This window comes from Chanos chanos, chromosome 1 (genome assembly GCF_902362185.1).
Source record: "Chanos chanos chromosome 1, fChaCha1.1, whole genome shotgun sequence".
NCBI classification, from domain to species: Eukaryota; Metazoa; Chordata; class Actinopteri; order Gonorynchiformes; family Chanidae; genus Chanos; species Chanos chanos.
The window spans coordinates 55,473,349-55,545,437 of record NC_044495.1 but is presented as its reverse complement, the minus strand read 5'-3'; the positions used below and the strand labels follow the sequence as shown (position 1 = coordinate 55,545,437).

The following is a 72,089-nucleotide window of genomic DNA, read 5'->3' as shown; positions in this document are numbered from 1 at the left end:
GGGTAAAACCCAGTGGCCAGACATGTCACCTGAATCCCTGCAGAGCCTGTGAGAGTCTTCTTCAGGAGCCTGAGTCTTGGTTTGACTGTGGAGGAAGAATAAACGCATTTCATATACCATTCCTGAGAATCATATTCCTACTATTCATCTTAGTTTATGACAGAATTGTTATTTGTCATGTGCTGAACATCTGTATTGACAAACTCATGGATAAAGAAAATGCAGCCAGGGATCTGAATGCATAGAACACAAATTTCAGAGATGGTGCCTGAGATCAGTTAGAGAGATATGGTGCTTTGTTTAGATAAATAGCAGAGGCAATGTGTTGAAATCTTGAATTTTGTGAATTTAAATTTTATATATTCTTCTTTCAAAATCGATAGTTTGCCCATACTCTGCAAAATAACATATTATCTTATTACATCAGGACTTCCTTTCTCTTAAAGGCACACAACCCATTGTCCTCCTCAACTTCTTTGGGCACTGGCTGCCACATGATATAGATGTCCTCTCACATTCCAATTTCATTTATTTATATGCTGTGACAGGACCTTTGTCTTACAGCTACTTGAGATCTAAGTCAGGGAGTATCACATATACATAAACTGTTTAAAGTACATATATATTATAATAAAATGATTTTTAGATAGGGACAAGGATATGTATTTGACCTTACCTTTTCTCCTAACTCTATTTTTTTGTTCTTGAAGATACCTCTTTAAATACTGAATGCAGATAGGATGATGTACGTATGTATACCGCAATTTGACAGCAATTGGATTTATGCCTTCCAAGCCAAAGTGCTCCACTTTCATGTGTATATTGTTTTGTTGCGTGCTAAAGCGCAGTTCTCCAATGTATACACCGTTGAATGCATCCCATGTCATCATGTCACCCGAAATGCCATTTTCCAACAACTCACACCCTGCAAGTCTCTGGTGAACATGAAATTCTAAGAAGGAGATACAGGAAAATAAATATAAAATAATGAGAATTAATAATGACATTACATCTCACAAGGCATTGGGGCAAAAATCTGTGTCCCATTGTTTCTTACAGATTCATGGATGTTTGTAATGAATTCATTTTTCCTTTTAAACATTTGTTTAATGAACATACTGTCCATTTGTGTTGCACTCACCATTAGTAGAATTCATCTGTTCCTTTAGATATGATGTTCGAGTTCGCACATTGTTGAACATATCTTGAAATACAGTGCAGGCTCTCTGCATTTGTTCAGTGTAGTCTTCTGTATGGTGCAACATATGGTGAATATATCTTTTCTCAGTTGATGAATAATATCCAACTTGCACATCATCTAACATAATCACCACACTAAACTCAGGGAACTGTGTCTCTCCTTGTATGTATGTTGCAAGTATATACAATGAATGAGAGCCTGTAGATAAAGAAGAAAGTGAAAATTAAGTGAAGGGCCTAAAAAAGACAAAGAAAAAAAACAGAGCCTCAGAGGCACTGATTTTTTCAGGAAAACAGAAACAACAAGTTGTATGCAGAGCTGTATGCTTACAAGAACCACGAATCTTGAATATTTTATAACTTTTCAGTCTTCAAAAGTACACAGTCAGTGGAGAGAGACCTGATCTCCTGTTGATGCATTTTTTTGGAACGGTAGTACACTGCCTGGCCAAAAAAAAAAAAGTCGCCGTTTGCATTTTGAGCTTCTGGAAGCAGTGTTATCATCTGGTGTAGCCTCAGCAATGTTACATGGCAACAAAAAGTCAGCTTAGTACCTGAATGTACTTAATAATGACCAGGTTATCCCATCAATGGATTTTTTCTTCCCTGATGGCTTGGGTTCAAATTGTGAAAAAGTGGTTCAGAGAGCATGAGGAATCATTTTCAAGTATGAATTGGCCATCACAAAGCCCTGATCCATTGAAGCCCATTGAAAGTCTTTGGGATGTACTGGAGAAGACTTTACAGAGCGGTTAGACCCTCTCGTCATTGACAAGATCTCGGCCAAAAATTCATGCAACTCTGAGCTGAAATAAATGTGGTGATGTTGCACAAGGTTATCGAAACAATGCCATGGCGAATGTGTGCTGGAATCAAAGCTAAAGGCGGTAATAACAATAATAATAATAATAATAATAATAATAATAATAATAATAATAATAATAATATACAAAGATATTAAATATTAAATAAGTTAAATTCTGTATATAATTTGACTGAATTTTTCAAGCTCTCTTCTGAACTTTTTTGGCTTTAATGAAATGAGATTAGAATAATGAATAAAAATCATGAATAAAAATATACTGTCTGTAAAGAAACTAACTGATGATCCATTTGCAAAGAAGTAGTTTTATTCCAGTAACAGCAAATCCAAGACACAATCCAAAATCAAGGTCATTTAACAGGCCAGATACTGCAAAACCACAGGTGACATAAACACCAAACTAAAATCAATAAATGAGACACAGATATCAAAAATGAATAAATCCAGAACTAGGTCAAAAACAGGGGCCTAAATGCAATAGAACAGGAAACATGACTGAGCAAGTGTAAAGACCCAGTACCTCACAAAGAGGTGTTAGACAGAGAGTCTTTTATTCCAAACAGATCCAATGTGATATTTGTGCCCTTACCAGTTAGGGGAAGCTGAGCATCGCTGGGACTGAATCAAGTGCTCTTTAAGAGATGGTGTTACATTTCTGTTTACTGAGAAAGTGTTCGACTCAGCCTCTGAGAAAATGAAAATAAAAGGGCCCCATTCATGACATCTTCTTTTATTTTAAAGTGACAACTTCAAAGCAAAAGAAGTCCTCCCAAACATTTAAGTATAATCACAAATCCAGAATAAAGACCAGATCTGTTCTGCTTATTTGCGCTTGTTAATGCATGCTAATCTAGGTTTATAGAAATACCTGAACACACAGATGTCTCAGAATATATAAATATATAATAAGGAGCAATACATTCTGAGGACTGTCAATGACGCACTACTGGCTTTCCAACAGAACAGTAGAAGCAGCAGTGGAACAAGTCCTTGACAAAGACACTACACAAGAACAAGTTCAATAGGGGAAAAGAAAATGCTTTTTATATCAAATTTGACAGTAGTTGTGCATCAACACACACTGGCAAGCACTGCAGGAACAGGAGCTCATATATAACAGATGAATTTGTCACCGGTATCAATAGTGAAACATTTGTCTGGCATGATTTCAGAGAGCAGCGATGTCTTACTCTCCTTGTGACTGGAGGCATCACTTGAAAACAAGGTGCATGGGTGCAAGGTTCAATCGGACATCACGGAATAAAAAAAATCAAGGACTTTTCCTGCATCAGCTTTCCATTTTCAAAGACTTCACACCATACAAGTATTTCACTTGAGGTATTGTTTATGTGGTGACACTAGTGAGAACGCAAATTCTTGGTCTCATTGTGTAATGCAAGCTTCTGGCCAATGCTCCACTCAGCGCCTCCCAACTTGGTCAGGTTTTTGTTCTCACCTGGTTGTTAGACACACCTGTTGGTCATTTCTGTTCAGTATAAATGGGACTCTTAGTCAAATACTTCTCTGTGACGTCTTGTGTTTCCTGCACATACTGAACCTTAGTTTACTAACCTGCATTATCAATATTCTTAAGTATGAACTTGCTTGGTTCCGGAATTCCTAGAACTGATTCTCTGATTCTCTTTTCTGGTTTGATTGTCTTGCCCTGATATCCAGATTCCTGAACTCTGGCATGATTCATGACCTGGATTTGATTTGTGTTTTGGAAAGTCTGTTTCAGAAATAAAACAACTAATGGATCCACAAACAGTGCATGGATCCTCTGTTTCATATTGAATGAATAGATTATGACACATAACATATTGCATCACTCTTTTGTTGCCTTTTACCCCTGTTTGATGGACTGTCGGCTTGCATGAACCATGTGGATGGTAAAGGTGTTTAACCTTTCATTACTGAAAGAAAGGGCTGTTGTGTTCTCAGTATGAATAGTATCTTCCACAAGGTGAGGCCCTCATTCTAAATCAAGCCACTCCCAAATATGCCACTGAATGAAGCCGTACTAGAGAAATGAGACAAAATCTATCAAACATTAAACTCTACTTTGAAAGAAACAAACAACTGCAAAGAAATATACAGTGCTTTGTAATATCACTTTCAGTGTCATCTCGTGTGACTCAAGTGGAGCCTTTTGAGCATAAACTGACTCTGTGTAAAGAGTGCAGAGAGTAGCTCATATTATTTGCTTCCTTCTTCCCTCTGCAACTTAAAAAAATGTTGCCATGCTTCAAGTGTCTAAAGGTCAGGCAAACAAATTAAATGAGTCAGTTCCTGGGTTCATTGCTGCAGACAGAGCATTCACAGGACCTGGACTATAGATTAGCAGGTATACTTAGTTCTTAGCTTTAGGTCACACAGGTACTATACTGAAAATTAACATAAAGACAGCTATCAGAAGATACTTTATCTGTTCACACGTGAAAGAAAAAGACCACTGTAGATGGTATACACTACATCTCTTTGGGATTCCTAAAATGAGGGCAGAGAATTATTGTGGCTGAAATGTTTTTTTTTTTTTTTTGCTATCTACAGTTAGGTGGACTGATGGTACACACAAGTTCTTGGTAAAATGTAACATTTTCTTTAGACTGAACAACCAGGGAAGTGGCGCTATACTTAACAACTGGCCATGTTTCTATATCTGTCAGTGATTAATACCTAACCGTTGTGTTTTGTGAGTGAAAACTGGACTCACTCCAAACAGTGACTGGTACAACAGACTTTACAACTTTAAAGGTGAAACAACACACTGTATTTACTCACTTTAAATGTTCAATTCTAAAGCACTGATCCTGTTGACCTGAAAATCAATTTGTGCCAAACTGGTGTGGCCCAATCTTCATTAAAAAGAAAAAGAAGAAAAGAAAAAACTCCTCTATGAGAAAAGCTAATTCTACATATCTTCATTACAGAATTATCTGTCCATGTTCCTTGTAGCAATTATATCTGCTTGTTCCATATGCTTCTGTAATGGATCTCTGTTAAAACTAACATGAATCAGAATCCAATACAAATACTGTCACAAAAGGAACCTGTGGATAGCATAAAACTATAGTCTAATAATTATGTTTGGAACCAGCTATTAGAAATCAGAAGAATATATTAAAACTCAGTGATATCAAGTTGACTGGAGTTGTGAGAATATCACCATCTCAGGGAGTTTAAACTAAACAAACTTTAAACTAAAGTGAAAAAGAGAAGATGATTGGAGAGATTGAGCTAACAGTCTAAAAATAAACCTCTAACTATGTGTAACATCTGGAAATTTGCACAACCCTTTTAATCTTTGATTATTTTCTGAGTTTTGAACTTTTCATAGCCTTATTCGTGTGTACATTTTCTTTTTTAACCTAAAACCAAACTTGTGTCACAAAATGCTTCGGTGATACTCATTGACAGGGGTGGACAGCAACGAAGTACATTTATTTGAGTACTGTACTTTACTTGAGTGTTATTTTTTTTTGGAAACTTATGACTTTTACTCCACTACATTTGAAATCCAATATTGTACTTTTCACTCCACTACATTTCTATGAAGGTTCTTGTTACTTTAACGCATAGCTTTGAAGTCAGCGGACGAATTTTCTTTTCCAAAATGCGATAGGCCATATTGTGTTCATCACAGGGGAAAAAACAATCACAGTAAACTACTCCAATGCTGTCAGTCAAGTGAGTGCTGCATTTTTTTTTTAATAACTGAACTTGGCAGTTTTACTGATGGCTACTACAATGGAAGATAAAGATGATAAAGATAAAGGTTCCTCACCAGAGCAGCCATGGCCATATCTTAAGTCCATGTCTGAGAGTTTGGAAATCAACTGGTTTCCAAGCTAATTGCTTCCCGTATGCGTTTGCGTGCTGTGTTCGCCTAACACTTACAATCATTTGCCACAGTAGATATGAGATGTGACTTGAAAATTGCGATTTATATGTTTGTGAATGTGTAACGAATCTGGTGACAGAGGCAGACCACAACTTCTACTGTTAACACAGTGTGTGAACACGTACGGAAACCAGTTGGCTTGAAAACCACATGGGGCATAACACCGGGTCCTGTGTGAATCCACTGCTGATGCATACTAATAGTTAGCTAACGAAAATGCTGAGTTAACATTACTGACAAAAATCCTTTCAGAAATATATGTTTTAATCTTGTCAAGTAAACACCGTAATATTTGTAAGGTCAGCGGTAGGACCCGGTCCCAATGAGACGAGGGGGGCAGGAATCAAGCGGTGACGATGGTCATCCAGCTGTTTCACATTTCGGACAATGCTATGTAGTAGAAGTAAAATTAACCTAGTCTACAACATTATGACGTGTTTATCCTTTTAAGGCCAATCTGAGTTAACCTAGTGCCTGTTTAACTGAAGCTATACACTGTGTTTTACAGAGGAAGCATTTGGTTCAATCGTTTATATAGGCTTTGTAGCATATTCCACAAGCTTTTTATTCTACAGGTTCTACAAGCAAGTCAGTGCATTCAGTAGGTTGTTTCAGAGTCATTAGACTCTGTAAATGCATTGTTGCAACAATACAACAATGCGATGACATTAAAAAGAAAATGTACTTAAGTATTTTTAAAAGCAAGTACTCCAATACTTTATCTCAAGTAAAAATTGAACTGAACAACTTTAACTTGTATTGGAGTTATATTTGACCAGGAGTACCTATACTTTGATTCAAGTAATGGAGCTGTTTACTTTGTCCACCTCTGCTCATTGATTCTTTCTAAGTGCTGCATGCAGTATGTATGTGTATCGTAGTGTTGTAGCCTGTACTGTGGCAACATTCATATGATGGTGTAACATTTCATATAGTAGTTTTTTTGTCTAGTAAAAAAGAAAGAAAGAAAAAAGAAAAGGAAGGAAATCTTACCTGCATTTACAGTGATGGAAAACATGAGGATGAATGTGAGAGTGTATATTTGGTCCATGTTTCTGAAGGTGAAAAACAAAACAGAAAAAAGAAAAGGAAAAAGAAACTTTTCACTTCAGTCCTTTGGGGCATTGTACACATCGCACTACATAGTGAACACACTGTGAACAAACATCTTTGTCTGTTAATCTCTTACTTTTAATAGAATGCTTAAAGTCCACCCTCTATGATTCTTTGGGAGGAGCTAACACAGACTTTACGGGGAAGGAAAGAAAGAAAGAAAGAAAGAGAGAGAGAAAGAAAGAAAGGAAGAAAGAAAGAAAGACAAAATTCTGTGTTATAAATTTTCACAGTGTAGATTCTTAGAATTATGGGTTTTAATAGCTCCAACATTCTCTGCAAGCTGTGTAACAAACACTTTTGAGTCCTCTCTGAGGTACCGTATAATATTCTGTAATAATCTTTCCAAAAATACATATATCTCATGCATAAATATTAGGGGTGGCTCGATACCGCTTTTTCATGTCCGATACCAATACTGATACCACAACCTTATTTGCTGATACTGATACCAGTCCGAGACCAAACTGATCTTTTTCCCTGTCTTACACAACTAAGATGATAATAATACATTTGTCTGGATGCACTTTGCTTAACCTAGCCATCTGAAAAACTCATTGCTCAAACTGTGAAACAAATATTCTACTCCCCTAAAGGAAGAAATACATAGCCCACAACATGACTCAGTTACGCAATACTGTTGCTTCTTTTTATTTAAACTTTTTCTCACACAATTCAGCGGCTTCCATTCTAAAACACTTAACATGAAAAAGCTTGATGTGGCTTAATGTTCCAAAACTGAGATCAATGGTCACCAAATTTCTCTTGAACATATCTTGTCAGAAACACTTCCTCCTGTCACAAAACAAAACAAAAATCCTAGAAGTATGGTTGTTATCTCACGTTAAGCATTTTCCTCTTCATTGACGCCCGTTATAAGGAAAAGGCTTAACGTGGCTTAACCCACATAGTATGTGTTGCAAAGTGTTCCTTTCAAGCCACATTTACTTATTCAGCTTGAGCACATAAGACATTTTTGTTAGGCAACAATGACTAAACAATCAGCTGACTTTGTGCACTCACGGTGAAACCACCGCCTACAAATAACACACAAAATGTACTCATCTTGTACTCTGGATCACCCTTACATTCTGATGAATAGCACAGGGTCCACTTCTTAGTGTTTGTGTGATTCACTTGTAGCCTTTGCCAGGTGGAGTTGTACTCTCTCTCTTAGGTGTGCTAAGCTTTTTCCTTATAATGGGCGTCAATGGAGTGAAAACACTTAACGTACATTAATTTGGTTAATTTAATTACTCCTCGTATTTCTGTTTTGATTTTTTTGAGAGGACATCAACAAGAGATGTGTGAGAGAAATTTGGTGTGAAATTTAGTACTTTTAGTGTAGGTTTTTCATTTGCATAATGGGTGGCAATGGAGAGGACAATGCTTAACACAACTTAGGCCTAACTACCATATTCCTTTGATTTTAGTTGTGCTTTTTTGTTAGGAGATGGTGTTTATGACATGTGAGATGTCAGACAAATTTGGTGATCATTGGTCGCTATTTTGGAACATTAAGCCACATTAAGCCTTTTCCTTATGGGCGTCAAAGGAGAAGAAAACGCTTAATGTAAGATAACGTTCATACTCGTAGGATTTCAGTTTTGGTTTTTTGACAGGTGAAGGCGTTTATGACAAGGCATGTCCGAGAGAAATTTGGTGATCATTGGAAGATTCTAAGACAGGTTAAGCCTTTTTACGTTAAGCGTTTTAGAATATCAGTGTCTCTTTATGGCATGTTGTGCAAAGTTTAGTTAAGCATTTACATGATAGTTCAGGCTAATGGATCGTATCGGATTACAGCCTACTTTTTTCCAATATCCAATCCAGTGATTTTGGCCAGTATCGGACCGATACTGATAATGAGTATTGGATTGACACACCCCTAATAAATATACGCATATCTTTACAAATAAATTTTTTAATATTTGCTTTAACAGTAGTGAAAATGTATCTCACATCTCTTTAAACACATTTCTTATTTTTACATATATCTGAACCATTCAGAAGATAATCCTTCCAAATTATTGAGGGTCATACCTAAACAAAAAAAGAAAAACAAGAGAACACTATTGAATGAAAATGGAGCATGCACTGTACCACTGCAATAACAGGCCAAATATATTCGGCATAGTTAGCAACAACAAGCAAACAAGTAACAACAACGCAGCTACACCGTTGCTCACAGGACACATATATGTGCATTATGTGCATTTGGAACAAATACTCAGGTGTGCATATACTGTGTGTACACACACACACACACACACACACACATATATATATATATATATATATATATACACACACACACACACACACACACACACACACACACACACACACACATACACTGTATATGCGTTTGTTTGTATATACACACACACACACACACACACACACACACGGCAAGCAAAAGCCCTTGGTAAACAGTCAGAGTTATATGCTACCAAATAATCTACCAGCCCCTCTTAATGCATTCAGTCGGTAATAGTTTCAATCACATATGCATTATGTTACTGAAATCATAATTCATTTTTGATTGACATTTACAACATTGTATTAGAAAAAACAAAAGCAATTTTTAGTACTCTATTTATACATTTGAATGATTTGGTTTTTTTTAAAACATCATTACCTGATGTTTGGTAATAGATTACAAAAAAACTCATTCAAAAAGTCTTTCAACTTGACATATGATATCACTGACACCTCTCTTTTTCTCATGAGGCACAGAAGAAGTAAAACTACAAATACCATATCTCAGTCCTGGAACTTTACAAATGAACACAGAAAACAATTATAACTGAAATATTTTTTGCTAAAAGATCTAAGCCTTCACAAAAGCTCTTAGTAAAATGTACCATTTTCACTAAACTGCAAAACCAGGCAGGTTCATGTCATCTAAGAAGCTAATAATCAAAATATGTCTCAAATGAGATAGAAAAGACATAAATCTTTAAAACACACTCCTCAGCTTCTGACTTAGTAATAACATCCTGCCATTTGTTCTGTCTCTTAATGAGGCATTTTTCTTCTGTAGCATTTTGAGCTTCACTAATTAGCCATGTGTTTGTTCTGTTTTGTTTTTTTTTTTAATTAACTTCAGATGGTGGACTCATAAGATGGTAGATGTGATGGGCCCTTAGAGAAAACTTCTCCATCACTTAACCTTAGTAATTGAGTCATTAGTTCCACTTGTGGAAAGTTAGTCTAGTCCTGTTCTGTTATGTATAAGTACTCCTAGTTTTCCCTTTTTTGGTGTGTGGAATTGTGTTGTCAGTGTGTTGTGTAAACCAGAAGTTTGAATCCTGAAACCTGTAGGTTCCCAGAAGTCCTTGTTAAGCCTGTTTTGTTCTAACAAACTGAGGAACCTGCACATGCATCCAGGTTCTCCTTCAGTCTGTGACAGTGCAACTGCTATGTGTAAATCATTATAAATCATATATCCTGACTTTCAATGTTCAGTAATTGTGCAGCTCATGTCTCAACATCTGTATCATTTAAACGATCCCTCAGATATGACTCTTGATATTTCATATCTGTAAATGTGTCTCCAGATACAAAACTAACTTCTTTCTTTTCTGCAGCATGGGTGTGTGAAGTGTTGTGAATGTGGTGAATCACTGTTTTCTCAGCTACATCATAATATCCCATTTGCATATCATCCAACTGCACGAACATCAGATGTACTCTGAGGCCAAATGTCTCTCCTGCTAAGTAGGTTGCAAATGCAAACAAAGAGTGAGAGCGTGTGAGTAGAAAAGATCATATCCAAAATCCAAATTCACCTGAATCAAGGACTGTTTGGAAACAAAGTCTTAGTCAAAAGCTTCAATCACTAAACACTGAGTCTTCTTAGCCCTATAGACTATGCTTTGCTTATTTAACTGTAGTGTGTTTTTTAGTGAACTTTGTGTACCAATATGTGTAATTATTGGTGACATATAATTAGATTTACATTGTAGATAGCAAGTAGTTTAGGGTTCATATTGACTTTGCAACCATTTTCCTTTTTTGTCGCTGTTACGTGCGGCGCGTTTGTGTGTGTGTTTGCGTCTTGCTGCGTCCTGTGTTTTGTTTTTCTCTCTCGCTCCTCTCGCCTGTCACCTGACGCAGGGATCCAGCGGTGGCGCGAACAGCTGCCACTCCCCACCTGGCCTGGTGTTGCGTCCCACCTCCGTGTTCCCAGCCAGCCAACCAAAGACGGAGCACCCCTCGTCGGATGGCCAACCGGAGATGGGGCGCGGAAATTTAAAGATGCCAGTTGTTAGCTGTGGTAGATTTCGGTCTCGTTTTGCGTTCGCTTGTGCTCTATTGTGTTCTAATTACTCGCTGTATATCGTGTTTGACTTTTGTTATTATTGACTACGGATTTGGATTACGGATTGGTTTTGGTTGCTTTCGATTGGCGCGGGGAGAAGAATAGGTAAGAAGGGGATCCCCGCGCTAGGAGTTAACTGTGTATAGGGGTTAGGTTAGAGGCGGGTGCCACTATTGTATGTTTTGTTTTGTAGGCAGTGAGCGTAGTTAGGTTTATTTTGGCTCTGCCACCTTTTTAGTTTCTCGTAGTTACGTGTGTGTTTCCGTAGGCAGTTAGGGTGGTTTCTGTTATATTTCGTTCATTCCTTTGGCACCGTCTGTAGTTCTCTCCCTTCTCCGCGTTCAGGTGTAAATATTTCTGTATATATATATATATTCTTGTAAATATTCTTTTGGCACTTTGTAAATATCTTTAATACACTGCACCTTTTTTGTTGTACATTGCTCCCGTGTCCGTGTGTTTTTTCCCCCTCGCACCGTCCCAATCCGACACTGGTGGTGGGTTTCCTTTATGCTACGTCCCTGCTCATACCCCTAGACCCAACTCACCATCTGGGACGTAACATAAATTGGGGGCTCGTCCGGGAACATTTTTCCCATTTTTTTTCTTCCTTTTTTTTCTCCCCACCCCGTGTTTGGTTGTTTGTGCGCGCGTGTTTTTTTGGTTTTGCGCATTTTTTTTGCGCATTGGCGCATTTCCTGGACGGTGTGTTAGTGTCGGGAGCAATGGCTCAGTTTAGCGTGGAGGAATTTTTGGCCCATCCTACCGTGGAACGGCTGGATTTGTGCCGTAAGGACGATCTCCTAATGTTGGCCGAACATTTTGGCATTGTGGTTGGAAGACAGGCATTAAAGAAAGTCATCAAGCTGGCAGTGTTTGAGGGTTTGATGGAGCGGGGTGTGTTTGCGCTTGGTGCACCTGCGCATGCTGCGGAGGAGGTTCCGGCAGCTGAGAGGTCTGAAGTTCGGGGAGTAGCGCAGGCTGAGGCTGATGCGGAGGCGGAGGCCAAAGTCACGCTGCCACCCTACGTGTCCACCGTGACTGAGAGCGGTGGCTCCCTGTCCGGTGGCCTTGACCCTCGCTTGAGAGTACGTTTGGCGCGCCTCCAGCATGAGTCTGACGAGAAGAAACATGCGCTCCAAGCGGAGCTTAACTGGCGGTTGGAAGTTCGCCGGATGGAGTTGGAGGTCGAGAAAGAAATTAAGTTGCGGCAGCTGGAACTGGAGGCAATGAAAATTGCTGCGGCTCCCGTTGCCCAGTCTACTCCTGTTTCTCCCTCCCCCGTCGCGGACACTGCCCCAGTGGCTCCACCGGCAATGCCGGGGTTTGATGTCAGCAAACATATTAGTCTTGTGCCGCCTTTCCGAGAATCTGAGGTAGATTCTTATTTTAGTGCGTTTGAGCGCATTGCTGCGTCACTGCAATGGCCTAAAGAGGTCTGGCCCTTATTGCTGCAGTGTAAGTTTGTAGGTAAGGCACAGGAGGTGTGTTCTGCACTGTCGTTGGCCGAGAGCTTACAGTACGAAGCTGTCAAGGCAGCTGTACTGCGAGCGTACGAGTTGGTGCCTGAGGCTTACCGACAACGTTTTAGAAACCACAAGAAATTATCTAGTCAAACGTTTGTCGAGTTTGCGAGAGAAAAGGGGATTCTGTTTGATAAGTGGTGTGCGTCTAGCAAGGTGTCTGACTTTGCGACTCTTCGTGAGCTCGTTCTCTTGGAGGAGTTTAAAAATTGTCTGCCTGAGCGCATGGCGCTGTATCTAAATGAACAAAAGGTTCAGTCGCTGTCTCAAGCCGCTGTGTTGGCGGATGAGTTTAGTTTGACCCACAAGTCGGTGTTTGTGACTGATCGTACTCTGACTCAGGGTGATGAGAAAACATCGCCAGTTACCAAGCCTCAGAGCTGGAAACAGCTCAGTCCCGCTTCGTCCCGTTCAAAGGCTGATTGGAAATGTTTTTATTGCCACAAACCCGGTCATTTAATTGCCGACTGTCCGACTTTAAAAAGCAAGCATCAGAGGCAACAGTCGGAAACTTCCAAAAGCGTGGGTCTAGTTCAAACTGTCTCTGAGCCATCTAACCGCCCTGTTACTGTTACACCCATTCCGGACCCTAGCTATGCTCCGTTTCTGTTGAACGGATTTGTGTCAAAGACTGGTAAATCGGAGGAGCAAATACCCGTAGTGATACTGCGTGATACTGGTGCAGCGCAATCTTTCATTTGCTCTGACATATTAGATTTTTCAGATGACACTTTCGTTGGGTCTTATATACTGGTACAGGGGATTGAGATGGGCTGTCTTAGGGTTCCATTACACACGATTCATTTACAGTCTGACCTGGTTAATGGTTTTGTTAAAGTAGGGGTACGACCGTCATTGCCAGTAAAAGGGGTTGCGTTAATTCTGGGGAATGATCTGGCGGGTGGTAGGGTGCTGCCTCTGCCAGAAGTGACTGCTATGCCCACAGAGCAACCCCAGTCTGATGGTCTTGCTCGTGAGTTTCCTGGTGTCTTTTCTGCCCGTATAATGACTCCTGCTCAGTCCATTAAATATCAAGACGCTGTTGATCTTTCCGAGTCATTTCTCGCTCCCTCCGACCAAAACCCACTGTCTGAGGCATCGCCAGTCACGGACTCCATAATTCATTGTCCTGTCGGCAGCACTGAGTCTGTTCGTAGGGAAGAAGCGTTTAAGTTGCCGATCACCCGAGAGCAGCTTCTATCTTGTGTCGTGTGTGTTTGTTTTTGTGTACAAACTTGGTGTATTGTATGTGATGTTGCGGGGCAAGTTTGTTCTTATGGGTGGGGGTGTTACGTGCGGCGCGTTTGTGTGTGTGTTTGCGTCTTGCTGCGTCCTGTGTTTTGTTTTTCTCTCTCGCTCCTCTCGCCTGTCACCTGACGCAGGGATCCAGCGGTGGCGCGAACAGCTGCCACTCCCCACCTGGCCTGGTGTTGCGTCCCACCTCCGTGTTCCCAGCCAGCCAACCAAAGACGGAGCACCCCTCGTCGGATGGCCAACCGGAGATGGGGCGCGGAAATTTAAAGATGCCAGTTGTTAGCTGTGGTAGATTTCGGTCTCGTTTTGCGTTCGCTTGTGCTCTATTGTGTTCTAATTACTCGCTGTATATCGTGTTTGACTTTTGTTATTATTGACTACGGATTTGGATTACGGATTGGTTTTGGTTGCTTTCGATTGGCGCGGGGAGAAGAATAGGTAAGAAGGGGATCCCCGCGCTAGGAGTTAACTGTGTATAGGGGTTAGGTTAGAGGCGGGTGCCACTATTGTATGTTTTGTTTTGTAGGCAGTGAGCGTAGTTAGGTTTATTTTGGCTCTGCCACCTTTTTAGTTTCTCGTAGTTACGTGTGTGTTTCCGTAGGCAGTTAGGGTGGTTTCTGTTATATTTCGTTCATTCCTTTGGCACCGTCTGTAGTTCTCTCCCCTCTCCGCGTTCAGGTGTAAATATTTCTGTATATATATATATATTCTTGTAAATATTCTTTTGGCACTTTGTAAATATCTTTAATACACTGCACCTTTTTTGTTGTACATTGCTCCCGTGTCCGTGTGTTTTTTCCCCTCGCACCGTCCCAATCCGACACTGGTGGTGGGTTTCCTTTATGCTACGTCCCTGCTCATACCCCTAGACCCAACTCACCATCTGGGACGTAACAGTCGCTTTCTTTAAAGATACTGTGCCAGTGGGAATTTTTTATAGGTTGACTTGTATAAAAGGATTAAGGTGTAGTGGGGAATAGTTTGATTTAACTTAGCGCTTTGTTGATGGAAAATTGAAGTTCCTTTGGGTTATTGCAGCTGTTTTTGTTCAGTGAAGTGTGGTTATAATACAAAAAAAGGTGCACACAACTTCAAAAAGGAATTTTATTTATTTAAGTTACATACATGAAATAAAAACTGAGGCAAGATCCAACCCAAGTGCAGCACCACTGAAAATTGTTTGCATGCTTGTGTTCTCCACCGTGTTCCTTTTCTCCATACAGCACCATCTGTACAATATAGTCAATTAAGAATAAATATCACCATGGACTTATGGTGTATCACAACCACACTGAGTTTTATCTTCTTATCAGGGTAACAAGAAATAATTGGAGATCACTTATCTTAAAGCTAGTGCAGCTAAAATGTCCTCAGAATAGTCTCATAAATCACAAATCGGTAGGAAATATCACAGGAGTCATTTTAGCATTTGGTTAAAAAAGGTCTCAGTGTTGCTTTGTGGGGCTATCCAGCCATTTCATGGACTTACATTTCAATACTAATTGGGAGGAGGGGTATTATACAGTAAACTGTAAATCAGTCACCTCTGTCAATTCATTTCCTTATGTAAAGGAGTTATAATGGGTAACTACCACTTGATGTGACAAGAGTAATGTGACTTAAACATTATGCATAACATGGATTTTTTTATTTCTGTAAATGAGTTAAGATGTCAAAGAATGCCAAAGTGGCTGTGGATGACAGTATTCATAATAAAGATGTAGCACAAGACTATCCCAGTATATGGTGCATAGCAGTGGGGTTATAGCATTCTGGGCAAAAGCACACCTAAATTTAATAGGTATAATAATATTAAGTCACTAATTAACACTGATTAAATAACAGTGATTGATTATATCTGGTCTTATTATTTGAAACTACTGTTTTTTATTTATTTTATTTTGCTTTATTTCTTATTACTTTTCACCACTCTCACTACTCAACTATTTTAAAGAACTACTGTCTCACACTTAATATGTGAACTTTAGCATGTTTTGCATGTATTTGAATGAATAATATATGTACTTGCATGCATGTGTATTGTGTCATTGTTGACAAGTGTGTTGTGGGTTGCAGTGGCTTGGAGCCCAAGACAAGTGTCCCTGTGGGACAATAAAGTATACCTTAACCTTAATTAAGGACACAAAGACTACTTAGATCTATTCTCAGACTGGACTTAATTGTCACTGATGTACATCACATCTGAGGTACCATTTGCAAGCCAAACATGATGATAGTGAAGTTAAACTTGGATGTATTGAAGTTACTGTTATCAATATAATGAGTTGATGACTTGCTAATGACTGATCACTCTTGACTTATACTGAAAAAACAACATATTTAGATATGTTATATTACATAAAAACAACAGCCAGACTGGAAAATCCAAGAAAACAATGGAAGTTGATGAGCTCTTATGATAGCAACATATAACAAATACTATTCATTTTGGCAGAGGTATTATGAAGATAAGGAATCTGTGGTAGAGTCGTTATCTTCTGTACCTGGAAACAGAGAGAAAGTTGTTTTTACATGGTGCTATACATGAGTTTCAATTTCAACATTTCGATCTTTACTGTTATTGGGTAGTATAATAAATTATTCTATTATTTTCTATTCAAGGATTTTTTGATACTGTGTACTGAGTATAAAATCTGAACACACTGCAAGTAAAGTTTAGATTCACCAAAGCTTCGTACTTTGACCCACAGTATATCCACCCTTTGGCACCAGTTTGAAACCTGGAATACAAAATATGTCAAAAGAGGACAATGAGATGTAATATACTCAGCATTTATATAAAAAAATAAGATTGAATGACCAGAATGTTAAGACAAGGTTAGATAAGAAGCTATATTTTATTTTACTGAATTAATTTCTGCATTTGATCACATCTGGGCACAGTAATAAAGTCTCCAGGTCTGCTTTTTTCTAACATGCTGAATCCCTGTCTCACTAGTCCTGTTGTACCTGCACGTTTTCTCCTCCATATGATATAGCCAGCCATAGATACCATCATTAACACACACACCACTACCACAGAGGACACCATAGGTACAATGGGTATACCTGGGTCATAATCTGTCATCACAAAAAAATATTGTTATCAGTTTCTCAAATGTAAATATGTCAGATTTATACAGTACCATAATATCTATGAATAATTACATCTGGCATGTATTCTGATGTTAATCCCTCATGTATGTACATTACCAGAACTCGTCGGTGAACTAGAGTGCAGATATTATAAGAGTGCACATACTGCTAGGGAAAATATCATCTAAAAGCAAAAACATCACAGAGATGTCTGTTAAGACTCAAATTTAAGGTACCAAAACTGATGTTCAGCTTGTTGTCCAGGCTTAAATGAGTCACCATGCAGGTGTAGTTATATTTCACTCTCAGTTCCTCTTCACTGATTTCTAGATTCTTCCTCATCTGGTACGTTCCGTCTCCGTTAGGTAACAGTATCCCTCCAGTGATTTGGTCTTCAGACACAGACTGACCATCTCTGAAGAGAGTCAGGTTGATGTGACGAGGATAAAAACCAGTGGCCAGACATGTCACCAGAATCCCTCCAGAGTCTGTTAGAATCTTTTTAAGGAGTCGGACTCTGGGTTTCACTAAGGAGAACAAGGTAAGCATACTGCATTCATTATGATCATGGTAATTCTCACTACTTGTGATATTAGCCATGTTTTAAAAATCTAAATGTAATCTCTGCATTAAAGAACCATGCTATCACATTACTACTTCAGTAAATGATGACTTTAGCTTGACTTGTTTGGATGGTTAGGTAGCTAACAAGATTCACAGGAAAATAGCACATAGGAAGTGATGGAACCAAACTACTGCTGTTTTCCTGTTTAAACCACCTGTGAAATTGAAGTGCTTTGTTGTACCCCTGGAAATAGTCTCTTGCCATAGACAATTTCCCCTGTTATAAAGTAAAGAAGTAAGGCCCTTTCCAGCTGTCTTATCACCTCTGTTGGCATCCCCCTCTGACCCGTGGGATGATGTCACAAGGACTCATCTAGTTCTCAGGAAGGGGACAGCCATAAAGAAAACAACATGACACTGTCTGTTCTGTGCTTAAGAGTTCCCGATGTCATCAATGTAACTATCTGTGTAGACGTTGTTCATCTCTGTCTACATCATCACTGATTGGTTTATGCTGACTGTACTATCTGCCTGGTATATATATACAATGCCTTTTGACTGTCAAGCAGTCACTTCTTGACCCTATGCTTGAGGTGGCTCCCTGTGCAAGTTGCACGCTGAAACAAAACTTCAAGCCCTTCACTTCATCTCCCTGGTCCCTTTACAAGTGTTGCCGTTTGCATCAGAATCCATCAGAATGAATAAATCCAAGACTTTAACTACTGACCAGACAAAAGTAACAGTACATGACAATCCTTAGTAGTTTCACAGCCTTGTTTCTTACTAGTGGCACTTACTGGAGAGCGTTTGTACTCACCTTTCCTTCTTACACTGTTTTTCTCCTCTCGAAGATACCTCCTTAATGTTTTTATGCAGATAGGATGATAAATGTTTGCAAAAAGCCATTGCACCTGAACATGGGTAAGGTAGTCCCATCCTAACCATTCCACTGGAGACTGGAATCTGTTCTGTTGTGTACGGAATCTGAGCTCCTCCTTATTTAAGCCATTGAACGCATCCCAGGAGTTCATTAGTCCTGGTTTGTCATTATCCAACAACTCACACCCCACAAGTCTCTGATAAACATGGACTCCTGAAAAAGAAATAAAAAAAATATTTAAGGACCTGATATTGACTCACATAACCATTGCAATCTAAAACACAGAAGACTGATTGGTTGGTTGATTAGTGCAACCAGCCAACCAATCAATCTTTTGTTAATCAGTTCATGCAGCAATAATTTAATTAATTCATTAATGTAATCGATTCATTAATGGACTCTGTTTAAGTGATACGAAAGCCAGCAGAACTCTAAATCTCCTGGACTAGATTAAAATTAAAATTAAATCATCAGTTCTCAATAATTAAATGTCATAAGCTTTACTTCAAAGTACTCTTTTAATGGGATTTTACTCCTTGCCAAAAGTAGGGAAAAGATATTTTTCCATCCTGCATGTTTTTACCCTAAATTATACTTTTAGCATGATTCCTTGGAGAAACTCCTGTTCTTAAGATTGTTGTTTAGCATCTGATTGGAGCTTGTGTTTAAAAATCTTGGATGTTGTGAAGTTTTGCTGTTTCATAGCCTTGCTTTTGGGAGGGTTTTAATGAAGCTGCTCTACAACTCAGGGTTAAGAGTGTAATTTCTGATCATCAGACTATTGCCCAGTGCAATAATATGAGTTTGTGCACATGAATAGGTAAAATCTAATCTTTCCATCACTGTTTCTATTTGTGAACTAAACTGTTGGGCTTTAAGATGCTTAGATGGAGCCCTATGAATGTGAAGACTAAACAAATGTTACATATCCTGTACAACTATGCATTATCACTGTATAAATATTTGTTAACAGTTGAAGGGGAACACATCAACACCTATGGGAAACACATCCCTTTTGCCTTCAAATGAATACAAATTAACACGAAAATGTCCCTATCACGCCTTCTTTGAAGGCGCAAATTTCAAGGGGTAGAGGGTTTTATTTTCAAATTAGATCAGATTAAACAGATTAATACTAGTAGTTTTACTGCTGATCAGATGTATTTACACCACTGCAGGTTTTAATATATTCTAAATGAAGTCTAATAATTGTGTATTTGCTACTTCATAGGTAGTCATTCAAGGAAAAAAACTGTGATGAGAATTCAGAAATTTCCATTTAAAAAAGTTTTTTAATCAAATGTTTGCGTCATACTCACCACTAGTATAGTTAAGCTGATTCCTCAGGTAAGAAGCACGATCATTCATGCTGTTATACATGTCCCCAAATACAATGTTTGCATCATACATCTCTTCATTATAGTCATCTGAATGGTTGAGCAGACGGCGAAAATATCTTCTCTCAACAGAATCATAATATGACACTTGCACATCATCCAACATCACCACAACACTGAATTCAGGGAACTGTGTCTCTCCTATGATGTAGGTTGCAAATGAAAACAAAGAGTGAGAGTCTGTAGAGAGAAAAGAATATGTGCAAATTCATGAATACAAAAATCTGAACCAAGAAATGTTTGTCAGACAAACTGAATAAAGAACAAATGCATTAACAATTTGAAAAACGATTTGTGAGTATACAAAAAACGATTTTTGGCATGCAAAAAAAAAAAAAAAAAGGATCGTGACTAAGCTAACTGACATCAGCCACTGCATTAGGCTTCTCTAATTTTGTGGCTAGGTACCATAAGACAGAATGCTATGAAATGCTATGATATGAATGCATCAGTATGCATAATCCCAACCACCAAGATTAGTTACGCTAACAAACTGCTTTATGCCACAGCAGCATTGGTGCTAGAGGTGCAAGGCTACAAAACCCAAATTGCAAACCATCCTGGATATCCTCCCTGGAAACTGAGACTCGAAACCCAGGCAGCACTGGCAGTCAAACTGCAGAGATACACAAAAGAGACCGACACCAAGTCCCCTAGCATGGCAATAAGACACCTCGATTCCAGAACTGGAGCTGACTCCCTTTTCTTTTTCCAGTCAGAGACAGAAAGATCTGTCCTTTGTCAGCCAGAGCATAAGCTAGACTGCCTCCCGCCCAAAATCCTGGCATGCACAGTGGCCAGCTTTTGTGACAATTGCACTGTCTAACTGGCTTAAGTAAACATTGAACTCTCATTAGAGTTCAGTAATTTCAGATATCAACCCACTTTTAGGAAACTCGTGCTTAAATTGTGTATTCTCATCACTGGATCGATTTTTGCTGTAGTCAACTTGCTGATTTGTCATAGTAAGAATCCAATTCATACCTCAGTATGCTGTCCATTGAACACTTTCTCACCTTATTATTGTGACTGCTAGATTCTCCTTTTACTCTCTGTTTGGTTTGTTACATACTGTCGCTTTATAACTTGTTTTCCATTTTACTTGATGTTCTGTATTTCATCTCATGTAATTTTCATTTTATGTAATGTTTCATCTCATCATCATTAATGTAATTAGAGAATCTATTTGTAAGGTATGTTTATCTCATGTCATCTCAGCACTGCAACTTTTTAAGAGAGTCAGAACTCCGGCGGTCAGGTGTCCAACATCTGTAAATCTATTTGTCCATTAGGACTGGTGTCTCCAAATGTCGCGATAATGTTGCAATAATTGCATAGATTGACTTGCTTGGTAAATCCAAGCATATAGGTGTAGTGATTTCTGGTAGATCAAGGATATTTGAAACCATTTAAGAAAAAAACAGCGAAGCCAAAAGGAAGACAGAGGATATGGGGTCAACGGAATGGAAAGGTGTGTAGCACAGGAAATCCTAATGATAACACACTAATCTACGTAAGAAAGATATTCTTTTAAAGTTATTTGCTTTAAAAGAGTCACATGCACTTGCTGCCCTGGCTACACTTGCCCTTTCATTATTTGCAATAGTTTTTTTCACAACCTCTCTAGATATGAATGACCACTTTGAAACTTTGCTTTTACTTTACAAAAAACTGTTTGCTTTAGTGTACTCTGTGGCTCTTGCCCTGATAACTTTGTTTGCATTTGGTGGGTGGTGGCATTTATGAAGAATGAAGGAAATTCCTTTGTTACTACAGCATTGAAGTCATAGACTGCAGATGACTGTCACTGTGAGTGTGTTCACTGATGTTGAAAACTGAGCTTTTTCTGCACTTTGCTTTCTGCAAAAGAGACACTACGATGTACAAATCTGTAATGCAATCTAAGTGTTTGTGCAAAATACAACTGGATGTTAATATGTGAACTATATCAAAATAAAATGTGTCTTAACTATGCTCATTGTCAGGTAGTTGTATTCAGTCATTGCTGTGCTTCCTAACCATCGCATTAACTCTTAATACAACTGTTATAATTTTTTTTAAACATTGCTTCTAATATAATCAAATAAACTAAGCCACACCACAAAAGAAAGGAAACAATTTACCTGCATTCACTGTTGATGAAAAAGACAGAAAACTTATGAATGTGTGCAATCTGTTCATTCTGTTGAGTCCTGAGTTCACCCAAGTAATGAAGCAATAGCCTCACCTATGCGTTCTCTGACGCGCTAAAGGAAACAACAGAGCCAACTGCCAACTGACTGTCTAGAATCTGTTTAACAAGTGATCTCTCTTGTGGTTAGTAGGTGGGACTATTTGAGAGGAAGTACCTGCTGTCTAGGCTGTACCTCCTTGAAGTAACTCAGTTTTGTTGATTTAGCCTTCCAAGAAGAAACCAGTTTGAGTTTGTGATAGAACTGAACTCATCTGGATGTTTAATAAAATCAGAAAGACTACAGACTGTTATTAAATATATTTCATTATTTATTATCCTACAAAACAAAAGAAGTAAAATAGTTGCAGCCACATAAAGGATTTTCTCTCCTCCCATCTCCTTTTGACAGCACACTGCCAGTGATGTGCACTCTCACACTGATGGGCTGTTTTTTACTCTATGAAACCGCCTAATGGAGATGGAAGGGGAAAAAATAATACTAATTGCATAAAAGGTATTTTTTATATTACAGCTATATATTTAACGTATTGGAAATCTTATATTAGTTATGTGTTTCAGATATCTGAAATGTGCATACATAAATGAGTTGTTTCAAAACAGCATGGAATATTTTTAACCTTTTTTTTTTTTTTTTTTTGTAAAGATGTCTCCAGTCCTCTGCCATCTCAAATTTAGCCCTGATGTCTGCCTTTATCAGAAAAGCTTATCATCCTTGCCACAATATAAGTTTCTTTTCTTTTTATATTTGCAATTGGTTATGGTTCAGGTGAACCCAAATTCCTGTTGAAGTTTCTCCTCCAAGAGACCATATAAACTTATTACTGTGGAAGTCAATTTTTTAATTACCATCTCCTTTATTTAGCTACTTTGCCCTTTAACCTTACTTTTAATTTCATTAAGTCATACAAAGAAATGGGTCCAGTTTTACAGATCATCATGTTAAAAAAAAAAAAATTAAGAAAAATGTGTATTTCAAGATATACAATTTAAATGACTGTCAACTGCCAAAACATATGTATCTAGAGTCCTGTGTGGTGATGTTGACCTTGTTGTGTGTAACAGTAGTTCAGCAATCATCATAAAATGATGGAAAGGACATATCAGTTATGAAGGCAAAGAAAAAGAAAGAATAAACTTGTAGTATGACACAAGTGGCATAAGTTTAAATAAAACATACAGAACATTAAAAGTATTCTAACATGTTGCAGATGTTTTAAACAGTTTAGCGGGACACCATAGGAATTAAATTATATTTCCTTTCCTTGAGTCCATCTTTTAAAATCAGTACAGACATATTCTAAGCTGGTTTTCTCACTCTACTTGCATTATTTCATTACATTCATGTTTAGACAAATAAGTGTTACAAAGCCAAACTGACATTAGATATTTTTAAAGTAAGATCAGTAAGCTGAGAACATTCCTTTCAGGGGAGGAACCAGTTTTGTGTTTTTGCTGAACTGAAACCAGTTGTTCACTTTATTCTGGGTGAAGTTTGTATCCCATCACATGAGATAAAAACATGCATCAAACAGATTTTGTTTTTTGTTCTCCAAACCACAATGTATACAATGTATACACAGGGAGAATACTGTACACTGTATCCTCTAGCTGAAAATAATATTCATGTTCGAAGGGATAGCTAATCTTAAACAGCTAGATCTTCACAAATGCCTTCAAAGTTTGGAAACATTTTTTGAGCGAAACCAGTCTTAGTGGAATGTAGTGGTGAATGGCAATAAAAGTTAAATTGTCATATTTGATTTTTACAATTAAACAGGGATTGCACAGAGTACTTGAGCAGTTACATTTATTCTCGAGTTTCAACATTAACATCCAGTACTCCTTAAGCGCATGATGATAGGTCTCATGCGCACTCAATTTCCAGTTAGAGCCCTTGGTAAACAGAGGAAGGATAGCAAGAGCAGAAAAGGGTGAATCAATTGTTTGTTTGGTTTACTGTTGTATTTCACTGTGCAAATTTTCTTTCTCAAGTGTCACTGTGATGAAATAAACATGTGACAATTGTGAATCGTGGACAGATTTCTCAAGGATGGCTCTAACATCGAGCCTTTCATATAATAGACTAGGCTAGCACACTACACGGCTAAACAAATTAATGTTGTTAAAAATATATGCAAGCAAATAAGACTAATTTCATTTTTTAGTCAAATAGGCTTACTAATGATTACCAGGTTTCACTGAATTTACAAAAACACACACAAAAAAGAGATGCCATATCTAAACACAATAACAACATTAATGTCCACACTAAACCGGGTAAATCTGAAAACGCAGAATTTCGGGGGAAAAAAACAAAGCAAAACAAACAAATAAATACTTTGTCTTAACTTTCTATCTTGGGCTACTGTAGCTTGTTGGTAACAATACTGCTAAAATATCATCTGTATCATCCATACTTCATCATCGCGTAAGATAAGACCAAGTGTCATCTTCATATCATTTATTTTACGCTTTGCTCTATTTGCTGAGACCAACCCCATCATAGCTGCATAGTCTTTTAATTGATGCAAGACAAATTTATCAGGAAAGGAGTATTTGAGTTGTAAAGTAATGCACTTGTGCAACCCCTACAACTAAATGAGAGCAATTCATAACATCACACAAAGTACACATTGCAACAGCATGTCATCTCCAAGAACAAGGATAACACCATCAAGTGAAATTAGAACATGAAAAAAAAAAAAGGACCCCCCCTGGGGAAAACAAACAAACAAAAACAAACAAACACACTTGATGACCTTCAATGGAGGCATTGTTTATGAGTTAATGTTGCATTTGGACAGAGCTATTCTGAAGGTAAGGACTCCATAGAATCACCTTCTGTACCTGGAAACAGAAAGAATTTGCTTGGGTGGTACCACTGTCACACAAGGCTGGACCAGGTGGGCTTTGAACCCAGGTTCCCAGGGCAGAGGACAAACAACCAGTGAGCGTTCCACCCAGGACTAGGGCGAACCCAGTTGCAGAGTCAGACACTGGAGAGTAGGTTAGATCTCAAAAAGACTTTAATGAAATACAAAATCTCACAAGTCCAAAAAGGAGGGAGCTCAATCCAAAAAGGGAAGAGAATGAGATCAATTAGGGAAAAAAACTTGGGCAAAATGCCTTTTCAAAAAACAAGCAAAACTGGTACAAAAAGTGAAAACAGGTTCAATCCAAAAAGTCAAACAAAAACATTTCTTCAAACAGAAAAACATTACACAGTCCAACAAAAAACAAGAACTCAGATGTCTTACGTGAAACAGGACTCGAGAACACACAATCACTGGGAAAACAACTAAAAGACTAAACAACGGGTGAACAAAAGACCATGGTTTAAATAGGCAGCCAAGACAAGACACAGGTGATACACATACATCAATAATGAACAACAGGGAAACTGAACATGCGACAAGGACAAAACAAAAAGACTGAGGACCCCTATGGCCAAAAAAGGAATTACACCCCACAGTCATGACAACCACAAACATTATGCACTGAATGGACATGGGTGGTGTGATGTAGTAAATTGAGTCTCCTGAACCAATTATGGCTAAACTTCCGTAATTTCTCTTGTTTCACTGTATTTCCCTTATTTAATATAATTTAAATGATCTACAAAATTAAAAAGTGAAATTAAATTTGGGGACTGTAGTAGTCTCGATGTGACACACCATTGTCTCTCTTTTTCTATTGATAAGCTTGTCAGTGTTCAGCATCGCCGATTTATTGATCAGTGGACAAAACCACTTCTCATTCATTTATCATTTGAACCTGTTTTCTGTTCATCACCCTGTGTATGTATAGCCCTCTGTTTTGTCTCCTCATTGCAAAGTCCACTCATTGGTAGAGTTACTAAGCCTACTCATCCTCTGAAAACACAAGTTTTGTAAACCATCATTGCTGTTGTATGTATCTGACTTCCTTAAACTCCATGTTTGTCCTTGTCTTGTTTAAACCTTTGTTCACTGTAACCTTTGTTTAATTAAAATCACTTCCTGTTTTCTTAAGCCTGACTGACACTTGAGAAAGGACAGTTTTCTTTCATAAAAATCCCCTCTCTTTCTCTGTGGGGTTAAAATGTAAGTACTTCACGATTCCACAGAAAACCTGTTTTTGTTGTTGCTGGTGTTTTTTTCTTTTTACTGTTTGAATGAATTTTTGAATCAAATATGAGGTGACTAAAGATTTTTTACTAAATTCAATTAATATAGTTACAGTATCCCTAAGCAAAAAAGTTCTACATAGAATTACGGTCATTACTAGAGGGTAATAGATAATATATAAAACTATATGCCTGGCTGAATTTCACAGCTATTCTGGTCCTGAGATCCCATCCCTCAGCCTGTAAAAATAAGAGGAATAAGTGTATTTTAAATGGACCATGAAATAGGCAAAGTAAAGGTCATCTCTGGTACAAGTGAAGGCAGCTAGGGAGATTCTACAACACAGAACAACAACATTCACTTGGTGTGGTATATGTATGGAAGCCCATTCTCACCACTTAAAAGAGAAAATAAACAGATCACAACTCGTTATTTAGAGATACCATCTTGTTATTTACAGATAGTATTTCATTGCTTCGAGATAGCAGACTAATTCAAAATCGAGATGTTTCTGATCTCTGGTGGTCAGTTGTCAACAGCAGAGGAGACTAGTGAGCAATTAGCCTAGAACAGTAATGGATTCAATCATTGAAAGCTATTTTAGACTTAGAATTTCACGATTTGTGAATCCAGGGCTTTTAGATGACATACATAATATCTTTCTGTCAGGCTTTCTGTTGTCTGTGATAACACGGTGCACAGATTGACTACTTCAGCTGCCTCAGTTAATTATAGTCAGTTAAATTCGGTGACCAATAATGTCACCATAATCATAATCATCATAAAACCCTTTGACAAGTTCCCTCAGCGTGTCCAATATTGAAAGAATACATAGATAATTAGGGTATTACTGAACACAGAAACATTATTCTGTACACACTAGACACGGGAGTTGAGGCACAGGTTCAATCTACATGCTGTTACACTCAGCAAGTCATTCAGTTTCCACGGAATCATGCATGGGAAGCTCTACATAAACAGTATGGGCCCAGCATTTACCATAAACTCTGTTGCATGTAGCCTAACTCCAAACAATGAGGTAGTATCTTGGAATAAGGAGATAGTATCTCATCATTTCGACATACTATCTCAATATTTCAAGATAGTGTCTCTAAAAAACTAATACTATGTCAAAATAATGAGATGATATTTCAAAATTATAACATATCTCTAAATAATGAGAAGCTGTCTCTAAATAATGAGATAAGAATTCCAAATACTAACTCAAAATAATGAGATATTATCTTTAAATAATGACATACTATCTCAAAATAACGAGATACTGTCTCTAAATAACGACATATTTTTTCTAAATAATGAGATACTATGTGTAAATGACGAGATGATATCTCAAAATAAAGAGTCGTGATCTGTTTTCTTTTTTTTTTTAGTGATGTCTTAATATTTAAAGTAACACTAAATGAGTCAGGTAGTGATGCTAACATGACACGTTGCCTGTTCCTGAGACACTACAGATCACAAAATGTTTTGTGAGTCATAACAAATAATGCCAGGAGTGGTAGATGATCCCTTGAAAAAAGTGTAGAATTCATTCCTCTGTTAAAAATAAGTCGACTTAAAATGAACAGTAAATATTTTTAACAGAAAAATGAATTTATCGGTAAGCTACTCATTGCATGAAGTGTTTAACATATCTTACTTAACTTACTTTAGCTTTTACATATGACAAAAACAATAGTGTGGAAAGTTGTTGCGCACCCAAGTGTCTTTGAACATGGCCTCTTTAAATGAATTTTACCACCAAAAGAATCAAAGCTAGAGGACCTGTAGCAGACAGATTTCACAAGTTCGATCATGATACCTACTACCTGAATACCGGAACAAATAATGACATAAAATGTTGTGATTCACACCTTTGATTTTCAAAAAGAATACAAACTGACAAAGTATCGATGTAGTCCAAAAATTTAATACACACATCAAAGTTTCTCTCGAGTAGAAAATCAACTAACATTTCAACTATTTTACACACATTTACTAATTCATTACATTACACAAACATCTGTTAGGTATGTACACAGACAAGTGATGTGTCCAGTGTTGAGACTCCTTTGGCACAGGTCCACACATTCTAAAATGTCATTTTATAGCCACATGACATGGTCTGGCTGTGTTTGCACACATCTGGAACAGGTCATGCCACTGTCCTGGCTAACATCATTTGGTTTTTAAGGTTGTGCAGATGTTGAGCAGCAACCGATTGTACAGTGTTAAAATTGTCAATCTCATCAGCTATAATTTTATATAACAATGCTGTTAATTCAATTTTCATATATTGTTCAACAAAACCATTTGACTGACCGACCCTGCCACAGACATTCCCCATGTTGACGCGAGTCAACCACTTCTTCCCCGCCAACAGTCCTGTAGGTACAATAGCAATCCTAATACAGGGGCACGGAAAGATGAAGGTGCAACAGGATTACCAAATCAGTCTCATATACATCATTAACCATTAATTTTGGTGTTTAATACTTTGTAATTAAACTACGAAAAGTAATAGAATAATCTAGTTGTAACACTGTACTACAGTCTTACCGAGTATTGCAGTACTAATGTATTGCAATTACAGTACTAAACCTACAACACTCATGAACAACTAGGTTGATTAAGGCAGTTGGAGTACTTTGATGGCAGAAGTTGGCATTCAGTGAATATTGCAGCAAAAACAGACAGGGCAACAGTTTATTCCAAAGATACTATTTATTGATGTCACAAATTGGGAGGGTTGTACAACAGAGGTACAGTACAATTACACCTACCCCCACTAGGTTCCCGTGCATCTCCGAGACAAGAGCCAGAGCAAGACCCAGATGCAGAAAATAAAAGGTTGTTTTTATAAACTTATAAAATATTAAAAACTTATAAAATATACATATAAAAGTTATAAAACATAATTACTAGAAATAAAACAATGGGCCGAAATGGTTGGGGCCTAAAGGCACTGCCTCCGCAGCGTAAAACCCTATGAAACAAACCTCTAACAAGGCTAACTCAGTCAACGACTGAAAACTGAATAAGTAAAACACACAGAGCGTTGGCACAGCAATACACAATCAAACTGCAGTCAGTTTATGACCCGTGCGCAAAATCATAAGAAAAGAAAACCCAACCCACACCACAGTGAACACGCTAATAAATACTTTCACTTGACTGACTGCACTATACACAAAACACATCGCAAACTAGAGGTATTTTACCCCTAAAATAGCCCAATAAAACAGTAGAAAATACGCCAAACAAGTGAAACTGAAAGACATAGAAATTAAAACCCCACTCTCATTAACACCAACTGCAGTGTACAAACGTACTTCATTTAAAAGTTCCAGTCTTAGATAGCACTCGGTGTAGGCTCCCTCCGTAAACGGGGCTCTAACTCGGGCGAGCAAGCCGGCGACTGGCCATGTTCCGTCTCCGTATCGTGTTTGTTCCAGTCCGCAGGCTACTTCGGCTTCGGGTGCAAGGCTGCAAGAACAAGCAAAGTGCATGTAAGTATCGGGTAACGTCCATGTTGGAGAAATGGAAGAAGGCCTCTGTAATGAAAGAAGGCCTCAGTAAGTTGAAGCCAACGGAAGAGGGCCTCGGTATACCAAAAAGAGAAAATGCAAGTTCAGCAAAACATGAAGGCAATATGAAAAGGGTGAAATCTAGGTTATAGTGACAGGGAAGCATAAGTAATGGCCGGGGCGTAGTTGCTTCAGTGTCCGCCTTGCATGGACTAGCCCATCGCTTGATAATGAACACCTGCATTAAGGAGTAAAATATCTGAGGTGAGATCAGGGACATGGTTGAGTATCCAAAGCAAAGTAAGGACATGGCTGAATCATCATTTTTTGCTTAGCCAAAAAAAGAAGTCGGAAACAGTGATGTATGGAATAATGAAATTCTGGGAAAATTTGGGGAAATTTCTGGAAGCGAATGGGATGGACCATGCAAAAACGGATGATGTAAGGGGTGTTACCATACAATCGTGTTATGCGCTTATTGGATACACAGGTTTAGCATGAAGGTAAAATTTTAGATATAAGTGCATGATTTTCTGTATTAGATTCAGTCACTCCCTGGGACCTGACTCAGTTTGTTGTATTTTGTTCGCTACTGAATGCAATAAGCTTACACTGCATCGGAATCCTGTAGACTTTGACTGCTTTTTGAAACTTAGAATCTATTTTTTAAAAAGAAGAATTTAGCATAGGAAGTAGAGCACTTAGTGTGGAGAAGGGACTCGGTCACATCTGGCCCTGGCCAGGGAGTCTCTCCCACATCCATTTCAACCCACTCACACCAGCAGTATAAGGAGTTCATACGTTCCTCTGGAAACAGAATGGCAAGCGTTGGGCAAAGCTGTTCGTCACTGCAGGTGTCAGCCGGTGCGCAGTCGGAGGGAGAAGAGAGGCTGCCATCTAGGACCATAACCCTTTTTATAGCCTGGTCCCGCCTGTCGCTAGGGTTACAAATTGCTTCGACTGGGCCGAAACAGGAGTAGAGTGAGAGAGCAAAAGCGAGAGGGAGAGAGAGAAAGTGAGAGAGAGCGCAACCCCAAAAGTACACACAAAGACCCAACAGCATTCAACATTGCATTAAAACATAAGTTACGCATCCCCCAATTAGTCCTAAAGCGGCCGTTTTTGACATTTCCATAATCAGCACTACATGGAAAACTAATACTGATACTGATTGTACTAATACTAGTACAATCAATAATCAGCAGCAAACAGAATGATCAAGGCAGACAGCTTTCTGAGTAATGACGCAGCTCTGAGAACATCGCGAGACAGCGGGTGAGACTGAACATGGCGGCGACCCTCTCCTAAACTCCTAGCAAACTGAAACACTGCAACCAAACTTTCACTGGGTTATTCTCATCACTCCATTGCCAACACCGAATCGTCCAACTCTTCAACCCTGGAAAACCTGTTCACATTCATCGAAGACTACTTCTACAACCTGTCCATAATGGCAGCGGAACCCAGCAAAAAACAGCCGAGACAAGACTGGTCTACCGAGATGAAGGAAGAAACAACCACAATCAAGGTCAGTGTACTCCAATCCATCAACAATTGACTCTCAATATTGGAATTATTACATGCAGACATCAAAGAGCTGAAATCCAGTCACGAATTTTCTCAATTACAAATTGAAACACAAATGGAACCGTCAAAATTCTAGATACTCAAATTACTAACCTTGTGAATGAAAACAAAGCAATGAAAGACATAATCTAGGATCTCCAGTGCTGCAGCATGCGCGACAATATGATTTTCTCCGGAATTCCAAAACGAATGCCAGATAATCCAGAAGCTACAATCAAATAATTTATGCAGTCAGCCCTGAAACTACCACCAGATACAGTGAACAACATAATGTTTCACAGAGTTCACCGCCTCGGTGCAAAAAACACCAACAATGAAAGACCAAGAGCCATCGTCACAAAATTCGAACATTACAAACAAAAAGAACTCGTTAAAAGCAAAGGAAAGGAACTGAAAGAGACTAGTTATGGCTTCAATGACAAATTCTCCAGAGAAATCACAACTCACTTTTTGCATTAACGCACAGCTGAGAAAGCGAAATCGTAACAATCCGTAAATCACCATGCAAACAGGAACAGGGTATACCAGTGTAGAATGTTGTTCCTTTTCTAAAAAAAAAGGGGGGTCCATTCTTTATGATGCAGGCGCTGCACCTGACTCGAGCACCACCCAGTTTATGGATTTAAGGACCACAAAGGTATAAATTCAATTTAGATAGGCATAAGGTTATCACAAACTGAAACTATATAATCCCGTCTAACCCATGTCAATAAACAGACACAAAATGAAACCAAACAGTTTACGGCCTTTTGTACAACCACTGTCACTGACCCTGAAGGACGATATGTTATCATCAACGCCACCATTAACAACAACAACTACACTATTGCTAATACATATGGACCCAACACTGATGACCCTGCTTTCTTCCATACATTTTTCGACTCACTATCTAACTTATCAGATTCTACAGTCATAATTGGAGGTGACTTTAAAACAGTTATTAATCCCACTTTGGACAGATCTTCTGCAACAGTTAATTCCAGAAACTGGCACTCCACTGAAATATTAAAACGATACATGAATGACTTTGGTCTTGGCAATAGTTGGCGACTGAAAAACCCATCACTCAGGGAATACTCACACTTTTCTCCACCCCATCAATCTTTCTCTCGTAATGACTTTTTTCTCACCAGTAACTTGATTATATCCGACATCACAGATCCCAAAATTCATCCCATCGTAATCAGCGATCATGCTCCTGTATCATTTAATCTAAACACCAAACAAGTCAAACAACCCATATCCAGACGGAGATTTAACACTTGCTTGCTTAAAGATCCTGACTTCAATACATTTTTTTATAAAAGAGTGGGCATCCTTCATGGAAACTAACAACTCTCTGAAAATCTCATCTACCCTACTTTGGGAAACAGCAAAAGCAGTATTGAGAGGAAGAATCATATCATACTCATCATACAAGGCAAAAAATGAAAGCACTGACTGACACATGGTAAAAACCCCACAGAGCAAATTCAAAAGGAACTGACAGAAACTAAATCGCAGCTCAACCACATTATAAACCAAAAAACCCAATTCCTGATACAAAGACTCAGACATGAACAGACACGAACATAATAACAATTCAGGAAAATATCTGGTAAATCAACTCAAACGAAATAAAGAAAAATCTACTATGCAATCACCCCAAGACATTAATGATGCATTCAGAGTCTATACACAAGTCTACAACAAATTATATACACCTGACAAAGAACCCAATTTAATAGATATTAACACCTTCCTCAGTGATATAGAACTTCCCCGACTTTATAAGGAACAAGCAGATGAACTAGACACACCAATAACACCTAATGAACTCCATAAAGCAGTTAATAAGATGCCAAACAATAAAGCTCCAGGACCTCACGGCTTTCCTGCCGAGTTTTATAAACATTTTTGTAATACAATCACACCACTGTTGTACAGAATGGTAAGCAATATTAAACAAAACTCAACAATCCCACCTCACATGAACACTGCCCTCACCTCAGTACTACTGAAACATGAAAAAGACCCAACTCTCTGTTCCAGCTACCACCCCCTATCGCTCATCAACACAGATATCAAAATCATCAGCAAAGCACTAGCCACCCGTATTGAAACTGTAATCCTGTCACTAATCCACTCAGATCAAACTGGCTTCATTAAAGGAAGACACTCTTCAAACAACATGCACAGATTACTTAATCTAATTAATGTATCAAAACAAAACAATAATAGTATCATTAGATGCAGAAAAAGCTTTCGATAGAGTAAACTGGAAATTCTTACTTGCAACACTACACAGACTTGGTTTCAGAGACTCATTCATTCAGTGAATAAGAATTCTGTGCAGTTCACCAATGGCCACAGTTGTTACTAATGGGTTAACATCACAGAGCTTCACACTGCACAGGGGAACCAGACAAGGATGCCCACTCTCTCCAAGCGCTTTTTGCCCTATTCATCGAACCTCTCGCTGCTGCAATACGTCAAAACAACAACATTAAAGGAATCCAAACCCTCAACACTCACCACAAGATTAGCCTTCATGCAGATAATGTATTGCATTATTTACAAGAACCATCTAACTTTCTACAAGAAGCCATCAAGCTCACTAACTCATTCTCCAAGCTCTCAGACTACACTATAAATTGGACCAATTCAACAACCCTACCCGTATGTGGTGACGACTGGAATGCTGCAGCTCAAAACCCACCTCTTCCCATTCCCACTGGAAACATTAAGTATTTGGGCATTAATATCTCCACCAGACTGTCAGAGTTTGGTGGAGATATTAATGTTTGAACTTCACCCCATTAATAAAAACAATAGAAGATGACTTAAACTGCGGGATAAATTTACCTCTCTCATTAATTGATAGAATAACAACCGTAAAAATGATCATATTACCAAAAATCAATTAACTTTTCACAATGATTCCAACCCAGCCCACCACTAAATGGTTCAACTCATTAAACTCCATAACAAGCAAATTCTACTGGAAAAATAAAACACCCTGAATCAAACTGGCCACATTATAGAAACAAAAAACCCAAGGAGCCCCAAACTTCCAAAATTACTATCTGGCAAATCAGCTACAGTATATCACCAATTGGATTTACCCAAACCAGCAGAACAACTCATGGTTAGAAATAGAACAAGCAGAATGTAAAGAAATCTCAATATCTGACCTCCCGTTTCTCAGTAACATGATAAAACACCGTAACTACTTTAATAACACAGTAATTTCAACAACTCTGACAGCCTGGTGAAAAATTAACAAAATCTTCAAATCTGAAATGAAACCCTGTAAATATACTCCAATTTGGCACAACCCTGACTTTTTATTCAAAAAGACACCACTTATCTTCAACACATGGAAACAAAGGGGTATTACGCACCTCCACCATCTTTTCCAGAATAACAATTTTACCACTTTTCAACATTTGGTCCAAAACTACAACGTTGGGAAAGAACAATATCTTCAATACCTTCAATTAAAGTCTATTTTAAAATCCAATCAGTTTACCAAATAACAACTTACTACCTCCCCCACTTGTAGAAGAAATTGAAAAAATAACCAACCAGAAGAAAACTCTTTCAAAATTATATAAACTAATATCCACCACAGACTCAACAATCTCCATTCCAATTAAAGCATGGGAAAAAGACCTATCACTCACATCTGATACTGAATTCTGGACCCAAATCTGAAGGATTGCCTTCACAATGACAAAAAATACCAACCTACAACTAATACAGTTCAAGGTAATACACAGAGCACACATCACTCAGCACAGGATGTATAAAATGGGGCTCACAGACTATGACACATGCTCACACTGCTCATTAAACATCCCAGATAATTATCTCTACTCAACCTGGCTATGCCCTCCAACTCAACATTTCTGGCAACAAGTCATTGACAAAATTTCTCATATTATGAGCTGTAGCATTCCACTATCACCACCCCCTCTGTCTACTCCGAGATCTCTCAGTAATAAAAAAATACATTAAGCATCACGCAATGGTTAAACCTCCTCAAAGATTACATATCACACACACACACACACACACATTACAATCCCTTACAAAATCTTACTTCCTCCCTTTCATCATCTTACACTCGGATCTTGTACCTCCCACATCCACACATGTACTTCCCCATTACTTCCACACAATCCATTGTACGCAATGCCTGGTCTTGTCTTGTTATGGTTATGTCAGCCTGTCTGTCTGTCCACCTGTTTGGTTTTGTCATGTCCCATTATGGCCTGTGATGTCAGTTTGTTCGTCTGTCTGTCTGTCTGTCTACCTGCCTGCTTGGTCTTGTCATGTCTTTTCGTGCTTATTCTTTATGTGCTTATCTGTCCTTTTGCTTATTGTTGTTATGTCTCATCATTCCTCTATCTGTAGGTCTGTCCCGTCTGTCTGTCTGTCTAGGAATTATGAGGGAGGAAGGGTGCGTAGGTGGGTTGTGGAGCGACTTCACTGAAGGTACTGAATCTGCACTTGTTAAAAATAAATAAATAAAGTTGTCCTCCGAAAGGGGGGTTGAGGGCAAAAAAAAAAAAAAAAAAAAAAAAGAATGATCAAGGCACAAATGGTAATATGGTGGTAATGAGGCTATGTATAAGTATTCAGTGTAAGACTGAATGAGTGTAAGAGCAAAGATGCATGCGTGTGTGTGAGAGAGAGAGTGTGCATGTATGTGGGCATGTGCCCAGCTGTGCACTGAAGAGAGAAGGAGGAGCGAGGGAGAGAGGCTGTGAGCAGGCACACAGACAAGAGGTATGTGTGGAATGTATGTGTAGCGCGCAAGCGTCTGTGCTAGGCACCACCGAGAGTAGGGATGGGCAACAAGAAGCGTGTGCCAGGGAGAGAAACAGAGGATCTCTAACTTAAGAGCTAGTCTGAACTAGGCCCTAAATCCAACAAACTCTACCTAACCTAGTGGTAACTGTGGCTTAAAAAGTTTCTGTGACTGAAAAAAGTAGGGATCAGGTTCAAAGAGGCACAAATGCCGTAACTGGCTTGAGTGGTCCACCTCACACCCCAAACAACAATCCCGCAATTACACGTTAATGATGTGTTGTAGTGTGACACCAACAGTGGCCTTTATGAGTTTGAAGCCCAGCCGAGCAACGCATCCACCCATGTCTTCGGCAGGTTGTGAAAGTTTTTACAGCTTCATTGACGAAACTGACACTGGACTTCGTGACTGACTCACAGCTTGAATTCGTCACCCTGCTACCGGAGCGGTCTTGGTCTGCCACATTGCAAGCTACTACGAGCCTATCCGCTTATCCTACCAGGATATTCCCGTTCTGGTGTGGTCCGTCTGCCGGGCTCAGGCCATTTTTCTCCGCTAGCCACCACCGCACCGGTTGACCTCCATTCCCCGAGTAGGAGTGCAAAGCTAACTGGTAGCCAATCTGGCCAATCTTCGTCCCCTTCCCTGGTCCTCACAACCAACTACAAAGCAACGCCACCTGAAAATGGCTTTGCTGAACATTCGTTCGCTCAACAAAAAAAGCCTTATCCTGCACGAATTTATAACTGACAATAATCTGGATTTCCTCTGTCTCACTGAAGCCTGGCACAAACCACTGGACTATTTCTCATTAAACCAGACAACACCAACAGGATTCACTTACATTGACGAACCCCGCACTGATGGGCGGGGAGGTGGTGTCGCTGCTGTATTCAGGGAGGACATCAAAACAACCACCATCTCCACTCTTGTTGCTCGTTCTTTTGAACATATTGCCTTCAAACTCTCAGGCCCCACTCCTCTGGTCACTGCCGTTATTTACCGTCCCCCAAGCCAAACGCCTCCTTTCTCTCTGACTTCTCTGAGTTTCTGACCCAGTTATGTTCTATCTCACCTTCTATTCTCCTCCTGGGTGATTTTAATGTCCACATTGATGACACTGACGGTAAATTCGCCACAGAATTCCTGGAACTATTACAATGCTTTAACTTCACACAACATATCAACTTCCCCACTCACAGCCATGGTCACATTTTGGATTTGGTCTGCTCCACTGGACTCTCAATTCATCATCTCTCCAGCCGAAACTTTGACGTCTCTGACCAGCTGGCAGTCATTTTGGACATCGACATCCCTATCCCCATTCCAAAAGACAAACGAAATATATCCTTCGGAAACCTCAAATCTGTCTCTCCCTCGGCTCTATCTGCTCTTCTTGCTAGTAAACTGTCCACCTCCTCTCCCCCTCTGTCTGAAAATCCCTCTGATATCGTTAATTATTACAACGACATACTTTCCTCCTGTCTTGATCAGATGGCTCCTGTTAAAACCAAAACCGTTTCATTCACACACTCAGCTCCCTGGTACACTCCTGAACTCCACCAAATGAAAACCCGCAAGCGCCAGCTCGAGAGACTCTACAAGAAATCTGGCCTCACAGTGCATCTTCAGGCTTATTCAGACTACCTCCAACAATACAAAGAAGCTCTCACCACGGCTCGGTCCACCTATTACTCAGACCTCATACACTCTGGCTCCAACAACCCCAAGGCTCTCTTCTCCACAATAAACAATCTTCTCAAGCCCACTGACTACACTCTCAAAACCTTTACTGTCAATAAGTAAGTAATAACTCTTTCCTTTCATTTTTTTCAGACTAAAATTGATACCATCTACAATAATCTGACCACCTCCCCTGCTCTCCTCAGCTCCCAAAGTGCGTCTCTCCAATGCACCAGTCAGCCCCTGTCTCAGTTCTCCTCCGTTTCCCCAATGGAACTGGCCAACATCATGGTGGGAATGAAAAGCTCCAACTGCATTCTGGATCCCATCCAACTTCATCAAGGACTGTCTCCCAGTTCTCTGATCATAAACTCCTCCCTCAGTTCTGGTTCAGTTCCCCAAACGCTCAAACTGGCTGCTGTCACCCCCATTCTCAAAATACCTGGACTCAACCCAACATCATGTGCAATTTCCGTCCCATCGCCAATCTCCCCTTTCTCTCAAAAATACTGGAACGTGTTGGCGCCTCCCAAATCAAAGACCACCTCAGCTCAAATGACTTGTTCGAACCATTTCAATCTGGTTTCCGTTCACAGTACAGCACAGAATCGTCTCTGCTCAAAGTCACCAATGACCTACTCCTCTCCTCAGACTCTGGCCACCTCAGCATTCTCATCCTCCTTGACCTCACCACAGCTTTTGACACCATCAACCACACCATTCTTCTTTCCCATCTGGAATCCCATGTCAACATCACCAGCACTGCCCTCTCCTGGTTAAAGTCATATCTCACAAATAGATAACAGTTCATCAATATTAACAACTGCACCTCCTCCATAGCCCCTCTGTCCCAAGGCATCCCCCAGGGTTTAGTGCTTGGTCCTCTTCCATTCATCCTCTACATGCTCCCCCTTGGCAACATCATCCGTCAGCACAGTCTCCACTTCCACTGCTATGCTGAAGATGTCCAGCTCTACATTTCCACCAAATCCATCATCACTGCAACTTACTGTACTCTGACCAACTGTATAACTGAGGTTAAATCCTTGATGCAAGCCAATTTCCTCATGCTAAACTGGGAAAACTCAGCTATGATCATCATCAGTCCCAAATCCCTCACAAAAAATGTTCACAATGTCCGCCTCACCATCAATAACTCCACATTGTCTCCCTCCCCACACATCCACAGCCTCAGAGTCATTTTTGACAGCAACCTCTCTTTTGAACACCATGTTAACCACATCACTAGAACTGCTTTCTTCCACCTAAAGAACATAGCACGTCTCCATTCGTCACTCTCCTTTTCTACTGCAGAAACTCTGATCCATGCTTTCATTACATCCAGGATTGACTACTGCAACAGCATTCTTCACGGCTCATCAACCAAAGTCCTAAATAAACTTCAGTACATCCAGAACTCTGCTGCTCGCCTGCTCACTCACTCCATTCCCGTGATCACATCACCCCAGTCCTTTAGAAACTCCACTGGCTTCCTGTCCCTCAATGGATCCAATCCAAAGTTCTCCTTTTCACCTTCAAAGCCCTCCATAACCAGGCCCCCTCCTATCTCACCGACCTGGTCCATCTCCACGCTCCTTCCCGAAGCCTCCGTTCCTCTGATGTGAAACTCCTGTCTGTACCATGCAGGACCAAGCACTGAACCTGGGGCGATAGAGCCTTCTCCATTGCTGCCCCCTCCCTCTGGAACTCCCTCCCCCAACAAATCCGAGACTGCACTGAACTATCATTATTCAAATCCCTCCTTAAAACCCACCTTTTTCGAAGTGCTTTTAATCTGTGATTAACACTGCATCTTATACCCTTTTATTGCATTGATTTTATGACTTTTCTCTCCTTAGTCAAGTGCCTCTGACTCTTATTTCTTATTTTATTGTTTCTTAAGTTCCCTTATTATTTTTCTTATGATTGATTCTTTTACTGATTATTTTATGCTTGTTAAGCCTCTTTGAGTATCGTGAAAAGCGCACTACAAATAAAATGTATTATTATCATTATTATAGTGTTGACTTGGTCACTGTGTCCCCTGGAGAAGACAGTCCAGTGAAAATATACAAGGGGTCAGTAAAACTCTGAGGTACTGACCCGGAGGACCAGTGGGGGAAATATGTCAGATTGGACATTGGGTTGTAAGTTTCAGTGTTAGTGTTGTCATCAGCTGGGCCAGATGTAAATAACTTAAGTAGCCAAGTTCTGTGTGGTAGTGATGGAAAGGATACCCTCCCAATCACCATGCTTCAGCAGTGTCCAACTTCGCATGTATTACAAGAGACATGGACCAGTCCTCACTCACCCAGAATGGCTCAAGGGTCAGCCATGTCAGGTACTTGAGGCAGAATAGGGTTTTGTGCATTCCAAACTTAGGACAAAGAGGGGTAAAAGAAAAAAAGCTTGTTTATCATTGGAGTAAACGATCCCTAATTGGGAAACGACAATAATCTACTGTAAAAGCAGAACTTTTGCCTGGTGACCAAAAGGGAATGAGAGTCAAAGAGATAATTGTTTACTCCACCAATTCCCCTGCATTTTCTTAATGGGCTGTTACATTGTTCATGTTTAGAAGAGAAACATTTGGGGGATGGATGTTGCCCATTAAGGTATGTTACACAGAGTTATTGTGCTCATCAGGAGCGCTAAATACGCCTGAGGATGCACTGTTTATCATCAAGAAAAAAAAAAAAGAAAGAAAACAAACAAACAACACCAACAAAAAAAGCAACGTAACATTTACTTTCACATTTACTTGCAGAGATTAAAAGTATGAGCATGGGATTTGTTACTTAGGGTTTCTAAAATTGTAAGCAAACAGTTAGCTGTTCTCTGTGGGTTCTTCATCTTATTTTGCAGATTTAGACATCATATCAAGGGGAACACCCTACCAAGAAGTATTAGAGAGGCAGGCTCAGTGGACAGTTTTAAACGGCAACTTAAAACATATCTTTTTAGTCTAGCGTACTATTAGCAATGTTGTTCTCTTTTTTTGTTTTAATGGTTTTTATTCATTTTATCCATTCCTCATTTTTTAAATTCTTTTTTTATTTCATGTAATCTATTCTTTTAATTATTTTCCTCTAAACTGTTTTATTAATTTTGACAATCTCTCCTGTTTTATGTCCCTTGAATTATGTGGTTTATCCTTTCTTTTTTATTGTGTGGTCTATTTACTACCATTTTATTTATTTTATTACTTTTTATTATTATCATTATTATTGTTATTTTCGTTCTGCTGATATGTAAAAACACTTTGAGCTACATTCTTTGTATGAAAAGTGCTATACAAATAAAGTATTATTATTATTATTATTATTATATCAAATTTAGACATGATTCTATGCCACTGTTTTCATCAGGACAAAGTGCTAAGGCACAGAGTTTGAGCCAAGTTACAAAGTGTCTCCATTAACACTGTACAAAAGTGTCTCATGTCTGGTTATAAGCATAACTGAAGGATGCAGTTTTTGTCAGCAAAGTATTAGCATGCTCTCCCAGGTCATAAATTGTTTGTGTGATACACTGTCAGTATAATGCCAGTATTTTTTTCCTAGCTTCACCACTGCACAGGCCTGTATCTGGTCCACAGGTCCAACAGTCATAAGAGGTAACACTCTTCAGAAATGTCTCTCCACACTTCCCCCTCCGTTGCCATTCCTAACCTTCTGCTGTCCATCATGATCCTGTAAGGAAAATCTGGAGTCTCCTTATGGAGAGCTGCTAAGTCTCAGAGACAACAAACTTCAGATGTGATGAATCATTTAGCTTTACTCCAACAGCATGATCTTGCCAATTCCAGTGCAGTCTTTCTGAACAGCAAGAATGACAGAGTATTCATACAACGATACAAACAACTTTAGAGTTTCCATGATATAGGAGTGGGACTAGTCTGTCTAGCTATTGAAATCTGCAACACAACATGTTCTTGAAGGAAAACTGCAGAGTTGACCCAAAATACTTATTCCCTGAACCAGCCCTGACCTTCTTTATTCTTCAGGCACCTACAGTCTCAAAGGCAGATGTTGCACTTCCACACAACTTTCCCTCAATAGCATCCCTTTGTTTGACGTATGATTTTATTTTTAATACAGACATAATTCCAGACAGTGACAGATGGTTGCGGCCCAGCATCCCTTTAACAGTTTTGCTTGTCTAATCTAAAATATTTTTACCTGAGGTTACAGACAGTTCAAGCAGTGTCAGACATTGTTGATTATGTAAAAGTACAGAAGATCTTAATGTTACAACAGATCAGTAATGTTTTCTCCGCATTCTCCTATAACTTCCTCTTTGTTATTTATACAATTTACAATCTGGTATTTAGCAGACGCTTTTAACCAAAGAGACTTAAAATAAGTGCATCAATCAGATCCCATTGCCCTATAAACAGAGATCACAATAAGGCTGTACATTAATTACCCTCCGTATTATGCTCCTGGAATTCTGTGACAGTAAATGGTAAAAACAGTGTTCAACCTAAAATGAAACTTAGTATTGCAGCTTAAGACTTGACTGGGCAGAATATATGCTCAGGCAGTGTTACTGCTTAAATATTTTCCACAGTTCTCCATCGTGGTACTGTCTCATTTGTCATCCTCCTCTTCTTCAGTATCGCTCCTCTCATCTTTGGTCAGCTGTTCCATCAGAAAGGAAAAGAGGCATGAGTTGAACAAAAAAAGAAAATACCAGTATCTAATAAAAATAGCAAGGAAAACAGCAAAAGTATACAAGCAAAAATGTGCATAAAAAAAAGAATGCATATTTCATAAGGTCAGTGACCACTGTTAAATTTTTTGTCAAAAGGCTTTATATAACAAATTGTAAAGCTGCTCTGAGCAGTCAAGGAATCCACCTCTATCTTAAACCGAAACCACAGAGGTATCAATGAAGCGTACAGTTTGTATAGTCTTTCCTGTGTATGGCACTGTGGTGAAACAGTAGATTTGCTTTATTGTTTTTCATAGATTTCATAGAAACACAGAGAAAACATATGTGGAGAAGTTATGCGGTGGAAATGTCATGCCAACTCCCAAGAGTAAATCAGGGAGGAAAAAAAAGAATTCAGTCATTTGTATGTTGAGAACAATATTAAATTCGGCATTATAAAAGGAAATTATGCAAGTTTGACAGGTACAGATTTCTTCGTAAGTCACAGTGACACCCCTCGCAGATTGTGTCACACCTCAGGCACAACAGGTCGTCTACTCAAACTTCAGAACACAAATGGATATTTTCTGTCCATAGCTCCCTGACACATCAGTGGTCAAAATAATACCTACACATGCCAACTAATTAGTATTTATTTATAACATCGAGTAGCGAGACTTCTGTGAAAACAAATGTCATCGCACTCAAGTGAACTGCATGACTGCAGTGATGGCTCTGCCTGTCTTTGCAGACAGACTTGGGAACCGGATGAACAAGTATTGATGCAATACAATTTGGTTATGCCAAGTTGGTTATGCATTGTCCGAGCCCTTAGCTAATTCAGTCATACCCAATATAAAAAAAGAGAAAGGCCAGTTGTAACATGAAACCTACCATGAAAACCTATCGGAAGAGGGAAATGAGAGTGATAATTAATAGGCACAAATACTAAATGTTGTAATGCCATTCCTTCCTGCTCTACAGCATAATTAGACACTGTTGCTGACAAATCTTTGTTCTGACTAGAGTTCAAATTACAACATTTTAATTTTACAGAAAATACAACGATTCATTTTGTTAAACTTTCTTAAGCAGCGTGTTTCAATTAATGAGGCTTTATCTTATAAAGAGACTTATTTATGGCAACATAAACATTGGCAAATTACTAATGGCAACATTGACCTTAATAAATAATATGCATTCCTGGAGCACCACCCAAGATAAACTTATCTGAAACTGAACTGAACACATTAAATGACAGGTAAAGGGAGTATTGGGATGTAAAAATATCGTTTATGAGACTGACAAGAAAAAAATTGAATGTGGAGTTGTTAAACTATGTCTGGTAGAAAGAAGAGTTACTTACAGTGCCAAAGAGGAGCTTCTTCAGCATGCGAAGTATCAGGTAGGCCCAGTATATGTGTAGCATCAAAAGGATGACTAACATGACATTGAAGAAGTAATGTCCGAAAAAAGGAGGGGTGTAATCTAGTGGGTCGACCCAAGTGCAAGGGATGATCCTAATACAGACCCAAAAGAATTTTTTTAAAGCTTGCTTTTAAATTGCAGAATTAACCTTCCTGAGAGGTTTGACACATCAGATAAGTAGACAAACCAAAATGTTGCAACTAGAAGAAATCTGGTTCATTCAGGAAACACCACAAATGTATCCTCCAGGAAACATTTAACCCGAGGCACGTTACATTGTTTTTTTTTTATCAGTGTAGTTGAGGGTCTCATGTAAACTGTCTCAATTAATTACCGATTTTCTCAGATACTGGATGCTTCTGGATCGTGGCTGACATTAAATGCTGAGCCCAACTGCATATCAAGATGGAGCAAAGAGTGGCTAACTTTATTTGGTTCGTCTTCAAGAAGTCTGTAATTATTACTCTTGGACAGCGCATTCATTATAATAATGCTGTCCCCATTCACACCAACATATAAAGAGAGAATTTCAGAATTTACTCACCAGAATGGAAGAATTATAAGTCGGGTCACCACGAATACTATGGCAAACATAACAAAGATGGTGTTGCAGGTTTTCTCGCATTTAGCATAATTGAATATCTTAGCAGACTAAAACAAAACAAAAAGCATGCTGTCAATTTATTAATTATTTAAATACTTTCATGACAAACAAAAAAAAAGATGTTGCTGACTTGTGTTACTTGTGTCTTATTCTTTTGCTTCAAAATGGTTAATGTGGCATGTGTGTGGGGTTTGTAAAAAGAGCATGATGATAAAAATCATCATTACTTACCTCAAGAAATACATCAGAAGCATCGTGAATGAACAAAAGTAAGCAACCAACTCGGATGTAGTTAGCACACCAAGAAACGGATAAAATGGCCAGGGTGATTAAATGATGGAAAATTTGTACTTTAAAATCCTGCAGAAAAAAAAAGTATCAACTTATTAATGGTTTTGTCTATGCTTCAGTTATTGTTCTCTCCTCAGTTCATAGTTAAATTTGCACAAAGAAGCTCACATAAGAAAGAAGTACAACAGTCACTGAAAGTTAAATTACTGGAACACTATTGCTACAAATACAAAAAGCACAAGTATAGCTCATTATCACTGATGTCACATACTGACCTTTCGTTTAACATCAAATGTAATGCTAAAAAGAAGTGACCCGTAGAAGCTCATCTCCAGTATGTAATACCAGTATTGTGACTGAAGCATCGACTACAGACAAAATAAAAAAAAAGAGAAAAAACATTTTTCAGTCACTTTGGTAACAGTACTCAGACCATTAATATGAACTGAATTAATTGTACTTTTTGAGATCAATGGGGCATAAAACATCTTATTAAAATATAACATGAGACACATCAGTCATTTTTAAAGATGTTCCCTGTTGATGTAAATCAAATATACTAACATCAAGTTCTCATTAAACGACACAAATCTCAGTAACACTATCAAACTGGATGACATCACTTTTCATTTGTCGAGAGCTTAAAACTCAGTAGAGAGCAGCTCCAGACACACGCCTCACATGAAATTGCTGTTTGATTTGAACAGACATGAAGTGTATCAGCTTTTTTTTTTTTTTTATGACCAGTGCTTTTATAGCCAGTGCAAGTTTGAGTATTGTATGCAATGTCTATAAGAATTTTTGGAAGAAGTCATCAGAACTGTATATTTAATTATTAATGTTCAGATTTGAACAGTTCTGACAAGTGAAGTTTCTGCCATTGGTTCTGTTTGAGCCGAAAGATTACTGCCATGAAGTAAAACCCACCTGTTTCGGATAAGCAACCCACAGTTCCTGAAGATCGTAAAACCAGGGTTTCTGCAAAAGGAGTGGGTAAGTTACGAACACAGCACAAACCAGCAAAACCAACAAAAGCTGATAAAAGCTGTAGCTGACTATGTAGCTAGCGAAACCCCCACATGGAATTAGAAAACATCAGTCCTGATTGCTACTGAGACATTTATGTGGATTATTTTGAATGTATGGTTAAAGTAAACACAAGGTCAATTCGAAAAGTAAAAGTCCAAAAAACAACAAAAAAATTAGATGCAGAGTTTGGAACTGAGTAGTGTAAATGCAGCTTAATTCCAACAACACAGCACATTTATCATATCGTTTTAGATGGTCTGTTTCATAAACATATTCTGAACAGGCCTGTAACTCTGCCAACGCCATCCTTAACTACGATAACATGGTCTCTTTCACCTGTGAACCTTAACGCCAGACCTAGCTGATAGTGCGTCGTATCTCATGCCGAGACCATAGTTTTTCCACAAGGCATAGCACAGCAATAACCAAATCCACACTATCTCAGGATTTTACATTTATAGAGGCACCTTATGATACAAAGGTGAACTAGTATGGTTATCTCAGTTTTCAGTTCAACAGAAAGGTTTTAGGTGAACAGACTGCTGATTGCACAGGCACAATAATGTGTACAACTAATATTATAAGCTTGAATTTGGAACATAGTAAAAAAAAAAAATACTTACATCATGTAATGCAACTATTCCTCCTAGGAAAGCAAAAAGGTAGTAGGCTAATCTCCAACTACAGAGAACAGGACAGAGGAAAAGTCTGTTTTGTTATATTTGTATTGAATCATCAATACAATCATTTGCCATCATGGGTAGTTTTAATATGCTGGCCATGTGTAGTAATGTGATTCTGACTGAGAAAACTACAAATGCAAAACCAGAAGACATGACCAGTCGCAGCAAAGCAAAAGACAGGAGAAGAAACTGATGAGAAATTAAAATCCACTGTACCACTGCAAGGCTAGCTCATCACATTTTTACACAACACACCAGCAGATGGCTGCGAATTTATTTTACCTGGCCTCCCTAAATTTCTTCAGGACTCCTGGGCGTTCATGGTTTCGCCTCCTCCTGAACCAGCGCTCTACCTGTCTGCTTGTCAAACTGCACTTTTTGGACAGACCATCAATCTCTGTCTGAACCAGGGGAAGAAAAGGTAAACTTGACTCACACTGGGTTGTATGTGTTTAGATGCATTCAGATGTAATACCAATAGAAGAAATCTCATCTAGATCCTTCTTCTCATTTCCTGCCATGTATGGATCAACGCAAAGATGTGCTATATGTCCAGGCAACACTGAATCATTCCTTTCACTCATTAGCACACAAGAAGCACAATCACCGCTACACAACATAGAGGGAGATCTTCATCAGACTTTTTTCCTACAGATGCTTCCTATGAGTTCTTGTTGTGTTGATAAATAATTCTAAATTGTTTATGAAAATGTAAAAAGGTCAAAACTATTACCTTTGATGAAAAAAGCCACAGCGGTCTGGCGTGAGACTGCAACATTGAGCTTAGGTGTAAATCATACCTGTCCCGGATTCTTAGACTGGGTGGTAAAGTAAAGCTCCAGTATGGGAATGTGTTCTACTTTGTGCCCGGCTTTTTCCCTGACCCCAAGCGATGCTGCAAATGGTGTGGCTATTAACCTAAAAATCAATAAATTAATCAGTAAACATTAAATATTAAAATATTACACAGATGAAAGCAATTTCAATGTAGTTGTAAAGTTGCACAGTAGAAAAGTGAAGATTCACATGGAAGTAATATTAACATATTGGCTTGTTTTGTTTTACTTGTTTGTTTCTTTTTAATTATTCTCTTTATGAGACTAAAAATCAAACAGCGACGTAGGATTTGGATCATGTTTGTGGGCTGAATAAGACATAATGTATAATGCTGGTGTTGTTGTTTTTCTAACCACAACTACACAAAAGCCAGATAATAATTTTCTCCTTTTGAATTAACAGAGTTACTTGGTCTCCATTCTTAACATAACTGCAAAATATTTTTATTTCTGTGTGTGTGCCTACAGTTAGTTTCTCACCTCTCAAACAGGTATCTAACAATGAGGAATCCTACTGAAAAGGGCACAGTAACATAAAGGTCAGACGCTTTGGTATAGACAAGCCCTTCTCTATCCTCTAGATCCGCCCATGTAGAATTCCATGGCATCCATAAGCGATTCCACCAGAACCAATCACTGATAGTTTGCATCATCCTCCCGATGCTGCCGAAAAACAAACAACCTTGTCATCAGCTATATCAGAGAACAAGAGTCCAACCATCATGCATTGTTGCAAAACTATGAGCAGAGACTCAAAGTACTATCCCAACATGTATTCAAGACAATCTCTATTGATCCAACCCATTGACAAAGTGTGCATATCTTCCTAGACAGACACCTTTTTAATGTAGTAAACTTATTCAGGATGAGAAATTCATCCTTAAATCCTTTTTAATACTCAAGGTTTTAACAAAAAAGTAGCTTGAGTCTTCAGTGTTACAGATGTGTAACCAGATTTGTCCTTAATTTCTATTGTGATTATTTATACAGGCCCCATCCATGTCCAACACTAATTCTCAGTTAGAGCAAAATTGCCATGCAGTCAGTGAACCCACAGTGTACATCCTAGCAACAGGACCCACAGTGAGAGATGAAAGCTGATGAAAAAACAATTTTGAAAGCTTTTGGACCACGTAGTGCTAAAATTTATTAGTTATGGTAAGTTTAAAAAGGCCCTTACAGTGCCCACCATGCCTTTCTAACACGCCGTTGTTGTATCGTTACACAACGCGAGTGTCGGCTGGGTCCCGGGCCGAGTTGCTGGGAGTTCCCAGGCTGCACTCCTAAATAAATACAGGCGACACAGGCGCTTGCCTAGGACACAAAATGTCACGGGGGTGCCGCGCAAAAGAAAGGTCCCCCCCCCCCCGGAAGTGCACCCTCTCGTGGCGACACCAAAAGTGTCCCTTTTTTTCTGGTCCAGCGAAATATGCCACTAACATAATATCATGTTATACTTCATTCCGGGTTTTAGAGCACCTCCTCTTTCTCATTGGTGTAACTCAAGCGCGTGACTTGTGACATCACACTTTGTACTGCCATTTTGTCTCCAGCATTTAGTGTAGAGGTCATTTTACAGTTCTGCCAAATAATCTTTCTTTCTGTTCGTGTAAAGCCTTTGAGAAGCTTCGTTTGTAAGTGGCATTGTTTATCTACACTATTAAGTTGTGTGTGTGTGCACATTTAGCGATTGCATACACTTCGTGATGCTGTGTAACATAAGCAGCTCACCACTGTGTTTGCCATACCGTTACACTAGCTCAATCGTTAGCGCTCTTGTATTCAGCAGTTCAAATTATAGCCTAAACTATACAGCATTAATCTGTAACATTTTCTTTACATTATTTGCCTTATTTGCATTTTACATTCTGTCTGTAGCAGATATCTTAATTGTTTTATACTGTATGTCCCAGCTCGAGATTAAATGCTTTCTTTATTGTTATTTCAGTTTCACAAAATCAGTGTTAGGGAAAGCACATGATTACCGAAGACATACAAGTAAAGGTGAGTGAACTTTACTTCTGCGCCTGGGTCTTCATTCAAGCCTCTCTACGCTGAGTGGTTACCTATGTCAATTCGTGCATAGTAGACACGCACGCAAGAGGACAGAATACATAATGTTATTAATCATGGATACAGTAACAACACTATCAACAAAAATAGCCTTTCAATTAAAACAATAAAGTCACAAGTTGACAATATGATGGAATAAACACTGCCTGCGATCATGACGTGATGCATGTAATCACTGCAATGATAGTGCATAACATGCTATCGTTCAAGACTAGCTCTAGGTCTGCTTTTGTGCTGTAGCGGCAAAATGGGTTAAAAAGGACAAAACTATCAGGCGCACAAGGCAGGAAGCGGCACAAAGAAGAGGAGCAGAAGAAAATCACCACGATTGTGTACATATATGTTCAATTATTTCCGATCAGCATGCCAGATTTATGATTGTATTTCAAAAAGTCAGTCTCCGCGATAAATACATGTTTTCTCAAATTACACATTTACATTACATTTGTATTTGTATTCTTGCTTATGACTCGTGTACGATAAATTTCCTAAAAATACGATCATTTTAAGCCGGAGAGCTTTTCTTCTAGCCGGCTAATGTCAGCAGATAGAAGACCATTTATCAAATGATTGACAGAATTTGCATTTGGTAGGAGCCAGCTGCTTACACTGGTTTGTTATGTAAAATCATCACAATATGATTAAGCCTCGTTTGATGATGTGGTCGTAGTACTGTACGTTGAGCTAGCTAAATATAAGGGACCTTCTAAAATGCTTAACGTGAAAAAGCTTAACGCGGATAATTTTTCAAAACTGCCATTAATGATCACCAAATTTCTCTTGGATATCTGTTGTCACAAACACTTCCACCTGTCAAAAAATCAAAACCAAAATCTAATGAGTATGGACGTTATCTTATTTAAGCGTTTTCCTCTGTATTGATGGAAAAGGCTTAACGTAGCTTAATGTTCCAAAATAGCATCCAACGATCACCAAATTTCTCTGACGTGTCTTGTCTTAAACACTTCAAACTGAAATCCAAAGAATGGTTACCCTAAGCGTTACGTACTCTGAGCGTACATTAACTGTTTTCTCTCCATTAACGCACATTATAAGGAAAAAGCGTGGCTTAAAACAGCAAAACTACGATCAAGGATCACCAGTTACCCCTTTCATTGGATTTCAGTTTTGCTTTTTGATAGGAAATAGTGTTTATGGCATGTGAGATGTCAGAGAAATTTGGTGATCATTTATCGCTGTTTTGGAACATTAAGCTACGTTAAGCTTTAATATTGTACTTTACTTTTACTGTACTTATTGTTTTCCAGTCTTTAATTACTTGCATTAAAGTGTTCAGTTACAAACCGAAGTAGTGTTTTACTGCTTAGGATTGGGCACATGTAAGGGGCGCCAATCTGAAATCTCGCCTAGGGCTCCAACACTGTCAGGGCCGGTCCTGGTTACTTCTGTAGTTTTAATCCCCTCACTAGATGTTGTAGTTTTTTCACTTTGCTGAAGGAACCGTGTACTGGCCAGCCTCCCTCCTGTGTTTTAGAGCTGCACGGATGAATTTCGTAAGACAACGCTGGGGCATTGACTGGTTTTAAGTACTTTTTCTGTTACTTTTTTGTTGAGCCCAGCCAACTTCAGGCAGGTCACTGTTTGTTTCCATCTTGTAGAGGATTCTGTTTTAATTCAGTGACCATACTGTATTGTTTTATTGAGACTGGTGCCTGTTTTAAAGACAGTTGAGGAATTTTATTTTCATGTCGTATTTATCAGACTTTTACTTTTTTTACTGTTTCAGTGGCTCCGGTATAAGATCAGAGATGTCTGTAGACAGGATCCCACTGGTACTGGCCATGGCAGACTTTGTTATTATGTTGTCAGTGAGTGTAGCAGATTTAGTTGTTATTCTTGCTGGTTGATGTATCAGAGGAAAAAAGATGATATATGTAGTTGATTGATGAAATAGGCTGACTGCTTGGTCATAAGATCAATATTGTAATCACCCATCAAGTAACCCATTTTATTTTCTGCTGTGAATTTGCTGAGAATGTTCACAAGACAGTCAGTAAATGTTTGATTGCATGACTTGTGTTTGTAGACACAGCCAATAACTATTATTCTTGCTGAAGGTGACACCTTGAGTTCAATGAAGACTGCTTCAGCCTCATGGCCAGTTGAGACTACTAGGTCAGACGCGGGGAAACATTAATGTGATTTCTGACAAATAGAGACACACCGTGGGCTGGGTATCATTAAAAAAAAATGTCGATACCGGTACCATTACCGATACCTTGACTTCAATACTGGTTCCTGAGCAATACTTTTTTTGATACCAATTTTATAAAATCCATTTTAACAGCAAGAAAATTACATTACACATTATGGTACAGATCTTTAGTTTAATTTCAACTCCTTGGCATTTTCACACACTCAAAGCAGTTTCATAACATAAAAAATATAAACCTTACCACAATGTGCTTTAACTTAAATTGTCTGTTTCAACTGCTGTACCTCCTGGACCACTGCTGCCCCAACAGAAAATATTAGAGTATAAAGGAATGTGACAGATACAGTGAATCAGTGCAGATAGTCTTCAGTGCAAAACAGACAGTTGCAAGTCAGTGTCTAAGCTGTGTTCACACGTAACATTTTTTTTTTTAAAGCTGTCAGCATCTCTTTTATATAATAATCCTATGGAGTGGACCATGTTTTCAAAAGCGTCCTGAGCCGGTCTTTTTGACATCATTGCCGGTATTTTTTTTTCCCTGCAGCTAAGGATGTTTTTTTTTTTTTTTCAGTTGAAAAAAATTCAGCTTCTCAGAAAAAAACACTCTGTCAAGTGCTTTTTTTACCAGCTGACTAATAACAGGCGAGATCTGTAGTGAGACCTGTCTTTTCCCATAACAGCTACCAGGAATAGAGAGAGTAGCAGTGGAGATGTTAATTGTACTAGTTTCTGAGCACAATGAACTGTATGACATGACAGTTAAACTGTATCATAGCATTAATCATAAAGAGGCCGTTTGAAGTCAAATTGGACGGTCCTTAGGAGTTTCTGGTAAGTGTTTGTGTTTACTTCTTCTCATTAGCAGAACTAGCCTGTTGCAGTAGCTGTTGTTATTGCAACAGAAGACACTCTCAACCGCTGTTTGAAACAAATGCTGCCAGCATTTTTTCCTACTTGAAAAATGCTCTGGCCAGTGTTTTTCATCAAAAAATGAAGCTACGTGTGAACACAGCCTTAGACATTTTTATACCTTCTTTGCCACGCACACTGTAGTCAAGCCTGTCAGTGCCCGATCTGTCCTGGCTGCCTGATCCATTCTGCACATGCATGCACTACAACAACACACACATGCATGAGCCCCCTCTCTGGGTGTAATGCAGTGTTTTTTCTGCATGCCTTTACAACGTGTTCATGTAACCTTACGTTAGACAGCCAGTAACCAGCATTATTAGTTCTTGGTCAAACATGCTGCATGCTTCGGCTCTCTGACACTGATGACATAAGAATACAGCTGCAAGGAGCATTTAAAAGTGTTCAAACAGAGAGAATTCAGAAATTCCTCAGTTCAACACTAACTACTGGCCAAACAGTCAACTTTCAGGTTGTTCTGAGAAATATATTAAATTTCCTAGGGAATTAAAGCTTCTGCTTAACAAGTAAAATCATTCTGTATTAACAGGCAACTTCAATATTTACAAGGCTATAGTGCCACCTGTTCAACGTTAATCTCGTCAACGAAATTAATGACGAAAATATTCATCGATGAAGGGATTTTTAATTTAGTAAGCGATCACGATGACTAGATGAAACACTGCACCATAACGATATAAGAAGTAAATTTGATTTCATTATATTATTGACGAAAATATGATGAAACGAAATCATTACGAGACGTTTATTATATCCTAAAACATTTTAGAAAGAACATGGATGATTTAAATAGTCCAATTACAGACACGCCTTTACCGTTGCAAAGGAGCACTAGAAAACGCATGCTCATTATTGACAGACAGGCAGCTATCGTTAAGGAAACATCTCCACTCATTTCTTCGATTTCACCATCATGTCTTCAGAAAGCCGTATGGTATGGCAGACAATCCACCAGAACCAGGGCGGAAAAGGTCAAATATATGGCAGTTCTTTATTATTCCAGTCTTTATGTATTCCTCCAGTTTTTGCAATATCAGTTCCACTGCAGCGGTAACAGGGCTGTCCTAGTTTGTGTAGCGTGCTTGTATACAGCTAACAGATCGGTCCACTCGTGATTTTTAATTGCTGTTTTTAATGTCTTATTTTCCCTTTGAAAATGTTTGGGGAAACTTTTAGGTCTAGTGGTACGCAAGGGATTGCACCCAGCAGCAGTCGATAGTTGGATTCAACGGTCTTTTGCTCCACGAAGTGAGTAGCAAGCTCAAACCAGTATGAATCGAACACTGATGCTGCAGCACAATCACATTCGCATTTTCTAGTGGAAATGCATCTCTAGTTCAAATCTACAGTTAAAAAATTGTTTCAATTTGACAAATGTAATTTCATCAACTAAAATGATGTTATTTTCGTTGACTAGAATGATGTGCCATTTTATTCAGTGAGTTATTGACTAAATTGAATCAGTATGATGACTAAGACTGTGACTAAATTTAAAAAATCTGTAAAAATTAACACTGCACCTATTAGATCGCACTGTGGTCTCATGTTTAGGACAATCTCATACACAAGGCACAGTGTGCAAGATTTCAAATTAATTTGGTAAGAGCCAAAGGCATTACAGACGTTCTCAGATATTATTGCTCCACCTGGTAATTAAATGTGCACAGTCTGACGTAGCCTCACAATCATTCAGAGAACATCTGAACTGAGCTTTAATAATGAATTTTAAAAAGAGGTGGTTATTAAAAAGGCAGTGAGAGTAATGACTGCTCAGAATTACGGGTTTGTGATGGTTGCATGATAAAAGATATCCTCTCACTGGCACAAAAGCAAACCTTAACAGATCTTCTTTGTTGGAATAGCATATTTGCCATGTGTTTATGCGTCTTGTAGGAACCCCTTCCCCACCCCCAAAACGAACAAACAAAAAAACATATTTATATCATGCATGTCTTGAAAGTTGCACACCTCTACATTTAATCTTACTGTACATAGACTTGTTTATAGCTTGATAGCCCTATAAGGAACCCATAACGGTTACCAACCCAGACAATTACATGATGGTTATAAGTTGAGTGGTTAAGATCAGGGGTGGACAAAGTACACAGCCCCATTACTTAATTCAAAGTATAGATACTCCTGGTCAAATATTACTACAATACAAGAAAAAGTTGTTCAGTTACATTTTTACTTAAGTTAAAGTACTGGAGTACTTTAATATTTAAGTATTGAAAAGCAAATTTTCTTTTTAATGTCAGCACCTTGTTGTATTGTTGCCACCATGCATTTACAAAGCCTGCTGACTCTGAAACAATCTGGTGAATGCACTGACTTGCTTGCAGAACCTGTAGAATAAATAGCTTGTGGAATATGCTACAAAGCCTGTAGGATAACAGTTGAGTCGAATGCTTCCTCTATAAAAGACAGTGTATAGCTTCAGTTAAATAGGCCCGAGGTTAACTCAGATTGGCCTTAAAAGGATAAACATGATAATGGCTAGGTTATTTTTACTTCTACTAGATAGCATTGCCTGAAATGTGAAACAGCTGGATGACTGTCACCGCTTGATTCCTGTCCTCTCTTGTCTTATTGGGACCGGTTCCTATATGAATTCACTGCCTTCGTGTGACCTTACTAATAGTACTGACAAGATTAAAGCATATATTTCTGAAAGGACTTTTGTCAGTAACATTTACTCGGCATTTTTGCAAACTAGCTATTAGTATGCGTTGGCAGTGGATTCACACCGGACCCAGTGTTATGTCCCAAATGGTTTCCCAAAAGGGAAAGCCTATATAGACAGCTCATGTCGTCTCCCCGTAAATACTTAGTTGTGACTTGGCTACTGTCACAGTTATATGTTTGGATTAGCCCTGAGATTGACGGAGTGTGTACTATAGTGCTGTTAGTCATCTCGCATCAAGCTGGTTATTAGACCTCTAATCGGAGGTCGATGGAGAGACTATAAGTAACTGGGTTGCTAGACACCCTACTATGGTTAGGAAAGGGTGTTGCTGTAAGCTCTGGAGCAGAATTCAATACTGTATAATTATTTTTCGCTGTGAGAGAGTTAAAAATTGGTGCTTTTCTTGATTGTGAGAGAGTTAAGAAGTAGTACATTATACTGGTATTGTAAGTTGCTAAGTGAGCTTCGTGTTCCGACTATAAGTCAAAAAATGTTCTAAGTAAAGTTAGAAACGCTGCAACTGGTTGCTGGACACCTTTCTACGGTCAGGAAAGGGTGTCGTTGTAAGCTCTGGAACAGAAGTCAATACTGTATAATTATTCTTCACTGTGAGAGAATTCAAATTTGGTGCTTTTCTTGATTGTGATAGAATTAAGAAGTAGTGCATTATACTGGTACTGTAAGTTGTTAAGTGAGCTTCGTGTACTGACTATAAGTATGAAAATGTTCTGAGTAAAGGTAGAAACGCTGCAACTGATACCTAGACACATTTCTGTGGTATGAAAGCGTGTTGATGTAAGCTACACAGAATTCAATACATATTATATGTATAATTATTCTTTGTGAGAAAGTTGAGAAGTATACTAGTATTGAGCTTCGCGTTCCGACTGTAAGTCTGAAAATTAAAATGTTCTAAGCAACGTTAGGGGTTAATGCGTTGTGTTGTGAGGTGGAACTCCAACAATGATAGATCCCGAGAACGGAATTACTTTGTCCTAAAAGCATGCTTGAAAATTTGTACTTTTCTTAAGGTTATATTTGGTAAGAATTTGTATTTGTTTTTAAGTTGCTAAAAAAAAAATTTCCAACTTGAAGTTTGGTAAGAGAGTAACCTATTTGTTTTGTTTGTTTTTGTTTTGCTTTCGTGTTAAACTGTATGCAGTAGCCTTCCGACGGCGGTTCGGAAAAATTGACAACCTATTTTAAAGAGGGAATCTGGTGTCATGGCTGTTGAGTTGTCGTCGGCTGCGCAGATCCGTGTTCATGGGGCTGGACAACTGAAACCTACGATGGAACGTCACGGAACAGCTCCTCCAGACGTAGCAATCGTTCAGATGATGAACAGCCTAAATTCATATCTGGAAAAAAGGCTTGGACTAAGGAAATGCGATGATGACATCCAACTGAAATACAACAATGAACCTTCCGAGGACAGACTCTAGACCTTGCCCGACATGAAAAAGGCCTGGGGAAAGACACAACGGATGTCTGCAAGCGGCAGACGAGACGGATGGTCTGTTATTTTGTGCAAGCAAATTAGACAGCATCTGCGTAAATGTGAAATCCAAAGACTGAAATGTGAAATCATTGCAGAAAATGCAACGGTTAAATTGTTAGCTTTTCTATTACCAGAGGAGAAAAAGGAAAAAGAGAGACTTTTAGCTGAAAATCAAAAACCAGCTACAACTAAAAGACGCCAAGCAAGCGAAGCCAGAACCGCTCTATCCATTCGAAGAGCTGAATGTCACTGAGGAACAACATCGCCATTTGCTGAAGGAACTGCCACATGACTATGACAGCAGCTCAGATGGTGAGGAACCGTCCAATGACACACCTGCTCCTGCTGTGACAAAGGACAGCAGTTCACAGGCCAAATCTATCTCCACGACAAGGTCTAACAATTCATCAAAGGTTAGGCTTGCTCCTGCAGTAATCAAACACCGTAGAACTGAAGTGGAAGCTCAGAGTGAAGCGGAGTTTGAGGAGGATGGCAAGAGACAGACTCGCATTGTAACAAAGAATGTCAAAAGATACCTCCCATGTAAGACTTATCAACCAGCTACACCAAAACAAACTGATAAGTGGTCCAAATGGTCCTCAGGACTAAAACCTGAGGTATCCAAAGCCTTTAAAGTCTGTTATGATGACTGGGATGGTGTCAGAACAGCTTTCAATAAGGTTGTGGAAAGGTCAGCAAGATCTGAAACACAGGACGTCAAACTCAGAGCATTGCAATCTAACGCTCTGAGGTACAACAAAACAGGAACTGAACACAAAGCAATGAAGGGCAAGACCCATGACCTAAACAAAGCAAGAAATGGACATTACTGCCACAAGCCAGGACACTGGAGGAGGGAATGCAAAATAAGGCTCAGAGCTGAGCAACACACAGCAAGGAAAATCAACTAAGCACTTTTGGAGTCATCACAGGCCATCCCATGCCCCTACCTGGAACAATGGATCTGTGCAAAGCCAACATGCATGTAACTTCTGACAGCCTGATGCAGTTCTGTGAACAACTCAGTCTTGCAGTACAGGGTGCTGAGAAACAGGTTTACAGTGCTTGGCAACCACCTCCAGAGGGGGGACATAGTCTAGTGCCTGGTCAGTGGGTAATAATTCACAAACCTCAGAGGAGAGCATTAGAAGCCAAGTGGGAAGGTCAATATCAGGTTCTTTTAGTCACTAATGCAGCAGTTAAAGTGCAGGGAAAAGACAAGTGGTACCATGTGAGCCACTGTAAGTTAGCAAATCCACCTAGAGAGTAGGGACAGAATGGCGGTAGTATTTATCAGAGTCCAGAAATGGCGGGACTAGAGTTGTCTAGGCTCTAGCTTGTCGCCTGAGGATGAAGAGGTCATCATACCACCACTGATAAATACTGTAGCATCCAGCCAAAACTAAATAGGGATATTTTAGGCGTCTATATAAATGAAAATTCATTTTGGTGTCGATGCAGTTTGGCCAGGTACGTTTCCGTTTCCTCTCTTGTGTGTCATTGCAGGTATTCTAGTGAAAAGGAGAATCCCAAACAGCTGGGAGAGAAGGGTGCCCTGGCTGACATTAGACACCTTCGCTAGACTGTACCTGAAACCTGGCTGACATCAGACATCTACACTGGACTGTACCTGACATCTGGCTGACATCTGCTGAAGAATCACAGGACACGGGACACATCTGCATCGGTCAAACGCACAATATAGCACAGCCTGCTTCAGGAGATCTCATCCACCAATACAATCCAGCACCATAACTGTGGAATGCAATCATCCACAATGCCAACAATGTCATTTTTAATAATGCTGTACATCCTTTCAATACCTGTGCATCATCATAAAAAGATATTTTTTTATTTTATACTGTAAGCAGAGGTGCCTGTACTCAGTATTAGGCTGTGTACATGATTACTATCAACATATCTTGGTTTCTTTTTCTGTTCTTTCTTTCTGTTAATGTATTTTCTTACAATTATTTCTTTTTGTGATCATATTTTGTTATGATCAAAGGGGGAATGTAAGATTATAGTGACATCTGAACAGACATGGTTCAGGATAGGAGAACTGTTTAGCCTGATGGTCTTATTACCATAGATACAAAGAAAGCTTCACACCTTTGGTGCCGTGTTACTGTTGGAGCCAAGAGCAATTGATTAAGGCAAAACACAACTGGTAATGGGCAAATGGCAGCCATCACAAACAAAAGTGGAATTTAGCATTAACACCTAGATTCTGATTTGCATCAAGCAATGTTGTACACCTGTTGTCTGTTTGCTTCATGGTATAAAAGGCAGATCACAGTAACAGTTCTCTGAGTTAAGCTTCGGCGCAAGCAGACGTGCTGCCGAATTCCACCACCACCAAATAAAGCTTTTCTCCAAGCGCGCTTTTGCTCCAGTTCGTTTACTTGTAAAATCACAAGAAAATCCAACATCACCAAGTTCAATTGTTGAAAAAATGCATTACGCATTTGATTGACAGGATTGGAGTAGTTTACTGAGATTGTTTTTTCTCCTGTGACAAACACAATATGCCCTATTGCATTTTAGAAAAGAAAATTCATCTGCTGAGTTCAAAGCTATGCTTCAAGGTAATGAGTAATGAGAACCTTCATAGAAATGTAGTGGAGTGAAAAGTACAATATTTGTCTTTCAAATGTAGTGAAGCAAAAGTCAGAAGTTTCCAAAAAACAAAACACTCAAGTACAGTTACTAGGAAAATGTACTTAATTACAGTACTCAAGTAAATGTACTTCGTTAAAGTCCACCCCTGGTTAAGATACCATATTTTCTGATATGTGACATTTGATAAGCCTACGTAATGCCTAATGCGTACAATAATATTACTGAGCACTGGTAGACATGGTTTGGAGTAATTCCTTTTTGCAATCTGAGATAGAACTAATTCATCAACAGTACTGCAGTATCTCTAATAACCTGATAGTGTAAATGGCTTAAGAGTTCCAGACATCTCAGTGTATTTGTCTTCTGTAGTATCTCCCAGCAAGCAAGATGTGCCAAATTTTACATGACATCTCAAAATCAAGAAAACATCTGGAAGAAGTTACAATACATTTGAAAGGCAAGCATGTTTTTTTTTTTGTTTTTATCCAGAGACATCACATCCACAGAAAAAAAAATCAATTATCTGTGGTGATCACACAGTTTGGACCACAAAATTTCAAAAAGAGACCTCTTTAGATAGCCTGTTTTCATTGCAACAAACAAAATGGTATGGGGTCTTTTAAAGGCCTTAAACATAAGAAAAGAAAATTCAGCATGGCAAAAATATATGGAACATTGGGAGACCCCTTCTTAAACCAAAGAGTCTAGGGAGACAAAAAAGTATTTTTTCATTATACCTGCAAGCAGCGATGAGGGGACCAAGAAGTCCAGCAGGACAGAGTAGCCATGGAAACTTGATCTGATCATGTTAAAAGCATGGCTGGAAGCACTGATAGCAAACTTTATGTCAACTGATCAGACACAAGAATCACTTTTGTTAAGAGAAACACATCAACATGTACTGGGCAAAAAGTTGTTCTTGCTCACTGCAGCATCCCCCAGTGGTCAAATGACACCAAATTTTTTACACATCCTCAGGAAGGTGTCCTGAGTCCATAGACCAATCTTAGTGTCAGTACATCAAAGCGTTACTGAGACATGTGCTCACTTCCTGTTTGGCGGCTTCACCGCTGATTTCAATTGGTGATGACGAACGAACAGTTTCAGAAATAAAAAAATCCATCTGATAATTTGTGATGCTTGGTCTGAAAATCATCTGTGCCAGTTTTGGAGAAGATTGGGCGAACATTGTGGCCTGTGAAAATTTTTAAACATTTCCAAAAATCCAATATGGCGGCTGCATCAGTTAAGCTGACATGACAAGTTGGTATGTCTCTGCCTTGGGACCTCCCGAGGTACCACCAAACACGCGAATCAGTTATTTCAGGCAAACACATCAACGGTTATTAGCCAAAACACATTTTTTGCTTATTGCAGCACCCCTCAGTGGTCAAATGATGCAGAATTTTTTTATGATTGCAGAGCTGGAAATGACAAAATGTGCAGACCTCAGATCAAATAAGGCACTACTTGAAACGACAATCATGATTTTAGACCAAAGATATGAAGAGTAATGAGCAATGACATGTTTTTCCTTATTATAGCGGCCCCGAGTGGTAAAATGGGGCTATGTTTTCTGGACCCCTTTTGAGTGTAGCCTTGAGTCACTCCAAGTAGTTTGGTGTCGATACTTCAAAGCGTTTCTGAAATATGAGCCCCCTCCCCTTTTGGTGACTTTGCAACCAATTTTGATTGGCTGTGACAGACAAACACTTTTGAAAATCAAAAGTCCTTTCCATAACTATTGTGAGGCTTTGTCTGACGATCATCTGTGCCATTTTTGGGGAAGATTGGATAAAATTTGTGGCCTGTGAAAAATGTTTAAATTTTCCTATAAAATCCAAAATGGTGCAAAATCCAATATGGCAGAAACATATGTCATGGGGTATTCTGAACTTGGCTTCATCCAAAAAATCCAATGATGCCTCATTTTTAAAAATTAAGCATACGGTTAAAATGTTGTGTATAAATGTACCTCCAAATTTGACCCAATGGTGGCGCTACAGCGCTCAAGTTGTAGACATCAAACTGAGTGAAAAGAATCAGGGGACTGTCCCCAGTCAGTGTGCCAAATTTCACAACTTTTTACCACATGGCTCTAGGGGCTGCCATAGACACCCTAGCCAGAAGAGGAAGATGATGGGCAAAAGGTAGAACGACAATGGGTGCCTGTACAGTTTCACTACCTGGCCCCAATAATAATAATAAGAAGTAGAAACCAGGGGTGGACGTAACAAATTACAACTACTCCCATGAATGTAATTAAGTTGTTTTTTTTGGGGGGGGGGGGGGTGGTACTTGTACTTTTATGAGTATTTTTTCAAGTCTGTAATTTTACTCTAATTTGCCAGAGCTAATAAAACATGAGCCAAGAGATTCGTGTGGCTCCCAGGCTACCTACAATCTGAATTATATCCAAACCATTCATCTGCATTTTTGTGGCCAATAAGGCTATCAACTAATTGCAAATGGGCCAATGAAACCATGAAATACAGATGAAATAAAAACAAAAAAAAACAACAACAAAACAACAACAAAAAACACTCCATCAGACAGAGGTTTGGAAAGGTGACCACTGACCAGAACAGCAGGGGAGTTAAAAATAATTCAGGGACTGAAGATATGGAGAAACAGAAACCAAATGGAGACAGAGGACAACAGTGCAAAACAGTGAAAATGATGAAGAAAAGATGGAGGATGAGTGCCAATGGCCACACCTGGAAGAATTCTTCAAACATAGGGGGAGAAAAGAAGACAGCGTGCAGATGCCATGCAAGCTTTGTTTGCCACGTACGGTGATAGGCTATTGGGAGAAGTTTGTACTAATTACATGTGCTCTATGCAGGTTCAAAAACAGTTTTAGTATGCTTTTAACAGACTAAATTCCTGCTTTATCTGTATATATGTTTAGAAAACAAATTGCCTTTGTTTGATCCACTCATACCTTTAATCATTAAAAGAAGAAATGTTTGTCAGAGAAATATGCTTTGTTGAAAGTGGGTATTTTCTACATGGTTCTCCCCTTTTGATTGAATGCCTGCTATTGATAATGCATTAAACATCAGCAGTTAAAAAGTAACTAGTACTCTGAGTAGTTTTTGAACTTTTACTTAAGTATTTTTAACACTAGAAGTTTTACTTGAAGTTGAGTAATATTTCAGTGATATAACGGTACTTCTACTTGAGTACAGATTTTCAGTGCTCTTTCCACCCCTGGTAGAAACACAGTGTGTGCTGCCTGTGCGGCTTCGCGGCTTGGCCTCCAAAAACAAGGAGGAAGATAATGGAGAAAGGGTAAAAACACAAAAATTCATTCACCAACCATTCTTACGAAGAAATGTGTTCTTAAAACTCAGTTTTCTGACATTAACCAATGTTTTCTTATTTGGGATTTGTTCTTAGGTGAGAACAGAATCTACACACATGCAAGAGCACTCTTATGCACATTTGAGGGCTGACATGTTTGTGCAAAATAATTGTTTACAGCATTGTCTTCAATTCTACAGTTCTAAAATGTTATAGGATTTAAATTACAATAATATTTGTCAGTTATAATAATAATAAACAATTCTTATTATTTTACAAAGCATTAATCTTTTCGAACACATACACTTCACATAACACTCCAGGATGTGGTTCTGATGTAATATAATTGTTTCAGTATGATCATGTCCAAATAAACAGTGTGTGTACTTCTTTGGTCAGTTATAGCCGGCAAAATATAATTAATAAAAATTGACCAGCAGGAAGGCAGAGACCTTTCTTTAAGCAACATACAACTTTAAAAATTAGTGTTTTTAAACTGAATATGAATTCATGTTCAATTTAAGAACACTTATTTTAAAAGAGACACTAATGGTTCAAACGTTTTACAAGTGACTGGACATTTAAAAAAAAAACCCAATGTATTCTCTTTAGTGCACTTTGTACGTTGTCAATTGATGAATCAAACAATTCATTTCATTATTTTTGAGTGCATTCTCAATGTACAGCACTTTCTCACCAAGTGCAGGTATTGGGTTTGTTAGACCAGTTGAGACCAATTGATTCCAGTTGAAATGAATAGCAGACAACACCAGTTACATCCTTTTGGTTTCAACTGGGTTGAACTGGTGGAGCAGCCACTGCCCATGGCTCTATTGGTCTGAACGGGTTTTAAATGGTTTCAACTGGTATTCTTAACTGGGCAAACCAATAGAATCTGAAAACCCAGTTGAAACCAAAAGAAACCAGTACAGACCAATAGAGACCAGTTCATCCCAATAGACTGGCTACTGGTTTTTCAACTGGAATTTCCACTAGGGTTCAAACCCCTCGTAATTATAGGGAATGATGTGCCACGCCGCGACTAAAAGGGTAGACTGTTGGCCTTGGCAGAGGTCTGCGCTCTCCAAGTGCCCTTCTAGTTATTCATACTTTTGTACAATGAACAAAAATAGCAATATGAGAGTATAACAGTTGATGGAGACTGTGATGAGCGAACAGTAGTCTTACATACACTACTTATGGGTTATCCCATCTGAAACCAGACTGGTTGTAAAGCAGGTGTCCGACAATCAGTAAGTTTTACTTTTATTCATATGGATAAATATTAAAATACCTGGACAGAGAAGACGCAGCCATTGTAGCCTTTGCTCCTGCCTGCTACTGCACCCGCGTTGCATTGAACCATTAAAGCGGGAGCAGAAGTGATGGCTCAAGTTACTTGTTCGTTGTTAGAAAAGAACTTAGAATTACGCGCAATAAAGTTGGAATTCCGAGGGAAAAAAAGTCAGAATTGCAATAAATGAAGTCTGAATTGTGAGAAATAAAGTCGCAACTAAGCAAACTTTTTTGTTTTTAATGTGGCAGACGGGAGCTTCCATGGATTTCTGTGTGTGCACACGGCCCAGCAGTCCTATGCCCTTTTATGGGGACTGGCAGGCGTTTGCCTATGCTAATTCGAAACAACTGGCACATGCTTTCAACTTATGAGGACAATGGGATTCGTCATTATAAGAACAAAGATACGAACAATTCTGCGGTTTAATAATACGTTGTGAATCTGATGTAGACTTTTTCTTAGGCCCTCTCTCAAGAACAACTTTAGGAAAAAACTTAGGAAGATATTGGTGCATGAGGCCCAATGTTTCTGCTAAAGGTAGAAACACAATATCTCCATCTTCATCTTCACAAAGATGAAGATGGAGAAAAGGTAGAAAGACAATGGGTGCCTGCTTCGCTGCTAGGTCCCCAATAAGAAAAGGTAGAAACACTATAGGGGCCAAGCAGTGAATCTTTAGTGAATACAAAAATAACAATGAAGTCTCTCTTGTTACAATTACGATCTGGTGACCAAATAATGTAAAAGTTTTAAAGGAAATGCATACCTGAAGAATGGAGAAATAAAGCTGGTTTGAAAAAAATCACAGAACACCGTGCTGCATTTGTCAGGTCGGTAGTTGTAATGATGTGAGATAGCAACTAGTTCCACCCTTAGGCAGCAGTACATGCCCCCAATCAACAGGCAGCAACCTCTCCTGGTTACCAACAAACACATCCAAAACAGTTCAAACTCTCGTGGAGGGTTCTACTCATATGCATATTGACCTATGCATATCCCCCCCCCCCCCCCCCCCCCCTTAGCAGATTATACTAGGCATACTGTGAAACTCATAGTCACCACATGTCTGTGTGTCTGTCTGTGTGTTTTCTTCTTTCCTCCAGGTCAATTCACCTACCTGAATCTTGTTTCAGCGCATTTGTTCTAAATCAGTGTAACACAATGTATTAATAGGAAAAAAAAAAAAAACAGGAAGAGCAGTTAAGATCTAATTCATTCAATTTAGCATTTTTGCAAAAATGTATGATTTGTGTGACCTGCTTAACTGATGGCTAATGTGGCTTATCAGCTCACTAGCACTGTAATTACTTAATTATCTAGCTTTGATCTAATTGTCAGCTCATGTTATTAGCCCTACCACAGTTTTGATTTTAGGAAAGAGAATTGAAACAAGTTGAAACATAGATGCAGTTGAAGATTAACTTTAAGTTGACCTTAAACCATGATAAACACTAGAACACATCCATTATTATTGTATCAAGCACACAAATAAATTTCAGTTTCCAGGAACTGATTTCAGGCTGCATGCTCAAAAGACCAGCAATTTAACTGCAGGTCCAAAGGGTCAAGGTCTTACTAAGGTGTGGCCAAGAAACAAGGCTCAACAGAGAATTGAAAACCTTTGGTTTACTGTTAAGTGTAGGGTAAATGCACACTTTAATATTACAAACTGAGTTACATCTTGGAACAATATAAGTATCAGCAAAGTAAAGATAAAAGCATTAAACTATGAATTTTAAGGTGCTACACTGATCATGCATTGTTCACACAGTAAAGTTTAGCATCACCCTGTGAGAAGTCTTAAAGTTGCAAGTTGCATTACATTATTTTAAGAGGGTGAGTTATAATTTATGGGTAATTCTTCAACTAAAGTTAATTTTAGTCAGGAAAGTTTAGCATTTAGCATCAAACATTTTTTTTTCATAAAAATTGATTGCTGTGGTTTATTTCTCCATTCTGTACAAACACATTGTGATGGAGTTATGATGATTTTGTTGAATAATACATATTTCACTCTAATATTAAAAAGAAATCATCAGAAATTACTGTTGTGGAGATGATGTTTTGTCATTTCTTTTAAAATCTCATGATATGTTGGGCTGCTAATGTCTGTTTTAGAGTTTGCATTAAATATACTCAAAATACACAATATTAAATGACGCTGGTCCAGTTGTTTTTACATTCATATGAAATATGAGCTGTTTGGAAATGACACCCAATAAACATCTCAATTTAACTGATATTTACCTTGATTTTTCCGCTTTTTATTACCCCTTATGGAGATCACTCTTCTCTCCAGCCATGTATTCCCCTGTTGAGTGGCTGTTGCTATGGTTACCAAGTATACAAAGCTTAAAACATGATCCCAGGATTCTCTTTTGTACAGTGTGGTGGAAATGACAGTGAACCCAAGGGACAGGGGTTCTTTTTATGAAAATTTCAGCAGTGCAACAGACATTCATTACAAAATCATCTAAAGTTGGCAACACCTCATCTTTCGGTGATTTTCTCTGTCACTTTACATTTGTTTCAAAAAGGTATGTATGTCTGCAGGGTTGTAGAATTCAGAGTCCTCATGCTGCATTACCAAGGGGTGGGTTGTGGCAAACAACCCTCTTTGAGTTTATTTCATAACATAAAGCAACCAGTACAAAGGTCTTTCCACTGTTGTTTATTTGGGGATGTTAAAATATGAAATGGAGAATGTTGCTACTACCCTGTAACAAGAGACAGAGACCAGAGGATGCAGACAGAGAGCTTACTGAAAGTTTGGTGCAACTTCCAAAATCACTTCTCCGTCATTGAAACAAGCACTGTAGCAACACTCTTCGCTGTTTCATGAAGCTCAGTCATGTAACGTCAGCTCCCTCCATGCTCTCTCTCCAGCTCATAATGCTACTGTGTTACATAAATGTGTATCAAAGCAGTGCGCGTTTGAATAAAAATAATCCAATAAATTCAAGATTCAAGATGTTAAGATTCAAGAACTCTCTTGTGATTGTGCAAGCACAGCAAAACTGCGATGGTGCCATCCTCAACCGGTGCATTATATAAGACTCACATATATTTACATAAAAAAGTAGAAATATGAAAATATAAATATGAATATCAGCAATAAAATAAGAAATATAAATAGTACAGAATCCAAGCAATATACGTATGAAAATAAACAATGTAAAGTATAAAACAGTTAACAATAAATACAACTATCAACGAACAAAAGCACCAGGAGCAAAGGTGTAGTAAAGGTGTGGTGTGACATGGAGTGATGGTTTATTGGGATGTTGAATGACATGTACAGTGTGTGATGTGGAATACTGCACGTACTCCAATGACAGCGGTGCATCAGATTTGTCAGACTGAGGGGATATCTGAGTTCAGTTGTGCCACAGCTTTTGGGAAGAAGCTGTTTTTCAGTCTATTTGTGCATGTGCAGATTGTTCTGAAGCTAAAACAGACGGAGTCCAGGATGTGTAATGTCTTTTATGATGTTCTTAGCCCTCCTCACACAGCGAGTCCTGTGAAGATGTTCTAGTGATGCCAGCTCTGTGCCAACAATGCCCTGTGCTGTTTTCACAATATTCTAGAAGGGTTTCTTAACAGCTTTGGTGCACCTGCTGTACCAGGCTGTTATGCAGTTTGTTAGGATGCTCTCTGTGGTGCATCTGTAAAAGCTGACAAGTAGCTTTTGGGGAAGGTTGGCTCTCCTTAGCCTCCTCAAAAAATAAAGGTGTTGTTGTGCCTTACCAACCACTGCTGAGGTGTTGTCAGCCCAGGAGAGGTCCTGTGTGATGGTGACTCCCAGGAACCTGAAGCTGGGGGCTCTCTCCACAGCCTCTGTGTTAATGTGGACAGGACTGTGTGGTCTTCTTGGTAGTCCTAAAATCCACGATGATCTCCTTGGTCTTTTTGGTATTTAAGACCAGATTATTGTTGGCGCACCACGCTGTCAGGTTCTGACCCCCTCCCTGTAGACGGCTTCATCATTATTTGATATGAGCCCAACGGCTTTCATGTCATCTGCAAACTTAACAACAGTGTTTGAGTTGTGGATGGGCTGGCAGTCGTGTGTGAACAGTGCCTATAAGAAGGGGCTCAGCACACAGTGCTGGGGGACACCAGTGCTCAGGGTGAGGGTGGAGGATATGTGCTTGCCCAGTCTGACAGTCTGAGGGCGGTTGATGAGGAAGTCCAGTATCCAGCTGCATATGGAGGGTGTTGGTACTGGTGCATGGAGTATGTCGACCAGCTTGCTCGGTATGATGGTTTTAAATGCTGAGCTGTAAGTGTTGTGCTTTTCCAGGTGAGAGAGGGCTGTACTGAGAGACACTCAGATGGCGTCCTCAGACGATCTCTTTGCTCCGTAGGCAACCTGGTGTTGGGCTAGGCCAGTGCTTTTAATGTGGGTGAGTACCAGTCATTCAAAGCATTTTGAAATGACAGGGGTGAAAGCGACTGGCTGATAATCATTGGGACAGGTTACTGTGGGTTTCTTCAGAACAGGCACGATGGTGGTGGATTTGAGGCATGCTGGAACTGTGCAGAAGGATAGTGAGAGGCTGAAAATGTGTGTGAATATCTCTGCTAGCTTGTCAGCACAGGCCTGGAGTACGCGTCCCGGTACACCATCAGGCCCAGCTGCTTTCCATGAGTTAATGCTGCAGAGCAAGAGTCTGTGGGTCTCCCAACAGTTTGAAACTGACTGGAGGTTGGTTATTGTCTTTGTCAAACTGAGCACAGAAATTGTTAAGTTCCTCTGCTAGGTTGGCAGTGTTGTTGGCTGGTTTGTTGCTGTTTTTTGCAGACCTGATACCTCTCTTAAGGTTCACTCTGGCAACGCTGTAGGCTGAGGTATCTCCTGATTAAAGGCCATGAGCAGCAGTTTGACTTTGCTGTTCATCCATGGTTTCTCGTTTGGGTACACTCGAATCCTTTTGTTAACAGTGACATTGTCCATGCAGAAGTTAATGACAATATGGATGAAGTATGTACCTCCAAGTCTGTCTGATGGGCAAATATATTCCATTCTGTGTGTTCAAAACAGTCCAGGAGTTGAGAGATGGTTCCCTCGGGCCAAACTTTAACTGTTCTGCTGGTCGGCATAGCACTGTTTGCAAGGGCTTTGTGTGCTGGGACAAGAAACAAATAGAGGTGGTCTGACTTTCCAAGGTGGGGGAGGGGTATGACCCTGTAAGCATCCTTTATGTTAGCGTAGACATGGTCTAAGGTGTTTTTTCCCCTGGTTGTGCATTTGACATGTTGGTGGAATCTGGGAAGAATATTCCTGAGGTTTGTTTGATTGAAGTCCCCAGCAATGATAAAAAGGCTGTGTGTTCTGTTGTCTACTGATGGCGTCATACTACTGTCCAATCGCTAGCTTAGCATTAGCCTGTGGTGGTATGTATACTGCCATGACAACAATTGTATATTCCCTGGGCAGGAGAAATGGTCGACACTTAAGCATTAGGTATTCAAAACCCAGAGAGAAGAATTTATTGATTGTGGTTGCGTTCGTGCACCATGTTTCGTTCATGTAAACACAATGTCCGCTGCCTAATTTCTTCCCGTTAGCACGATGGAGCGAGCGGCCTGCTAGCTCAACTGCAGTATCCAGTATGCTGGGATTCAGCCAGATCTCCGTAAAAATCAGAACACAGCAGTCCTTTGTGGTTCTATATGTAGCAATTCTCAGTCTGAGCTCGTCCATTTTGTTGGCGAGTGATCTTGCATTTGCGAGAAAGACACTAGGGAGAAGGGTTTTGTGTGGAGCAGCTCTTAGATGGACTGGCAAACCAGCTCACTTACCTAACCTCTGTTTACGCTCCCTGTGCCATCTGTCCCCGCCCGCCCCCAAGGATAGGGATCCACGTTAGTCCTAGTGGTCTGAGAATCTCCTGCAGTACTGTTTTTGAGGTGAAATAGTGTCCTGAGCAGTCTGTACTGACCTGTAAAAATTCTTGGCATCTATGGTGAATGTTTCCTTGGCTAGCGAGATAAGAATAGTTAATATTAATAAACAAAACAAATGACACTGGTAAGAGGAGCACAAAGACACTGTACTCCTGCGCGTCGCCATCTTGAGACTTAAAGTAATTAAATAAAAGTAATTAAAAGTAATTAAATAAAAGTAGCTCCAAGTGTGTACTCTGATGTAAGGAATAAACGTACATTTTTACATCGCAAATGTACCCAAGTAAGAGTGAAAAGTATGCATTAAAAGTACTCCTATAAGTACAATTTACTGGAAAAGGTTACTTAAGTACATGTAATGGGGTAAACGTAACATCTTACTACCCACCTCTGGCTTTATTTATTTTCCAGGTTCCTCTTGGTGTGAAGTGAGTGTGACAAAAATAAAAATGTTTTGTTTTGTTCTGTTTTTCTTTTTCTTTTTTCATCTAGGGACACAAAAATGACCATAATTGAAGAATCACCCTTATGCAGACCTGCTGACCTTGAGAAAAGTCTTGGGGGGTGCCATGATCTCTAAAGGAGACAGCCTGAAAATTCTTTGGGATCTCTACACCAATTAGGTCGTTGCAGAGGCTTTGCAAACCAAGTCTGCAAGTGAGGTGTCAGCGGCATTAGTATCCATCCATGTACTTGTTTGGAATGGTCCATGAAATAATTTCAGACCAAGGGAGAGAATTCGTAAATGAGGTAGGTGTTCAGACTACAACTTTGAGACATTACATTTCACTTCCAATACTCCCCCTACATATAGGTATATTAAGGCTTTGCAAATGAAATTCACTTGGTAAAAATCACGACATGTCATGTAATGTCAGTTTTAGGTTGCTTATCTGGCCTCATTTCTGAGATGTAGGGTATGATGCAATGTTATGTCTTTCTTAATTACTGACAGCTTAATAGCAGAATCTTCAAGACGTTGAGCATTAAACATGCAGTGTCCAGTGCATACCATCCCCAAACCAATGGCCAAGTGTGTTATCACATACATCAATTTGTTTTAGTGTGCTGAGACACTGGTATGAAAGCAGTGAACACCAACAGACTAAAAATATTTGTGAGGAAGGCAGTCTTGACAGTCAGCCAGTTGTCAGAGAGATCAGAGAGGTTACTGATGTTCAAACAGTCAGTCTTTCGTGTGCTATGAACGCGTATTTAGTCATTTCACTGTGTATTTTTATGGTGAAGGACGAGCGCGCCAACCAAAACATAAAGCGTGCCCTCAGCAAACACGACAATAAGGAATACGATGATTGGGAGATGCATCTGCAGGCCATTGTACATGGGATCAACACTGCAAAGCAAGTGTTTTTTTTTTTGTTTGTTTTTAAATGGAAGCCACTAATTGATACCACATTTTGGTAGGACAGGTTTTTTTTGTGGGTGGCGTGTAACATTTTGTTTTCAGAAATAGACATTTTCTAACATTACCTTAACTGTTGTTGTATAGTGCGTGAAATCTGCACGCATTTCAAAAACTTTCTTAAAAATTAGAAATCAACACAGTACAGTCCGCACCATCTGCTTTTCCACCGACATCCCCGTCTCCCAGAGGTGATGAATGCGTGTCCCATGGGAGAAACGTTTGAAGTACAGGACCTGGAGGATGTGCTGGATAGGAGATGGACTGACAGTGCAGCTCTAAAGGAAAAGTTTGGGCCTGTTGTAGAAGACACCGGCAATTGCATGCATTGTAGTATACTAAATTCTATGTGATGATTTTTTAGGTTCTCAGCAAGAGAAGAGGCACAGAGTCAGCAGAAAAAAAGCTACTCTGACAGGAAAGGAAAGTGGGCAAGACCCAAAGAAACGCAGATTGGGACACACTCTTCAGAACAGGCATCATGGACTGTTTACCCTTACCATAGTGTCAACTAAAGGCGTCGCAACTGTGAGGAGGGGTGACGGCAAACTCCAGACACTGAATGTGTCACAACTGAGGCCATACTATTGGTTCTAAGGTTAGATTAATCACCTTTATGTCATTGTGTTCTGTGGAGGTGTGTGTAGTATTTAAGCAAGTTACAG

General features: G+C 39.1%; 3 protein-coding genes across 3 annotated transcripts in view; all 3 read right to left on the bottom strand.

Annotated features, from left to right (window-relative positions):
- Nucleotides 1–3,725, bottom strand: part of LOC115805296 (major histocompatibility complex class I-related gene protein-like) — a 4,899-nt gene extending 1,174 nt beyond the window's left edge. Inside the window, exons 1-5 of the mRNA XM_030765839.1 lie at nt 3,596–3,725; nt 1,308–1,399; nt 1,142–1,163; nt 677–952; nt 1–85 (exon numbers count right to left, since the gene is read on the bottom strand). The exon at nt 1–85 is cut by the window's left edge and continues 206 nt beyond it. Coding sequence (XP_030621699.1) covers nt 1–85; nt 677–952; nt 1,142–1,163; nt 1,308–1,399; nt 3,596–3,725 — 605 coding nt within the window. The remainder of the gene's footprint in view (nt 86–676; nt 953–1,141; nt 1,164–1,307; nt 1,400–3,595) is intronic.
- A 12,879-nt stretch (nt 3,726–16,604) lies between these two features.
- On the bottom strand, nt 16,605–30,815 carry LOC115805287 (major histocompatibility complex class I-related gene protein-like). Its single transcript, XM_030765828.1, has 7 exons — nt 30,686–30,815; nt 20,004–20,261; nt 18,622–18,897; nt 17,477–17,767; nt 17,115–17,225; nt 16,844–16,885; nt 16,605–16,648 (listed from the first exon to the last, which is right to left on the bottom strand). The coding sequence occupies exons 1-7, from the start codon at nt 30,813–30,815 to the stop codon at nt 16,605–16,607; spliced, it is 1,152 nt and encodes a 383-aa protein (XP_030621688.1).
- An 11,753-nt stretch (nt 30,816–42,568) lies between these two features.
- LOC115819733 (ceramide synthase 2-like) lies at nt 42,569–48,156 on the bottom strand. Its single transcript, XM_030783238.1, has 10 exons — nt 47,984–48,156; nt 47,468–47,585; nt 46,950–47,068; nt 46,608–46,665; nt 45,883–45,933; nt 45,231–45,323; nt 44,896–45,024; nt 44,605–44,711; nt 43,999–44,152; nt 42,569–42,619 (listed from the first exon to the last, which is right to left on the bottom strand). The coding sequence occupies exons 1-10, from the start codon at nt 48,154–48,156 to the stop codon at nt 42,569–42,571; spliced, it is 1,053 nt and encodes a 350-aa protein (XP_030639098.1).
- Nucleotides 48,157–72,089: the final 23,933 nt, after the last annotated feature.

Bases quoted from the DNA above. Each gene is read 5' to 3' on its own strand.
- LOC115805287 (XM_030765828.1), bottom strand. From the start codon at position 30,815: ATGGTCCTAGATGGCAGCCTCTCTTCTCCCTCCGACTGCGCACCGGCT. The intron at 17,768-18,621 runs GTGAGTACAAAC...TGTTCTCCTTAG, and splicing joins AAACAGTGTAAGAAGGAAAG to TGAAACCCAGAGTCCGACTC. The intron at 16,649-16,843 runs GTACGAAGCTTT...CTCTGTTTCCAG, and splicing joins TGGATATACTGTGGGTCAAA to GTACAGAAGATAACGACTCT.
- LOC115819733 (XM_030783238.1), bottom strand. From the start codon at position 48,156: ATGATGCAAACTATCAGTGATTGGTTCTGGTGGAATCGCTTATGGATG. The intron at 47,069-47,467 runs GTATGATTTACA...CCCCTGGTTCAG, and splicing joins AGTCTAAGAATCCGGGACAG to ACAGAGATTGATGGTCTGTC. The intron at 45,324-45,882 runs GTGGGTTTTACT...TTTTGTCTGTAG, and splicing joins GGGTTGCTTATCCGAAACAG to TCGATGCTTCAGTCACAATA.